Source organism: Cottoperca gobio, chromosome 11, assembly GCF_900634415.1.
Source record: "Cottoperca gobio chromosome 11, fCotGob3.1, whole genome shotgun sequence".
Lineage (NCBI taxonomy): Eukaryota > Metazoa > Chordata > Actinopteri > Perciformes > Bovichtidae > Cottoperca > Cottoperca gobio.
Genome location: NC_041365.1, coordinates 18,320,455 through 18,392,543, shown reverse-complemented (window position 1 = coordinate 18,392,543; position 72,089 = coordinate 18,320,455). Strand labels below are relative to the sequence as shown.

The 72,089-nt window shown below is 41.1% G+C and overlaps 3 protein-coding genes across 7 annotated transcripts in view; 1 reads left to right on the top strand and 2 right to left on the bottom strand.

The window, feature by feature from the left end:
- LOC115015696 (death-associated protein kinase 2) overlaps positions 1–9,781 on the top strand; it is a 12,363-nt gene extending 2,582 nt beyond the window's left edge. The window contains exons 2-13 of one of the 3 annotated variants that reach the window (XM_029443219.1): positions 2,519–2,660; positions 2,828–3,049; positions 3,895–4,033; positions 4,119–4,248; positions 5,406–5,454; positions 5,748–5,774; positions 6,055–6,207; positions 6,880–6,925; positions 7,045–7,134; positions 7,580–7,666; positions 8,373–8,490; positions 9,128–9,781. In XM_029443219.1, the coding sequence (XP_029299079.1) occupies positions 2,599–2,660; positions 2,828–3,049; positions 3,895–4,033; positions 4,119–4,248; positions 5,406–5,454; positions 5,748–5,774; positions 6,055–6,207; positions 6,880–6,925; positions 7,045–7,134; positions 7,580–7,666; positions 8,373–8,490; positions 9,128–9,138 (1,134 nt within the window). In that variant the 5' untranslated portion in view covers positions 2,519–2,598 and the 3' untranslated portion in view covers positions 9,139–9,781. Of the gene's footprint in view, positions 1–2,518; positions 2,661–2,827; positions 3,050–3,894; positions 4,034–4,118; positions 4,249–5,405; positions 5,455–5,747; positions 5,775–6,054; positions 6,208–6,879; positions 6,926–7,044; positions 7,135–7,579; positions 7,667–8,261; positions 8,314–8,372; positions 8,491–9,127 lie in introns of those variants that run through there. The other 2 variants (XM_029443220.1, XM_029443221.1) reach the window with 2 other exon arrangements.
- Positions 9,782–13,834: 4,053 nt separating this feature from the next.
- LOC115015700 (tropomyosin alpha-3 chain-like) lies at positions 13,835–26,845 on the bottom strand. The gene is made up of 10 exons (XM_029443226.1): positions 26,682–26,845; positions 23,320–23,445; positions 20,849–20,982; positions 18,770–18,887; positions 17,920–17,990; positions 17,393–17,468; positions 17,072–17,134; positions 16,803–16,872; positions 15,625–15,703; positions 13,835–14,213 (listed from the first exon to the last, which is right to left on the bottom strand). The coding sequence occupies exons 1-10, from the start codon at positions 26,793–26,795 to the stop codon at positions 14,210–14,212; spliced, it is 855 nt and encodes a 284-aa protein (XP_029299086.1). The 5' UTR covers positions 26,796–26,845; the 3' UTR covers positions 13,835–14,209.
- An 8,336-nt stretch (positions 26,846–35,181) lies between these two features.
- arhgef2a (Rho guanine nucleotide exchange factor (GEF) 2a) lies at positions 35,182–67,327 on the bottom strand. 3 transcript variants are annotated; one of them, XM_029443197.1, is made up of 24 exons: positions 67,273–67,327; positions 67,120–67,174; positions 60,008–60,170; positions 59,704–59,771; positions 58,592–58,655; positions 57,856–57,988; positions 57,065–57,174; positions 55,568–55,711; positions 55,079–55,329; positions 54,500–54,625; positions 53,385–53,502; positions 52,991–53,067; positions 51,424–51,595; positions 50,618–50,694; positions 50,285–50,457; positions 48,250–48,317; positions 47,145–47,333; positions 45,660–45,746; positions 45,170–45,219; positions 44,266–44,301; positions 44,065–44,112; positions 43,217–43,543; positions 41,756–41,918; positions 35,182–37,884 (listed from the first exon to the last, which is right to left on the bottom strand). In XM_029443197.1, exons 3-24 carry the CDS (start codon positions 60,150–60,152, stop codon positions 37,856–37,858), a joined length of 2,655 nt encoding a protein of 884 aa, XP_029299057.1. In that variant the 5' UTR covers positions 60,153–60,170; positions 67,120–67,174; positions 67,273–67,327; the 3' UTR covers positions 35,182–37,855. The 3 variants fall into 3 exon arrangements, with proteins under 3 accessions (XP_029299057.1, XP_029299055.1, XP_029299056.1); XM_029443195.1 differs by having other exon boundaries at positions 67,120–67,311; XM_029443196.1 differs by having other exon boundaries at positions 58,592–58,652; positions 67,120–67,311.
- Positions 67,328–72,089: the final 4,762 nt, after the last annotated feature.

Below are 72,089 nucleotides of genomic sequence, written 5' to 3'. Positions count from 1 at the left end.
GTTTTTAATTGAAATTTAAATACAATGAGGTAGAGTTTGAGTTTAAAGATGTGCAAATTGTACAGGGTTATTGGAAAAAGCTTTTGGCGGGAAAGATTTCCTGTATGGGTCCTTGTGCCAGCGGAGCTGAATCAGTCTGTTAGAGAAAGAGTTTAATTTGTGCAAGTAGTATGATCAGTCTTGAGTCATGAATGTGGAATTGTTTTCCTTCTCTGTGTTGTAGGATGCCTTTTCCTTGTTTGAAGATGATGGTGGCTCCCTTTGCAGTAGCTGCTCTTACAGAAAAGATAACCTGTTAGCAGAGTTGGATTGTACAGTGATTCTGCCGTGCATACCCAATACTAGACCAACAATAATTACAGAGGAATACGCAGGCAGTGGGGCATCAGCATACCTGTCAACATTGGAATTACAAAATAAGGGAAGTCTTTTTGCCTTATCACACATGAAGTCATTGACAGTGTGTGTGTTTGTGCCTCGTGCTTGTGCTTGGACGATTGTTCATGCTGGCGAACATCTCTTATTCCGCCGTGTGTGATGCTAACATCTGAATGGCACACTTTACAAAAAGCACGAGTTTGCCCGACTCTGCTTTTATTAAATAAGGGAAGGTCTCCTCCCATTTGTTCAGGTACTTCCATAAAGTCTTAACTTGTTTGGCAGGTACAACTGCGTCTCCATCTATCTCCCGTTCACTGTGACTCTCATCATATGTTCTCGTCTTCTTCTTCTGTGGTATTGTTCCTGTTTTCTTCTTCTGTGTGTTTACTGGCGGATAACGTTTTTCAGCTAAAGTTAAACATAATACTGCCACCTGCTGTACCGGAGGCCACTTTACACTTTTTTTAATTAGGCCTTTTTAAATTTATATTTGAAAGGTTAAAAATACAGGATAATTACGGGAAAATATGCAAACAGGAGAAAAACGGGATGGAAGTAAAAATATGGGATAATCCCGGGAAAAACGGGAGGGTGGACAGATGCGACATCAGTCTGCTCTTGAAAGAGGGAGAACCTTTATTGACAAATGCCACCTGTAACGATACAAAACGAAGTCTGCAACATGTTCAAGCCAGTACAAAAAGCACATCTTTATACTGGGTCCTTTCTTATTGTATCATATGTGGAAGTCGGACGCAATGGGAGAAGTTGGTTACACACAGCTGATGTCATGCTGGTTGAGTGGTGTGATAAAGTCATTTAGGGATGCGTCATCAGGGAGGGACGGAAATTGGGATAACATGCAAGGACGAAACAACTATTTGCATATTTCTAAAAGGGGATGAGTGGAATAAAACATTTTTGCAATAATGCAAATGTGTAAAATAGTTGATAAAGAGCTATTGATTGTGGGGGGTGGGAAGGCCTCCATCTTTAGTTAAATTAGGGCTTCATTTATGGTCTTGTATTATTGCAGCCAATATTAAAACTCCTCAGGTTCACAGCCAAACAGTAGAACCTGAAATGAGGAAGTGCTACACCGACATGAGATCTAATGTCATCTAGGGAGCTTGTTTCTCAGAAAGGCTTGTATGAATTGTTATCTCGGTAGTCTTGGTAACGAATGTACAGAAGAAAAGGTAGAAATACATTCAAATATTATAAAGACAGAATTATTTCAAGCGGCAAAATCAAGGTGTTGGAGTGATCCATGAGCAAAGAGTTCTACTTTATCAACTGTATGTCGATGCAACTTTGTTTTTATATTTACTCATAAACCAGTATATATATATATATATATATATATATATATATATATATATATATATATATATATATATATATATATATATATATATATATATATATATATATATATATATATATATATATATATATAAAACTATACTTATTCAGACTTCATGTTGTACTTTTGTCCCCAGTCACTGCTCAGGAAACTCAGTAACTCTATACTCAGCTGTCACTCAAAATCTGTAAACATGTTTAATGAAAAACGTGACTTGGACACCCATTATTGTAAAATACCGCTGAGCTAAGGATTAATCTCTGGGGAGATTAGTGGGTGGCATCTTTTCCCTGTAATGAAATTGTAAACTTTAGTCTTCACCTGTACACAGTGTGCACCAAAGAAAGAATGCTATTAGTAGTATTATCTTCTTTTCTGTTAAGTGCTCTGAAGCGATGTCCCCCTTACATTACTTCTGCAGCAGTAAGATTACATTAATTCTACGGTAAGTTTTTCCCTATATCCTAATGCTAAAATCGACTCTAAATCTACATTTAAAGTCTTTACAGTGAACTGGATGATACATGCAGGGCACATTGTGTTCCATTGGACTGAATCTACCACGTCAGTTTTAAAAGCCAGTTATTTTACCTTTTGTGCACTAAATATTTCACTTATTCAGTATTTTCTTTTGCCGCAGACTCGCAGTAATGGTATTATTTTTTGCTTTTGGAGGTATTGAAAGTCCCTAAAAACCATAATGTGTAGTAATATGTTACTTCTGACATGTTACTGTTACTCATACTCAGTTCCATCTTTGGTGTTATGTAGAGTTTGGAGGACCATGACTTGAAGTTGGCTGTTAAACAGCAGCGGACTAACAAAGGACCAGGGGACTGAAGTGAAGCAACATGGCAGTCTTCAAGCCTGAAAATGTGGAAGACTTCTATGAGATTGGCGAAGTTCTGGGAAGGTATGGATAAATCAAGCTGTATAAAAACAATGCAGTCCTTTACAGATGTGTTTCTTCTGTTTCTCAACATGTCTGTCGGAGATGGTGCATCTTTGACTCAAGTAAAAAAACAAAGATTCTTTATCTCTAACTCTGTTTACTGTGAATTATGTCCTTGCCCCATCCAGTGGGCATTTTGCTCAGGTCCGACAGGTTCGTGAGCGGGCCACTGGGACTTGTTGGGCAGGCAAGTTCCTGAAGATTCGTAAGAACACGTGCAGCCGTCTGGGCCTGGACAGGAGCAGTTTGGAGCAGGAGGTGGAGATCCTCCAAGCTGTTCAACATCCAAACATTGTTACTCTCAAAGACGTTTTTGAGAGCCGAGCTGAGGTGGTGCTCATTCTGGAGCTGTGAGTGTGTGTGTGTGTGTGTGTGTGTGTGTGTGTGTGTGTGTGTGTGTGTGTGTGTGTGTACTGCCAGCCAGTCTAACCAGTCCATTTGACCACCATTCTGAATTTGGTTTTCCCTCCAGTCTTATCTTATCAGTAGGAAACACTAGCAGCGCCACTTACATTCTTTTTCCAAGGTGCTTCAGAGGTCACTCTCCTGTCGCTCCTGCCAATACTAAGCTAACTACAACCTGCATGCTGCGTAGACTGATGATGACGTTGCTGTAATTTAGCAGTAAGCATCACTGACTAAACTAAACAAAGTAAAAAATAAATAAATAAATGGAGTTACAGTACCGTGAATCTTTCGCTGTAGCTGTACTGTTCGATTTTTCTATTTGGCTGACCTTTCAACCGGATGTTGTGACGTCTTTGGACCGAAAGGTAGAAGCAAGTCCTGTAGAGCTTGACTGCTTAAGTCGTGTCACATGACTGTGCGCTTTCTGCATTTAAAAAAGTTGCAATTTGGTGCCCCCGAAAAAACAGGAACGTCGCAACGATTGTGTACCATAACGGCGGCACCTTCCGTGCCTCTACATTGACAACAATGGATTTGAGAGCGCAAAAAACGTGCCACGTGTCCAGGCCCTTAGGGTCTAGATGGAAATGATTGTTTACTATATATTCAAACCATTCCCACAATTGTGAATACTTCTAAACATTATACAATAATGTACAAAAATACACAAAAGCAATACACACAACTAAGTTTACAGAAGAGGTACGGTTCTCTGTGAAGTACTTTGTCCCTGTCCTGCACAGCGGGTGGACAAAAATAAGAGGAACACTTCTGTTTGACATTTCAGTGTTAGTGGAGGGGAGCTGTTTGACTTCATTGCTGAGAAGGAGAACCTGCTGGAGAGTGAGGCTATTGAGTTCATGAAGCAGATCCTGGAGGGGCTGGGATTCTTGCACAGCAAAAACATCGCCCACTTTGACCTCAAGGTACCAGTAAACTGATGCCAATGACTTCTCTGCTGATGATGTTTGGAAACACAGCTGTGAACTTAACATTATTCTCTGTATTCAGCCAGAAAACATCATGTTGTCAGACAAAGCGGCACCACACCCCAACATCAAACTCATCGACTTTGGCCTCGCCCACCGTTTTCATCAGGGGGAGGAGTACAGAAGCACAAGTGGCACCCCGCAGTACATCGGTGAGAATGACTCGTCCTTCATCTTGCATCTTTTACATGCACCAACCTTTTATTTACTGCACCATTTGGTGTATTTGTCTTTCTTTTTGACACAAAAATAAATCTGAAATAATTCCAACATGGGCCGCTGCAACATTTGTTTGTGAGCTTAATATGAGGAAATCCTCAATGTGTTGTAAAGTCATTTGCGCTCACTTTCCCTGTACAGTTAAATAAATTAATAATGTTAGTGATCGGGTCGTCCTTAACCAGACTGTGTTGTTGATGATGATGATGATGATAATAATAAACTTTATTTCTTTAGTGCCTTTCAAACAAGAGATACAAGGTGCTTCACAGAAAACCACACTATAAAATATAGATTTAAACATAATACACAGAAAAGGGTTAGGGTTAGGGTTAGGGTTAACAACACACATGGTGGTTGCCCTGTGAGTCGATAACAACAGGTTCAATTCCTGGTGGTCCATTCCCCAAATGTGTGATGTGTGTTGTACTGCTGAGATCTGATAGAAAAGATCTCCTTTATACCACACCAAGATCCCCCGATGTTCTGCCCTTGGGTATGTTTATTTTATTTTATAGAGGGCACCATGACTTCATTATATCCTGGAGGACAGTGAGTGAGCACGTCATCTTGACACTATGGTTCTGGTAATATCTTTGAAATCCATGGAGGCATGTACTATTTTCACTAATATGATCCTGGGCTGGTGATGGGAGGAAGGGGTCTGGGATGGTCTATAAAACTTCTAGTAGAGGAGGGGTTGGAAGGACTTCATCCCAGGGCCATGTCTTTGAGGGTCTATATCTCCACCCTTTCTCTGTGTGGAGGTCCCAGGTGCCTCCTCTTTTGTTCTCCATACTAATGTCATGGATGACATGAGGAGAGGTGTCTGTCCTAGGCAGCAGGGTGGAGACCACAATGTGGGTGTCAGGGAATTCTTTACTGGCCTGCTCCTCCATCTTCCTCACTGCCTCAGCTGTGTCCCTTCGGAGGCTGTGCAGGTCATTTGTTGCCGTCCTTTCACGTCTGTCTGTCGGTCTGTCTGACTGACTGACTGTCTTGCTCTGACAGTTTAATTCAATTCAATATGATTTATTAGCATGAATGTAACAGGGATAATAGTGTCTCTCTCTCTGTCTCTCTCTCTCAGCCCCTGAGGTGATGAACAGTGAACCTCTGAGCACAGCAGGAGATATGTGGTGAGCATTGTGCCGCGGATGGCACATTTTCACATCTCCAACAGAAATTGTTGTCATGATTGCACACACACAGACATTTTCTGCACTATATTCCGTATCTCATCACTGCTCTTCCTCTATATAAGGGAGAGTCAATTCTTCTGTTAGACATGTTGGGGCCTGAGTGTCAGCAGTCTGTCTGTTTACATTTTGATCACACTGAGAGACTGAGGGAATGTCCAGACAGACATTTGTCTTCAGTTTAACGTTTAAGCCTCATGACTGCCTGCATCTTGTATTTCTTTCTCCTGCAGGAGCATCGGAGTAATTACCTACATACTGTAAGTTGTAAATGTTTGTGTGTTTGGTGCTTGTAGGCATTACATTTGTTGTTACACACTGATGGCTCATATGGAAGCATCTGCTGTCTGACTATTTAATGCTATGTGAATTCAGCCACAACGGTCTGTAGACCACATTTAGTGGTTGGTAGATCTTTTACCATCATGTGTATTATATACCTTGAGCTCTTATAACGGGTGGAATGACATAACACGTCATGTGTGTTGATGGGTAGAGATGTGGACATGTTGTAGTCTCACTCCTGCACTCTGTCCTCAGATTGAGCGGGTTGTCACCATTCCAAGGTGAGACTGATGCAGAGACTCTGAGAAACATCAGTGTCATGAACTACGAGTTTGCTGCACAGTATTTCAGCATGACCAGCTCCATGGCCAAAGACTTCATCCAGAAACTCTTGGTGAAAAATCTCAAGTATGTAGTATAGGTACAGTATTTATCATGGGTCATTTAACATCAGATGTATTCCTCTATTATAGCTTAAAGCAACGTTGTTGGAATAACCAGCCCATGGCATCACTTTAACGCACCGGCTAGGTGGGTAAAACCTAAACCAAGTGTGATGATTACCAATATAATAATAATAATAATAATCAGTTTCTATAAAGTAATCTAGCTGCACTATAACAACAGGATTACTTTACAAATTAATTTATTAATCCACAAATATGTATAATGTTTCTTTGAATGACATTCAAATGGGCAACACAAATAATTGTAAAATAATCTAAAAATAATTATAGTAATTCATCAATGAATCAGTCAAAGAAAAGTGATCTATGAACAACAACTTAAAGGCAAATCATTATTTAACATGGATACTGGGCTCCCAAAGGGGCGCTTAACCAACGTTTAGCTTGGTTTATTGATAACTTCTTAAATTATGTATTTATTATTAATTTGTAAAATATTGTATTAATTGCAGTCTTTATTGACCAATTACATATCAATTAATTGAATCCTATCCTTGTGTTTTGTGATTTTCTGTTTGCAGAAGAGTGGCAACATGTTTTTATAAGTAAAGATGACTTCTTGTTACTTAATACTGCTTCCCTGTCTGTTTGGCATGACTTGTGTGTTTTGCAGTGATAGAATGACAGCAGAGGAGTGTCTGCTCCATCCATGGATTAAGGTTACTACAAGTCTTCTACTAGTTTAAGGCCCACACAGCTGCTTCAGTGGTTTACTGCATCATGCTGCTGAATGTTGAGTGTTGCTTTTAATGACTCCACATGCTGTTGTCTGTTTCAGCCCATCACACGCAAACAGGTGGCCAAAAGGAATCGATCGTCAATCAATATGAAGAACTTTAAGAAGTTCAACGCTAGAAGGAAATGGAAGGTGAGTCTGGATATGTATGCCAAACTAACATGTAAGTATAGTATAATAGTAAAATAGTAAATGGACTGCTTTTATATAGTGCTTTTCCAATCTTTACGATCACTCAAAGCGCTTTACAACATTCAGTCAGAGGCTCCATACAAGGTGCACGTCAGCTGTAACAGCCTGGATACATCATTCATATCTAAATCTTCTGAAACAACACCAGCATTGAGCTGTAAACTGTGGGCTTTCTGACACTGGTGAGCTGTTCTGAAAGAGTCACTGTTCATACATGGAGACAGCAGCAGACGAGCACATATCCAAACCCAGTCCAGATTTAAGGACTGTAAGAACTTTATTTTCTGGTGGATAAAGAAGGACTTTTGCTTGTAAGTATTGTGGTTGTACTGTTGGCTAAACACTGTAAAACATTGTTTTTTCACCCCGCTGCCCCCTGTCCTAGATGTCCTATAACATGGTGTGGATGTGTAACCGACTGGTCCGGTTGAAGCTGCTGTGTAAGGGCAGCTCAGATCCAGATCCTCTACAGGTGAGACCTGTAGACCTTTACCTTACAAGGTATGATGCAATATTGTGTTAAAACTGGAAAAAAGATAGCGGTCAAAAGAAAATAAGGGCTCCTTGCTCACACCCTTTGTGTCACAATCTGCTAACAAGCACACAGACACACCCGCACACAGACACACCCGCACACAGACACACCCGCACACAGACACACCCGCACACAGACACACCGACACACCCGCACACAGACACACCCGCACACAGACACACCCGCACACAGACACACCCGCACACAGACACACCCGCACACAGACAGACACACCCGCACACAGACAGACACACCCGCACACAGACAGACACACCCGTACGCACACAGACACACCCGCACACACACAGACACACCCGCACACAGACACACACACCCGCACGCATACAGACACACCCGCACGCACACAGACACACCCGCACGCACCCGCACGCGCACACAGACACACCCGCACACAGACACACCCGCACACAGACACACCCGCACACAGGCACACACACAGTTACCATCAGTGAATGAGTGACAGGCCTGCAACTTAATTACATCTCTTGTGTCTGGTACTGCCAAATCTGAGACCCTAATCGAGGCGTAGATTTTCTTCTTCAAACTGGTCAGCTGATGAACATGAGAGGCCAGAGGGAGGTGGCTAATAAACTGACAACAGACGACAGTTAACTTTGTACAGGTACCATCAGCATGCTGTCTGAGAGGAGAGGTTGTGGAGGAATGTTTTGAATGTACCATGAGTGGTGTTAGCGCCATTCTCCTCTGGTCAGCCACAGAAGAACCAAGAAAAAGACCCAGTACGTCTCAGCCTTCTAGAGGCACTCTGCTAAACTCTGGCACCTTCCACTCCTCACACAGCCCTGTTCAGTGTGTCTCTGCAGAGAGATAACACAGTGAATTTGCCTTTTGAAAATAATTTATAATACTTCAACAGAAACGTCCCGGGCCGGTCAGGTTCAGGCCTGGTTGCTAAACTCCAGTTCTGACTAAGTGTAAACTAAAATGAGTGATATTGGGCTATATAAATACATAAAAATTTTGATTTGATTTGATTTTAAAACATAGATCACCTATTACTTCATTCTTCGCATGTGATATAATGCTACTAAATACTATTTTATTTTCCATTTTTAATACCATATATAAAGTATATACTGTATGTATATATACCATGTATATTTGATTGTTTATTTTGTGTCAAATAATGAATTTAACACAAACAGGGCTGAAAAGAGACAGAAACTGTGTGACAGCTAAGCAAAACCAGAAGCCTCTTTTAAAAGGTTTACTTTAAAAGTTGGAGTCCTGTTAACATGAATGAGTAGTTAAGTTTAGATGGTCTTATTCAAATCCACACTGTAACCTTTACAACAAATGTTTCTGTCATCCAAAAGTGTGCTTCAGATTTAAATGCAGCTCATCCTTTTCCTCCAGAGACAATGTGAAAGCGACGCTGAGGACGCAGAAAGCAAGCCTGCCTCTCTGCTGCGTCGAAGACTCAGCAGCAGTTCATAGAGCTGAGCAGAAGAAGGGGACTGATGCATATTGTAAAGTGTTACAGACTCTCACAAGCACTGAAGAGGATCTGTTCATGACAGACCTTCAGTGGACAGTCCAGCTGAGCTGCTTTCAGCTCGTTGTCACCGAGCGTTCATGCTGTAATGATGCTTGGTGTAGCTTATACAACAATTCTTTTATGTCCATGTCTTCCATGACTTTTACATGAATGTTTTTCTCATCAGCCAAATGCAAATACAAGGTTTGTTCTTGTTTGAAATGTCCTGTGATATGTGATGGAAGCAACATCAGGAGCAGTAAAAATATATTACAAAACTGTTTCACTAAAGTTTAGCTAAAAGCACAACTGTGACAGAAGATGTGACAAACGTCAGGTTAGACAGTAAAATGGTCTGTACTGCGAAGGATTTGGGGTTAGCGAGGTAGCTTCAGGGTTCACCCGGCTGGGTTTTCAGTCCTACGACAGTCATTTTTATTGAAAAAAAATTAAAATACATTTCCCCTGGTTTTTGTTTTTAAACAGATATTGCACAGTAAAAGAAAACATAAAAGTGAAAACATCAACGATTGAAAAAAAAAAAAAAAAAAGAGTAATTAAAACCTTCATTAGAAAAGGAAAAAAAAAAAAATATATATATATATTTTTTTTTTAATATATATATATATTTTTTTTATATATATCTCTCTCTCTCTCTATCATCATACATGTCCTCAAGGGGATGAATAAAGTGTCATGTTCTTTTCCATAATAATACACAAATTATAGTCTTGTGCCTGTTATTATAAACCATTTAAATGACACATTTACAGTCAGGTGTTAGGGTTTTTAGGGTTTTTTCGGCTCTTTCCTTTATTTGGCAGCTGCAAGTGTGTTGCTTTAGTCTGGATTATGTGTTCTTCGTATTTGTTTATTCTTCATTTGTAAAATATACTTCTCTGCTGACCGTACCCGTGTTCCTGTTGGTGATTGGTCATCAACCCTGGGTTGATTTACCGAGTTAATAACCACCGTCGTAGGACCGTTTAGCGGGGTTGCGATTGTTAGGGTTAGTGAAGCCAGATAACAAAGATATCCTGAGTATGTTGAACTCGCTTCGTAGTTCAGGCCTCAGGTCTCTTGACTTTCTGCTTGTTTGCAACCTGTCATCAGCATCTATCACAAACTCCCTCCAGCTTCAAGTTCACTGTACTCATCAACGTTTTAGTCCCATCATCTGACCGCTCATGTTTCCTACCACGGTGGTATTTGTAGACGTCTATGTGTTGTGTTGCAGTAGTTCCTCCCCGCCCTGTCTGTAATACCACTTGTTCCTCTTGAGGTGATAGTGAGTCACCGGAGCTCCAGTTTTGATGCTTTGTTTATTGGATTAAATCCAAAGTGGCAGAAACGAGAAAACGACATCTTTTGGTTTCACACTGAGGTTTGAGCTGAGGGGTGTGTGAGACAAAGGTGGAGGCCATTTTCTCGTTTCTGCCACTTTTGGATTTAATCCAATAAACAAACTATCAAAAGGTACACGGAGTATACAGTTCACACGCTGTAATCTGGACCTCATGAAAAATAAATGAGTCCTGCTCTAGTGAGTATTTTCGGCAGCAGGATGATATATTGGACGATGTACGGTATATTGGATTTAATAAAATACAGTGGTTTTGTTTGTGGTTGTCAGTGTGGCTCTGTCTGTTTTCTGAAAATGCATTCCCTGCATACAATGTATACAGGGAATATAAAAAGTCTTATGAAATTGCAGGTTTTTGAAAGACAGAAATAACAAGGTAAATGTCAGACTTGTTCCATCTTTAATGTGATCTTCCAACAAACAAAAATAAAAGTAATTATTTGGACATTTTTAAAAACTACAACACCCTGATTGCATAAGTCTGCACACCCCACCCAACTAATACTTTGTGGAAGCACCTTTCTACAGCAGCAAGTCTATTAACTTTGCACATCGAGACTTTGGAATTGTATCCCTCTCTTCTTTGCAGAGAAGTTCAAGTTCTTTCAAATAGCGAGGGGATCTCCTCTGTACGCCTCTCTTTAGGTCATTCCACATGTTTTCGATGGGATGGAGGTCCGGGCTCTGACTGGGACATTCCAAGACTTTGACTTTCCTTCGACTTGGACGTGTGCTTTCGGTCATTGTCATGTTGGAACGTGAAATTAATCTTCAGCTTTCTGACAGAGACCAGCAGGTTTTGTGCCAGAATATCTTGATATTTGGAGCTATTCATTATCCCGTCTATCTGGACAAGAGCCCTTCAGCCAGCTGAAGAGAAGCAGCCCCAAAGCATGATGCTACCACCACCACGCTTCACAGGTGCGATGTTGTTCCTTGGACGATGAGCTGTATTGGCTTTGCCCCAAACATATCTTTAAGGCCTAAAGGTTCAACCTTTGTCTCGTCAGAGCACAACACATGTTCCCACATGTATTGGGGTGACTCAAACGGGCTTTGATATTTATTTTTGTAAGAAAGGGCTCCCGTCTTGCCACCCGGTACCACCACAGTACATGTAATGCCTTCGATATTCTTTTATATCCCTCTCCTGATTTGTACTTTTCAATATTTAGATCTGGCTGTTTCTTTGGTAACTCTTTGCGGTCCATGGCTCCCCCAGTAGGATGCAACACCAAACATTCAAGCAAAACACTACAGCAACAGCTGACTTTACTCTGGATTTAATCAGAATCACTCTCATTGATGGCAGGTGTATGCTATTTACCTCCACGCATGATTTTTAATGTGGTTAAATAACTTTCAACACAGCAAGAGCCCCCATTATGAGGGTGTGCAGACTTATGCAATCAGGGTGTTGTGTTTCTTTCTTTTTTTAATGTTACGTTGTTGTTATTTCTGTCTTTACGTTTCAAAAACCTGCAATTTCATAAGGATGTGTAGACTTTTTATATCCACTGTGTAGTTCAGTTCATTTCAATTGTTTACTGAAAAGGTTTTTCATCAAATACAAAACAAATTGAACAAAATACTTTAAACATACGACACAAGAATGATAAGCACGGTAAGCATGTCAAAGACCAGTGTGCTCTCAAAGCTCCGTAGCTTCAAACAAATGATCAGCGTGTAGTACCTTTAACCATCAGACGTCAGGGCTGCACTCGTTACTGGGCTGTATTTAGCATGCTGCAATGAAACGAGTCAAATACAGTAAAATATCAATTGTTTATGACTATTTCTCTATTGTATAAATGATAATTAAGTTATTCATGATTTATTGGTTTTGGTCTTTCCCTGAGAAATATAGAAACCCACAAGACCTATCCTTTAAAATAAGCTTTAACTATTTGACACAATGAATCAATTATCAACTCATTCATAGACGAACAGTTTCAGCTTTAATGGGCTTGTTAGAGATAAAGAAGGTTTAGAGTCTGCCTGTGTTTATTTAAACATTGCTCACCTCTTTCAGCTTGTCAGTCAGGATCTTGAGCTCTTCCTCATACTTGTCCTCCTTTTGAGAGTACTGTGACGAGAAACAACTTTATTCAGATGCTGATTTATGTGAAGACGATTCAGCATTCAGGACTCAACTATTCCCGTGCACCTGAACACAGAGAGTCACAGCTGTGCCCCGACAATAATCCCCTCAGTCAAAGTGACTCATCATCTGTATACTCTTTATAGAGCACAATAGGATAGCACTTCTTGTATTGTTCCACTTTCCCTTTGCATGCACAGTGAGAGAAGCATGCTCTGTGATTCAGAGTTCTGTCACTACCTTCTCAGCCTGGGCCTCCAGAGACTTCAGGTTATTGGTGACGTTCTTCGGTGCTACCATTGTTGCTTTAACATCACAGGAGTCAAGACTGAATGAATGAAGAAAGTTGTTTGTGGTCCGTCTAGTTTTTTAACTAGATGATCAGAAAACAAATCATTGACTTACCGTAGAGTGTTGAACTTGAGTTTAATCTGTGATCTGTCTTCACTCCGGTATGAAACTCCAGTGATGTTGAGATGATCAGCTGCAGTCCACTCAATAACTGTTATCCAATAAGGAGGCGTGAAAAAAAATAACTGTTCATAGTGTCAACCCACTCTCAAACATGCCTACTATAACACTGGGGCTCCAGTGCTGCCATCCCGTACATCCACAGGAGACACGTTACTTCAGGAGCGATCAGATGGATTCTTTGAGGGCTTTTGTTTTGAACTTTTATGAAAACATATTCATACCCAAATGATGTGTCTTTAACAACCACAGTGAAGCACTGCAGACACAGGCTATCACAGAAGCCAACTAATAATGTGTTTGAACTGTTATTATAAAATGTGAACATTAGCCTATTGTTATTCATTATTCATTCTTATATTTCATTCGTTGAATGCTGATGAGACAACAATGCATTTTTATCTGTTTATTAAAACGTATGCCATAAATCCTTTTCCCAAAGGTTCATGAATATAGCTTTTGCTTTGCAAGTGCTTCCGAGAGGTGTGGATTGAACTTTATGATCATTTTGGAGGCTGTAGTTTGTATTAATCGTGCTACACTGAGAAGTGGCAAATGGCTGCATTCACACACTCACACACACACACACACACACACACACACACACACCTGAGTGTATAACAAAAGCAGCCATGGACACAGACGCCGTAACTCAGGGTTTCTTCCCTCTCTTGCTTTACTCTGGTACAGAACAGAGATGATACAGAAGTACAATGAAGAATGAAATCAGACAAACCACATCCCTAAATCACACATGATGAACAATGGCTCCTAGATGACTAGAGACCAACTGAAAAGAAACAAGTTCAGCAGACACATTAAGAAAGTGCTAAAAACAAAGTACAACATCCACACACACACATCTACAGTTGAGGAATGAGGAAACATAGATGACATGTGATAAAGGGGAGGGGAGGGCGGGGAGTGCGGGGAGGGGAGGGGAGCGGGAGGGGGGCTGGGGGGTTCAGATGTGAAAGGCAGAGTCTTGAAACCAAAACCCGACAGGATGGTGGAGCTTCTGCACGTTTAGCTGAAAACACAAGAAGCAAGAGACAGTGTTGAAGTGTATAAGTGTATGTCTGAACTATCCAAGCCTCAGCATCAGCAAAGTAAGCGACACAAGAAGGCAGCAGAAGGCCTGTCAGGGATTAATGGAGTCATAGCTGAGCTTCTCAGTCCTCGTCTGTCAGCCAACCAGGGACCCGTTCCACAAAGAGAGCACATGGTTGCAGCGTCACTAGCAGCTCTTTCATGCTCATGCCTGTCTCAAAGTGTGGCTTTCTTTTTTGTAAATGTGGTTAACTTGGTCTGGATAAAGGTAATGAAAAGCATATTGTCTTAACCCTTAACCCAGTAAAACAGAGAAAGAAAAGGAGCTGTCATTATTACAGACTTATAAACTGGTGCTTTGATGAATTGCCATCCTCCCTTTATGTATTAGGAGCACTAGTTTATACTGTTTGAAACCTGATATTCTGGCTCATTGGGTTTGAGCAACTATTAGGATGCAATGCTTTTTGTTGCTAATGTGATTGTGAAGGAGGGGTGACCGCGGCTGTGCCTGTGAGAGACTTGGTCTGAATGAAAAACAATCTCTGGATGTATTCAAAGAGCCACTTTACCCTCCAGCTGTGTAATGATGTTGAACAGTGTGGTGTCGAGAACCTCTTACTGAACTCGTACTTAATATGACAATGAGGCGGAGCACCTTAAGGTCAGACAATAGACACGGACATCCCACATCAATGAACATGTTAAGCATTTGTATACATCCTATATACATATGAGCACATCAGTGACTCCTCTTCCTTTCACCATGTGTAATGGTCTTATTGTTGCTGAGGGAGCCCCTCCCTGTACTGGGATGTTGGCAGATATTTGCTGAATTGGGACAAGTAATCAAGTTGTTGTCAGTCTTCAAACATCTTGCCGTGTACCTGGAGCCCTTCTGTCTTTTCCCCTGGTCTGACTTACTTCATCCTCTTCGTGCTCCTCCATCCTCCCTATCTTATCCAGTGCAACAGTCTTGTTTCACTGATGGTGTTGTTGCTTTTGTTTTTTCTCTATAATTCCAAAGTTGTGATGGAGAAAGTGGTCTTGAGCTGGGGCCCAGACTGGAGCACACACTCTTAAAGAGGAGGTATATTAATAATAGTCCAATTGTTCAGTGTTAGATAATCTGATATTAAATAATAACATATAGTTCAGTGCATGAACATCAGTTTAATTATTTTATATGACCGGAGTCATTGAACCCCCCCTGTAAAGACTGCTCTGACTTGCTGCAGGGATGTGGAGGGGTAAACAGGGTCCGAAGTGACACCCTCTGGAGGGACATCAGTGGGGGTGTTGTAGCGTTTAAGCCAGACAGATCAGTGTACAATAAAGTTATTTTTTAAACCAAAAGCATGCAGGCTCAATAAGATCATATCAATACTTACATAGAGGTCATGTCATTGAGCGCGTGGTCCAGTTCCTCACTGATGGCTTTGTACTTGAGTTTCTGTGCATAAAGCTCATCTGTATGTGCACACACAGACCAGGAAAAAGGTGTGTTGCAAAGGGAAATATATAAGAGAGTCTGAAATTAGTATTGTGGAATATGAATATGAACTATAAATGCATGTAAAAGTAAGGCAATGCAATGGAATAGAAACTTAAAAAGTAGAGTAAAAGTAAAAATGTAAACGGTAAGCCTGAACTAGCTCTGTAACTGGTCCCGGCAGGAATTCAAAGTGGAAGGAGAACGTCCCAGGACGTTAGTGGAGAAAGTCAGAATGCTTCTTTATAAACTGGAGGTGATGTATAATATGAGAAGGCCCAGACAAATGTAAAGTTGTTGTGAAATGTCTATGATGAGCAGAGAACGCTATATCTATATCTATATATATATATATATACATATATGTATAATATATATACACATATATATTTAAGGAGCTTGTGCATGTAATGGAAGGAGATCCAGATTAAACTACATTGTGTTTGAAACATATTTTATTAAAAAATGTCCGGCTAGCATGCACTCCTGAGACGTTCCCTAACTTCAGCTCTGCAGTTTCCCTTCTCCTGTGTGCACACGGCTTCAGTAATGGATCATGAGGTAAACATGACACCTGTGGAACATCAGTCGAGTATTCTACACTGCACGACTAATCTGCCGAACACTGATGAAAGGTTAGCGAGGAAGAGCAATCCTTAATGTCTGTATAGGGTGTTTGAGCTCTATGGCACAGAGGGAGATACTGTATATGTGATACACAGACGAGTGGAGGTGTTCACATCAAGTAGACAGCAACTCCTTCCACGATGAAATGTGTCGCCTTCTATCTCTAAAACCTTAATGAAGACTCACTATGTGTTAAGTCATGATAAAGGTTCATGTATAAGCAGGCCTGGTGTCCATGAAATGTTACATATCATTTTCTATACGCTTGACCAATTGTTCCAAATCTGAGCCTCCCGCAGGACCTTGTGCTGTCTCTCCCCCTGCTTCCTTGTGATGTCACATGACCACATCTAAAATCATGTGACCAAATTGAGGTCTTGTTACATCACACTTTGTATTGGCGTAATGAATTTAAAGTCTATGCAAAGGGTGCACTTATCAATGTTGTACCTTCCAGATCATCAATAGTCTTCTCCAGCTTGGCCACAGACCTCTCAGCAAACTCAGCTCGAGTCTCAGCCTGAGATGACAAAGCACAAGTCAGCGTGAGATCACATCACATCGGAGCTCAACAGTAACCTGAATGCACAATGTCAACCTTTTGTGTCTCAATACAGTTCGCTGAAATGTTCCAGGGTGTAGGATGGAGTTCAATTTATAAAAAGTCATTTAAATTGAGGGTTTACAATATCTGCAGGTCATCATTTCTTCTTGCTCACCTCTTTCAGCTTGTCAGTCAGGATCTTGAGCTCTTCCTCATACTTGTCCTCCTTTTGAGAGTACTGTGACGAGAAACAACTTTATTCAGATGCTGATTTATGTGAAGACGATTCAGCATTCAGGACTCAACTATTCCCGTGCACCTGAACACAGAGAGTCACAGCTGTGCCCCGACAATAATCCCCTCAGTCAAAGTGACTCATCATCTGTATACTCTTTATAGAGCACAATAGGATAGCACTTCTTGTGTGTCTCCACTCATTTCTTTTCATTTTCATTGTGAGAGAAGCATGCTCTGTGATTCAGAGTTCTGTCACTACCTTCTCAGCCTGGGCCTCCATAGACTTCAGGTTATTGGTGACGTTCTTCAGTTCCTCCTCCAGCTCAGCACATTTACTTGTTTAGTTTTGAGTTCAGGGAAGGAAGGAGAGGAACAGGGAAGAACATCAGATTACTTTGTAGAAAACTGCGAACAGTGGTGAGAGGTGCACATTGTCAAAAGAGGTCCGTCACTTTAGTATAAGTAGTGATACCACTGTGTAAACTACTCCACAGCATGTATGAAGTATCTGCTGCTGCACCACCAGCCTGCAGAGCAGCTTCTGACTCATCAACTTATCCTCCACTCTACCATAAGAAATACATGAGTTTCTATGTAGCATTCAGGGACTGCATTCTGTAGTGCAACCCTGTTCTGCACAATAAATGAATGTTGAACTTGAATGAAAATAGTTACTTCAATTAGTTACTATTATTTACTGTTACTTTTTAAATGATTTATGTTACTAAAATATACTACAGAAGCAAAATGTACTGAAGTTTTTACAGTTTAAAGGGGGGTACTCACGCCTCAGCCAGCTCTGCCCTCTCCTCTGTACGCTCCAGCTCTGCTTCTACAATCACCAGCTTACGAGCCACCTGGACAAATGCATTATTTATGTGTGTTTATATTATGAGGCTTACAGACGTAATCATAAACACTACCAATGAAAGTGATTGTTTATTGTGTGGTGTTGTCAGTTTGAGTGCTGATCTCGGTATCCCTTAACATTTATCCATGTCACCTGTTATTGGCTTATTGTGACGCAAGAACAGCGGCTGTATGGCCATATTATTGTCAATTCATATGCAGTTTATCATGTTGTTTATTCTCAACACACGTCATCTATTGCACGTCTGTCCGTCCTGGGACAGGGATCCCTCCTCAGTTTCAGGTTTCTTTCTTTTGTCTCTTAGTTTTTCCTAAAAGAAACTGCACAGATAGGGAAACTAGGCACAATACTCTAGTGTTATTTTATACTATTTGTATAATGGTACTTCAGACTCATTTACATCAACACTGTGATTATTGTACTGTAAATGCTCTTATTCTGTCTAATCTTGTACTAATTGTTATGTTTTTGATGTGAAGCACTTTGGGCTGCAATTCGTGTATGAAAGGTGCTATACAAATAAAGCTTATTATTAATATTATTCTTATTATTATTGTGTGGTGCGAGGGTCTAAGGACCGAGGGTGTTGTATGCTGTACAGTCTGTAAAGCACTCTGAGACTAATGTGTCATTTGTGATATTGTGCTATAAATAAATGCGATTGATTGATACTGTGAAAAGCTCCTTTCAGATGATGACCAAGCGTCATCATTAGAGTGTCTCAGCCACCACCTGGAGACGGTACCACACTGCAGAAAAACTCACCTCCTCATACTTGCGGTCGGCCTCCTCTGCGATGTGTTTAGCCTCCTTGAGCTGAATCTCCTGAAGCTCCATCTTCTCTTCATCCTTCTGAGCCCTGTTCTCAATCACCTTCATACCTCTGCACACACAAACCATTACTTATTTCTAGCACCGTACAAACATTTGAAAAGTTAGTGTCGTATTCTATTTTAAAGAACATTTTGGTAAAAGAGTCAGTTCTTCTATAAATATCAGCTAATTGTGAAGAAAACCCACTAAAGATATCTTAGAAATTCAAGGCTAGTTGTTTGTATTTCAGCTGTAACTTCCGTCACGTATTGAAATAGCTATCTTTAGAGAAGTGCATGTGAAAGACTTCCCACCTAATCGAAGAAAAAACATAATTATGTGATAGCTATCAGCAGATAGTCAACAGTCTTAGTCTTTGGAGGAACATGTATATTACTGTAAGCCAAGTTTTAGTGACAAAAAGTTTATTATTAAAAGTTTAAATCAGTTACATTCTTTCTCATCTTTTGATTGTTATGTCTTCTAAGCATTTTGGGTCTACATAGCTGTTTCCATTTCATTTGTGTTCCTCATTTATCACAAGGTGAGTGGAAAAGGTTCTGTTTTACCGATGACGATGGAAGTTTGTGCTTTTGCCTCTCTGCCTCCAGGCCGCACCTCCGAATAACCAAGTCTAAACTCCCAGTGCTCCGTCACAGAGCCTGCTCAGCAGTATCTTTATCACAGACTGCAAAATGTCCTCTAGTACTGAAACATGTTTTGTAAAACCAGGGTTATAGTGCAACCCCAACCTTTCTTTTCATTTCAAACTTCTTACTATTGCCATATGTACACTCAAAACCTCACTGAGCTCAAAGGTCAGGTCCACTGGAAGTGCCACAGGCTGTAACCAAATGCTTCTCTGCCCATGAACATCTATCACTGACTGGATACACAGCACGGCAAGACCTGGGAAACTACATAACAAACACATGTAGCTCATGCAGCACTATGTTACTTGAGATTGAAATAAATCCAACGTCTGCTAGCATTTAAAATGAGCCACTGACTCATCATATCATCTTCATATCAGGGCTTTCAAATCTCACAAAGGTGTCTGGGATGCCCCAAGAGGCGGCAGGCCACACATCCTCTACTGCAGGGGTCTTCAACGTTTTTCAGGACCCCCAAACTGGTGTAGCGTTCTGTGTCTGACTGTAGGTGTGTGTCACGCGAAGTACAGCGGAGGAGGGAATGTGAATGCTTTATCTACAAACATTTTTGCGACCCCCCCCTGCAGTACCTCCTGTTGAAGACCTATGCTCTACTGTAATGCCTTGTAACAAGTAGCCACTCTGACAGGGTGTGACAGAGTTAGCTGAGGTGATGTCCAGTTTCACAGAAACTCTTCTGACAGGGCTTCTGGGATCCACAATAAACCAAAAAACGTAATTTAAATGTTGTGAGATGCTGCTCAACTGTTACATGATGATCCTTATGCAATATTCTTGATATCATTTTGATGTGATCTTCTTGCATTCCACAAGAGATCAAGAGGCTTACACACAAGTTATTACAGGACACTAAAGGGAATCATCTGATATTGGGCGCGACAGTGCAGGACCATCCGTCCACCGTGGTCAGTGAAAGCTTTCTTCCACATTCACAATGACTTTTCACACATTACAGTGGATGCACTATTGTTAATCTGTCTCATATTCTTCTTTTTACGATACTATTTATTTTTGTTTTGGTTACCCTATTCCTTTAAAAAGAAATATATGTGTTATATATATTAAATACATGTTTGTATTGTCATGTTTGATCCTTCTAGGATGGAAAGGGACATCTCATTGGTCACCATGTGTGTGCTTTCTGTTATCAGGAGTTTGCTGCTTTGTTTTATGTCTTCAGCCTGATCAGAACAGAGGCTTCTTCAAGAGAAACTTAATACCCCAAAAGATGCTGCTGGCCCAACATGGCTTTGAACTGGCCCACTGTGCTCCATGATACTAATGTGAGTACCTTCCCCAAGGTACATATAGCCCCCTTTGTGTTATAACACTGATTACAATGACTAAAAGAAATCACCTCTCGCTCTCATCAGCAGCCTTCTCAGCCTCCTCCAGCTTCTGCAGAGCCGTTGCCAGTCTCTCCTGAGCTCGGTCCAACTCCTCCTCCACCAGCTGGATACGTCTGTTCAGGGAAGCCACTTCTGCCTCAGCCTGAGCACAGAGAAACATGGTGCGGGATTCACTTAAACCAGTGTTCTGCCTACAGCTGCACAGTCTGATGGCCAACAAGGGGGGGAAGCTGTCCCATTTGTTTTAATGCTAATTCAATAAACACATTTATTCTGAAACTAATGTGAAGGGAAGTGTGTTTTCTTCACACACTGTAGCTTATGGAAAACGTGTTCCTTGCCGAGAATCAGAGACTGAATATTACCCTGACATTCACCGTACACCATCTGTCACAGTCTGTGTCAGCTGCCTGGACATGTTACCTATTGCTGTATTGCTTTATAATACAGCCTGCACATTTAAATGTTAACAATAAAATACTTATGCCAATAAAATATTTATCTGCATGGCAAGACAAAAAGGCGTTAGAGAATAAGTGGGTACCAAAGTTTTTTATTTTTATTTTATTGTTGCGTAATTATGAAGTACAGTAATGTTGTTACTAGGTAACAAAACAGGAAATGTATGAGAAACTATTCTGCTAAATTTACAAACTGTTCAATTATTTCTGATTATGCGTCATGATATGCATTCAAAAGTGTTGCAGTACTTTAGGCTAAACAAATGTTCTGATGAACGATGCTTTACAACATCTGGTGTGTAAAATCTGTGCAACAGGTGGCGCCTGGAGCTCCAGCAGCGGGCCCTGCCATCCACTGTCAGCTAACTACGATGTTAGACTGTCTGTGCTGGACAGAAAGTCATGACACCAAACCATCTGTGGAAGCTTTTGGGTTCTACACATAGAGGGAGTCTGAATCGTTTAAATCAGGGGTGTCAAACATGTGGCCAGAGGGTCCAATCCGGCCCCTCAGAGGGTCCGGTCCGGCCCGCGGGATGACTTTGCAAAGTGTACAAATGAGTTGTTTTGATCATAAAGTAAAATACTGTTCCAGATACCTGTGACTAAATGTTTTGTGCCTTTGTAGACACACTGATCTGTAAGTTGTAACACACGTGTGTAAATGATGAAATGAGGCATAATATTGTTGAAATTGCACCTTTCTTTCTTAAGAAATGTCAGGTTGATCATAATGTTTTGTAAAAAGATAGTTCCATAAATTTTAACATTTTCAGAATGTACTTTACTTTGTTGCACTGAAACGAAGGGAAACATTGTGAGTTGTGGTTATTTATAGGTTATTATGCTGTGATTTTACTGGTTCGGCCCACTTGAGATCAAATTGTGCTGCATGTGACCCCTGAACTAAAATGAGTTTGACACCCCTGGCTTACATTAACGTTACCATGGCAATGACTTAGAGGTTACCCTTCGCTTGTCTTAGTGAGGAGGGGGAGGGGGATTCTGTGAATTCTACAATGTGGTTTTGGATTATATTATGCGGGTTGTGTTTAAATAAACTCCAATGATATGAAATGACTTTTATTGTTGGCTTGATTTTTTTGAAAAGTGAAAGCTCCAGTGTGAATGGTGTAGGTGATTTTAGTTGGTGAACTCATTTGGAGCTGGATCCACGCCCTTACACTGGTGTTTTGTTCCACGCAATCTTTGTAGGCAGAACAATGGCCTTTGCTGACAGCTGTACGATCTATATGGAGACTCTGAAATACCTTTTTCAGCAATGACTCTGAAAAGTGGCAGAAGATCACAGGCTGGAATGTTGTCTCCTTTCTGCTCTGATTGTAGAGCCTCATGTTGGTGGTTAACAGGAGTCATAACCACAGAAGTTGATCGTTGATGTGCTGTCATAGCTTTTATGTAGTAAATGTTTTACTCGTGGTTATAGTCTGACAAAATGTGTGAGACATAAGCTGCACTTTAAATGTATAAAGTAGGGCAATTCTTAAAAATACTATTTCATTATCTACAAAAGGAGAGAGACGAAATGAATACTGTGACCCGGGAGGAATGGATGATGTACCTAAAATGGACTTGGACCATTGTTAAGCCTGCAGTGAAGGTTGAGCGGCTGACATCATGGCCAAAATAGTGCTCTGAATCCCCCCCGACAGCTGTGAGGAGTCCATGCAGAGCATGATGAGAATGGAATGCAAGGGAGAAGCAGGGAATCAGCCCGGCCTGGTTTACACTGGCAGCATCACAGCTTTTATCAGAAGCTCAGTTAGCTCCAGGGCTGAGAGAAGGTACTGAGTCTGTGATATTTAAAGCTTTACTATGTGTGACAGTTCCTCTTCCTCTACTACTGGCAAAACCACTCTAACACACACTTTACTTTCTTGTTCTTTTGCTGTAACAAGGTACATTTCCCCGTTGTGGGACTAATAAAGGATTTCTGATTCTGAACACATCTGGGCCCAGGTTGAGGTGCATTGAACTTTTAGAATCATAATACTCACATCGGCAGCCTTCTTGTCGGCCACCTCAAGCTTCTCCTGAGCATCCTTCAGAGCCTCAGAGTATTTGTCAAGCTCATCCTCCGTCCCCTTTAGCTTCTTCTGCATTTGCAGAATTTCGTCTTCATGCTGATGGAAGATCAAACACAGTCAGCAGGTTTGCAATATCACATAGAAAATGTATTCATCTGATAATGAGCTGATATGGTTAATACATAATACAATGAATATAATACCTTCTATACATTCCAGTTAAAGTTATGGTAAAAACAAAAAGTTCAAGACAAGGTTAGAAGAGCTATATGCCGCCTTTACATTGACAGACATTTTGGTCTCCTTGTGTCAGAGTTTGTCACGCAATGTCTGTGTGGATGACGTCACTGACGTGCGCTCTCAATCCTACCGCCATCAGTTCAATACCGGGAGGACATATGCATCTCTTCACACTTACATGTCCAGGGTTACATCACTTGCTCCCGCAGCTCATTCAGAAAACAATTGTGTAGAAATACTCTGTTACAAGTTAAAGTCCTGCATTCAAAATCTTACTCAAGTAAAAGTACAAAAGTATTAGCCTCAAAATATACTTTAAGTACAAAAGTAAATGTATTCATTATGCAGAATGGCACATATCAGAATAATAAACAATATATTTCTGGGTTATATTTATTGATGCATTAATGTGTTAAGCTGCTAAAGATGGAGCTCATTTAAATTATTGATATACTTCTGGGTAGTTTACTCTATAATAATACATCATAAGTTGATTCATATTTTGTATTAAGAATTTGAATATGCAAAGTAACTAGTGACTAATCTTCTCAAATAAATGTAATGAAGTAAAATGTAGAATATTGGCTATTGGAGTAGAAGTATAAAGTAATAAGTATAGTATAGGAAATAATCAGTACAGTACTTGAGTAAATGTACTTAGTTACAGACTGTTGCTTTCACACAGGACATGAACTGCTGGGTAAAAGTCCTGTGTTTGTTTGACCCTCTCGTCCTCCTTCCACAAACTTTGAATAGAAACATATTCGTGTTACGTTAAAAGTAAAGGTAATCCGAGAGGACAATTTGTTTCCCTTGACGATGCAGCTTCGTTTGATGGGAACATCATTCTTAGGGAACCAGGCAGGAGTGTCTCAAGCCCATCCTACATCCAGGCCACTACAGACAGACACAACATTTCTCACTTATGGAAAGCCTTGGCGATGGTCTGCGTTGTCCGACTGCCATTCCAGTTTAATATAACTTCATCCAGGATCAACAAATCAATGCTGCTTCCAGAGAACCAAATGTACTATATGAGAATAAACATTATTATTTTAGCTTGATAACAGCACGATAGTCAGATAGTGATAGTGCCTTCAAATACTTCTCAGTTAGCATGTGCATTGAAGAGTTGTCCAGTCCGTTTCCAGTACATGAAACCTGACCTGGGACTGGAGCTTGGCCAGTTCCCAATTGTTCTCAGTCTGACTGGATCCGTACGGTCACAGCAAGACCACATTTAAAGAAAATCTGCCCAGCAAGATGAAAGGTCACCTCGTCCTGCTCTGTCAATCTGCATATTTAAAACAGCGTATGATGCCTTTCTCTTTTAATGATCTATGATCTAATGATCTACACAGGTCTGTTCTTCTGTCCCTGGAGTCTCTAAATCAATTACCAAGGAAGCCATTATGTTTCCAGCTCCCTCAGATCGGAATAATTTTACCTGTTAGTATTCAATCCATATCATATTTCCACTTGTTTAATGTCCTGTCTTCTTATTATAGGATCAGGTCTACATGTCCATAACAAGTTAACGCCGCTATAATTGTGTTTTATAACTTTATTACCTAATGTTACCACTGACATCTATACTTTTTTATAATCTTTGATTGAATTATCCATTTTAATGCTCTGCTTCTAGTATGATCTCTTGATTTTCTATGAATTATTATTTGCTTTTTCTTGTTTTTGTTTGTTAGTTTTTGTCACATTTGTATCGTCTAACTTTTATTTTGTTATTTTTGTTTTTTGTTAAATGTTCTGTCTATTTGTGCTTATATTTATCAATGTCTTTGAGGACCTCCTTGAAAACGAGACGGGTTGTCAAGGGGTTATTCCTGAAAAAGAATCTCCGTCATAAAAGCTACAAGTAACAGCAGTAAATCAATAAATCACTTGAAATGACAATGCTTTGCTTTACGGGACACTGAAGGTTAAGTTATGGTCAGATAATCATGAAGAGAAGGATTACTAAATCTTTACTTAGTGTTATGTGTCATTTAGGTTGAGGGTGCACACAAAAGTAACTAATGATCAAGTGTTGAGTTGTTAGGAGCTTTATGCTCAGAGGCTTATTCAGAGACATCAGGACTCGTGAAGAAAGTGTCAGGATGTCTATTTACAGATTTGTATAACTAGATGCTCAAAAGTAATAGATAATCATTTGACTCTGAATGTGGACAGAAAATTCGGTGTCATGTTTCAGACAAAGAAATCCTCCATTACACATCGTGCAACAGATGCTGCAGGGGGCGGGATTCTGCTTTCTATTCGTGTTGCCATTCAAGCATTCCTGTCCAAAGTTAAAGTTAAGCTAGATCCTCTTCCCCTCTTGTAAATGGTTAGGTAATGCACAAAACATGTGCAGTCACAATGTTGTCATTTTAAATCTGTAAAATGCGGCAGGTGAGTTCCATCTGAAACCATTTTGTTGTGTGAAGCTTTGGGCTCCGGTGTTTCAGGTGTTATATTTAAATGGAATCTTTATTGCTTGTTTTAATGGCCGACTTTAACGTCAAGCCAAAGGACAACAGTTGACAATGAGCCTTTGGCTGACACTGGCACATTTACAGTGATGTTGCTCAATGTGCTTTGTCCCTGAGAATACATTTTAAAAACAAATCATTATATTATTATTTATGTCTCTGACTTTGCCACTTATGTCATGTGCCACGAATAGATGTGCAACGCCCAGTGGGAAGATCATAAGTGGCAAAGCAAATAAAACATATAACTCCTAGGTTAGACTGATCAGATTGTCATCATCCAAAATCATTATGTGAAATAGTTTGATGATACCATCAAGAGACACTAGATAGTACCTCAAATATGTATCAGACAGGCAGATTTCCTACCACAGCAGAAATGAAGCTGTTCTAACTAAGTGTCTGTAGCTGCTCAGCTGCAGTAGCTTCATGAGACAGTTGAAGAAACATCTAGTCTCACTCACTCACTCAGGAATAACAGGAAACCGTATAAAAGGCACGTGACTATAAATCCTTCACTGTTGCTGAGTCTCTCGGCCTCTCACCTGTTTGATAAGACAAACTGGAGTACATATGTTTTTTTTATCTGTGTTCATAACCCACCTGCTTGCTTCTCTCTTCGGCTGCTTTCTTGTCTGCTTCAGCTTGTTCAGCTTGGTCCAGTGCATTCTCCTTGTCCAGCTTCAGCATAAGCATCTTCTTTTTGATGGCCTCCATTTTGGCTGAGGTTTGATGGGCTTTTGCAGCTGAGTAGAGGTATGAAGAAAAGTGTGTGGAGGACGGATGACCTGAGAGCCTGATGGAGACACTAAACTCTGACAAAGATAGAGGGAGACATTTATATGACAGAGGAGGAGACACTCCCACCTCTAAGCCCCTCGCCCACACATACGCACCTCCTCTGTCCTCCACAATCACCACTCAAATTAAAAGTAAACCTGCACACTAACAATGGGTTAGCGTGTATGTGTGCATGCTGGGAGAAACAAATACATCAGAATTGCAATATTTGATCCACTCTGGCCTGCTACTTGTGATGTGGGTTCTCAAATAAAGAAAACATTGGAAAGAATAATAAGAAAACTTTAATTTCCTTGTATGAGATCAATACAGTTGATCAAATTTGAAATAAAAGGAGGCTGAGCTGTAATGCTAATAGAAGACATGACAAAGGAAAATGATTTCTCTGCCTGTCCCAAAGCTGAAACTACAGACCAGACAAAGGTCGGAGTCATAAAAGTACCTGTCAGTTGATGTGTGTAACCTTTAAAATGTTTCAGGGTTCATTCTTCTTCTTCTACTCTTTAAAATACACTTGATAAGAACGTTTGTAACAACTTACCATATTTGATTCTACTTTTTGTTATGGCCACCATGAAGTCAAACAGCAGCTGTCGCTGCCATTAAGTGAGCAGAGCACTGTTACAATCTCATATCCACCTGACACCGTTTCAGTTTACAGTGAAAGACATGTCGCGTGGGAAGGAGGTGGCACACCTTCTGTCACAGCACATGTACGATATTGAACAAGGAACAGTTAATGGAGTTAAAAATACAATCTTACAGTAAGGTCCATGTAATAACTGTTCTGGTCTTTTGATCATATCTGAAGGGAAGCACATGTTTGTGATGCTGCGGGCATTAATGATGAATCATAAGAACTGTATGTGTTAGCTGGGTTATTAGTGCAGCTGGACTGAATGGGGGTTTTAACACACTTCAGTATTAGTGTATGTTATATGAAAACCATAGATGTATAAGAAATTGTTTTAAATCTTAATCATTCATAAAGTATAAGCTTATCAATAAGGAACCTCAAAACAATAACCTACAAAGAAGTACTTACTTTAGACATATTAGACAATTAGATGATTTTAGAATTAAATGATTACATTAAAAGTAAAACCCCAAAACGTGTTTCATTTTTTGCGAATGTTATGGATAGGATAAAGTTGATGTGAGTAATGGGTTCATACTAATCGATAGGAACGATAGGACTGAACCAAAAATGACAAAAACTATAAGATAAATAAGATAAAAGACGATAAAAGGGAAACTGCAGAGTCGTGTTACACACAGTCATTACTCACCCACAAATAATTATGAGTGCAGATTTATTATAGGTTGTTTTCAGTGTTTTTTCAGATTATAACACTGATGGATCTATTTCACAGCAGAAGGCATTATTCATTATTCTCATTCACTTTTCAGGAGTGACAAGTGCCTGGAATGACTGAGATTTCTTTCCACTTAACAATGCTATTGATTTCAAAGGCTAAAGGCTGCGTCTGAATAAATATGCTAGAATTCATAACTAAAAACGCACGTTTTTACACGTGTATGAAATAACAGTCCATCCATCCATCCATCGTCTACCGCTTATCCGGGATCGGGTCGCGGGGGCAGCAGCTCCAGTAAGGAACCCCAATCTTCCCTTCTCCGGGCCACATCCTCCAGCTCCGACTGGGGGATCCTGAGGCGTTCCCAGGCCAGTGAGGAGATATAATCTCTCCACCGAGTCCTGGGTCTTCCCCGGGGTCTCCTCCCAGCTGGACGTGCCTGGAACACCTCCCTAGGGAGGCGCCCAGGTGGCATCCTTACTAGATGCCCGAACCACCTCAACTGGCTCCTTTCAATGTAAAGGAGCAGCGGCTCTACTTCCGAGTCTCTCACGGATGGCTGAGCTTCTCACCCTATCTCTAAGGGAGACGCCAGCCACCCGTCTGAGAAAACCCATTTCGGCCGCTTGTATCCCGTGATCTCGTTCTTTCGGTCATGACCCAGCCTTCATGACCATAGGTGAGGGTAGGAACGAAGATCGACCGGTAGATTGAGAGCTTTGCCTTCTGGCTCAGCTCTCTTTTTGTCACAACGGTGCGGTAAAGTGACTGTAATACCGCCCCCGCTGCTCCGATTCTCCGGCCAATCTCTCGCTCCATTGTCCCTCACTCACGAACAAGACCCCGAGGTACTTGAACTCCTTCACTTGGGGTAATGGCTCATTCCCTACCCGGAGTAGGCAATCCACCGGTTTCCTGCTGAGAGCCATGGCCTCAGATTTGGAGGTGCTGATCCTCATCCCAACCGCTGCACACTCGGCTGCGAACCGATCCAGTGACTGTTGAAGGTCACAGACCGATGAGGCCATAAGGACCACATCATCTGCAAAGAGCAGCGATGAGATCCTCAGGTCACCGAACTGCAACCCCTCTCCTCCACGACTATGCCTTGATATCCTATCCATGAAAATCACGAAAAGGATTGGTGATAAAGCGCAGCCCTGTCGGAGGCCAACATTCACGGGAAACGAGTCCGACTTACTGCCGAGTATCCGGACACAACTCTCGCTTTGGGCGTACAGGGATTGGATGGCCCTCAAAAGTGACCCCCTCACCCCATACTCCCGCAGCACCTCCCACAGTATCACCCGGGGGACCCGGTCATACGCCGTCTCCAGATCCACAAAACACATGTAGACCGGATGGGCGTACTCCCAGGCCCCCTCTACGATCCTTGCAAGAGTAAAGAGTTGGTCTGTTGTTCCACGACCAGGACGGAATCCGCATTGTTCCTCTTCAATCAGAGGTTCGACTACCGGCCGAACCCTCCTTTCCAGTACCTTGGAGTAGACTTTACCAGGGAGGCTGAGAAGTGTGATACCCCTGTAGTTGGCACACACTCTCTGGTCCCCCTTTTTAAATAGGGGAACCACCACCCCGGTCTGCCAACCCCTAGGCACTGTCCCAGACTTCCACGCAATGTTGACGAGGCGTGTCAACCAAGACAGCCCCTCAACACCCAAAGCCTTCAGCATTTCTGGACGGATCTCATCAACCCCTGCAGCTTTGCCACTGTGGAGTTTTTTGACTACCTCAGTGACTTCCATCAGGGAAATTGACGATGATCCCCCATCAGCTTCCAGCTCTGCCTCAACCATAGAGTTAGTCGGATTCAGGAGTTCCTCAAAGTGCTCCTTCCAGCGGGCGATAACCTTCTCAGTTGAAGTCAGCAGGGTCCCACCCTTGCTGTACACAGCTTGGATGGTTCCTCGCTTCCCCCTCCTGAGGTGCCGGATGGTTTTCCAGAAGCACCTTGGTGCCGACCGAAAGTCCTTCTCCATAGTTTCTCCGAACTTCTCCCACATCCCGCTGCTTTGCCTCTGACACGGCAGAAGCTGCCGCCCTTCTAGTCCTTCGATACCCTGCAACTGTTTCCGGAGTCCTCCCGGATAACATAACCCGGAAGGACTCCTTCTTCAGTCGGACGGCTTCCCTGACCACCGGGGTCCACCACGGTGTTCGAGGGTTACCGCCCCTTGAGGCACCTAAGACCTTGAGACCACAGCTCATCACCGCAGCTTCAGCAATAGAGGTTTTGAACATCGCCCACTCAGGTTCAATGCCCCCAACCTCCACAGGGATAGCTGAAAAGCTCCGCCGGAGGTGTGAGTTAAAGATCCCCAGGACAGGGGCTTCCTCCAGACGTTCCCAGTTCACCCGCACTACCCGTTTGGGTTTACCAGGTCTGTCCAGAGTCTTCCCCCACCCCTTGATCCAACTCACCACCAGATGGTGATCAGTCGACAGCTCCGCCCCCTCTCTTCACCCGAGTGTCCAAAACATGCGGCCTCAGATCAGATGATACGATTACGAAATCGATCATTGACCTTTGGCCTAGGGTGCTCTGGTACCACGTGCACTTATGAGCATCCTTATGTTCGAACATGGTGTTTGTTATGGCCATTCCATGACTAGCACAGAAGTCCAACAACAAACGACCGTTCGGGTTTAGATCAGGGAGGCCCTTCCTCCCAATCACGCCTCTCCAGGTGTCTCCATCTTTTCCCACGTGTGTGTTGAAGTCTCCCAGCAAGACTACGGAGTCCCCTACTGGAGCCCCCTGCAGGGCTCCATTCAGGGTCTCCAAGAAGGCCGAATACTCAGAACTGCGGTTTGGGGCATAAGGCACAAACAACAGTCAGAGTTTTCCCCCCCATAACCCGAAGGCGTAGGGAGGCGACCCTCTCGTCCACTGGGATAAACTCCAACGTAGCGGCGCTCAGCCGGGGGCTAGTGAGTATCCCCACACCGGCCCGACGCCTCACACCTTGGGCAACTCCGGCGAAGAATAGAGTCCAACCCCTATCCAGGAGTACGGTTCCAGAGCCAAGACTGTGCGTGGAGGTAAGCCCCACCAGATCCAACTGGTAGCGATCCACCTCCCGCACTAGTTCCGGCTCCTTCCCCCACAGAGAGGTGACGTTCCACGTCCCCAGAACCAGCCTCTGCTGCCCGGGTCTGGTCCGTCGAGGTCCCTGACCATCACTGCCACCCGTGTGACAGCGCACCCGACCCCAGCGGTTTTTCCCATGAGTGGTGGGCCCACAGGATGGATGGATGGGAGGCACCACGTAGCTTCTTCGGGCTGTGCCCGACCGGGCTCTGTGGCAAACCCGGCCACCTGGCGCTCGTTGTCGAGCCCTCCCTCTGGGCCTGGCTCCAGACGGGGGCCCCGGGCTTCCTCCGGGCAGGGTCTCTCCTTTCCTTTCCCTTTCTTTCATGAAGTCGTTTGAAATAATAACAGTCAGGATGTTTAAATAATGTTTCATTTACGTGAACTGTCTTGGTGATGGGGTGAGAGGTTGTGAGATAGAACAAACACAATACAAACTGACACTGAGGAGGAATGCCTGTCCTGTAACCCTACTCCATCACCTGGCCTGTAATGCCTATAATTGGATTTCTCCTGGGGATGGCTGGAGTACTGGGGCGACGGGGTGACTATGTCAGTTATTCCCCTCTCTAGGCCCCAGTTGGTTATTAATAAACATCTTTTGGCTGACATTGTCCAGAGGATTAGAATAAGAGACTAGCTGTGCACACAAATAGGCAGACATGAAGGCAGAGAAAAAAGAGCCCAATTACTGCTGAAGTTTCTTACTGTGTTTGTAAATGATCTGAACTTTATGACAATCTGGAAAATACATGTTTCCATCAGACCAACAATCAGATGAGAATGCTGATATCAGTTTCTCCTCTGTGCGCCTCTGTGACAGCGACCTTTTCTATTATGGGGTGTTACCAGTGTGGCCTGATGCGCTCATATACTGTCTGGTGACAAGGATCCAGTCTAACATGAAATGCTATATATAACTCTATTTGTTTAGCATTCATGTTTTGGTAGTTTTTAACTCTATATTTTAACCAGGATGAAGGATTATACTCCAAAAACCTGAATGATGAACAAAGAAGTAATCCTAACTAAGAGTGAGAGAGAGAGCTGACTGCAATGAAGAACTCCACTCATCCACCAGGAGCACAATGCCGTCTTTTGTTTTTGTTTTGATTGAGAGCCCCCTAGTGGCAGAAAATGACATGTACGTTTAACCTGATCCAAAATGTAAAACAAAAACAATAATGTAATAACTTTACAAATAATGTAATAACTTCACAAATAATGTAATAAAATGTCCTGATTGATACAGATAATGTAACACCTTAAGCACTATGAATTACCTGAAAATGTATTACAGCATTATTAATCATTATTATTATTATATAAAATGATATCAAATCAATTTGATCAAGTATATAGGAAGAAATTGATTACAAATATCATTTGACTTTAGGCCATATTGTGACAAAAGTTTGTAAACTCAGTATAAGATACAAACAACGGCCAAGTGTGACTGGAGAGAGCTGGAGCTGCTGACAGAGTTTACACTTATATGTTACACTGCAATGGAGCTGCTACAGTGTCGCTAACATTACAGTAAGTGTATCTGTGAATCCTGACGGCTGAAAGTCATTTACGCACACTGTCCAGCAGGTAGTTACAGTTGCAATGGTTTTTAATCTCTCTATTGTCGGGAAGCACAGAGAAGACATTTACAGGCTTCACTGTTCATTTCTCCTCTGCTCTGATCAACAGCTGCTCATTCAAGTCTCTCTCTCTCTCTCTCTCTCTCTCTCTCTCTCTTGCTCACTCTCTCTCTCTCTCTCTTGCTCACTCTCTCTCTCTCTCTCTCTCTCTCTCTCTCTCTCTCTCTGCTCACTCTCTCTCTCTCTCTCTCTCTCTCTCTCTCTCTCTCTCTCTCTCTCTCTCTCTCTCTCTCTCTCTCTCTCTCTGTCCACTCACTCCCTGAGCTAGTCATATACACATCGTCAAAGTCTAAAGACAATATAAATAACATTATTTTAACTCATGTCTTTTTCAAGGAAGCCAAGCTTTCCGAACAATTCCAACCTGGCTCTAAGCTTCCGTGAGCAAATCACGATCCAGGAGGGATCCAGCAGCTACTCTGTGGGCGGGACATCCCCTAGCTGGAGGTGGTTCGACTGATCCCCGGCAACCGGAATATGGCTAGACACACAAGGGACACATATCTATGTTTATCAGCCATGAAAAGTGGGTCTTGCATAATATGAGACCTTTGAGATTTCTATAGGATATCAGAAAAGAGTTATAAATGATAAAGTGGTGGGCTACTGGCTAGATTATTTGTATTGACCACACGGTAGTTAGAAGTTAATTAGGTTAAGTATTAGCTTTATATTAAACAAATAGTAGGTCAATACCATTGTTGGTGGCACTTCATCTTACGGTACATTACTAAGACGTTAGTAGTAAGTAATAATACATAGTCTAATATCAGTAGGGATTTACCTTAATCCGAATCACTTGTATGGGAAGCAGAAAGACGTAATGCGATATTTATATCCCAAAACATATGTGTGTATGGTGCTCATACACACAATAGTCATTCTTTAATTTCAAATCTAATGTATATAACATTCTTACATTTTTAAAACACACAATATAGAACTCTATCAGTTTTTAAATAAATGACCAACCTGACAATTTTATAAATTCTCAATAATGCGTTATTATATTTTCAGGAAATCACATTATCACATTATCGGCAAAAAGAAAATAGTTCATAGTTCATAGTATCCTATTACCCCACTAGAACTCTGCGCTCCCAGACTGCAGGGTTCCTTGTGGTTCCTAGAGTCTCTAAGAGAACAATGGGAGCCAGAGCCTTCAGCTATCAAGCTCCTCTCCAGTGGAACCAGCTTCCAGTTTGTGTTCAGGAGGCAGACACCCTCTCCACATTTAAGAGTAGGCTAAAGACTTTCCTCTTTGATAAAGCTTATAGTTAGGGCTGGCTCAGACATACAGTAGTTGCTGGAAGTTCAATGTTTGCCACACTTCAGCTGTCAATAGTATAACCCCTGATTTTCAGTGTTGGAATGTAACTTAGTAAATGTATTATATTTGTACTCGACTTGACAGCGTTTATACTTTTCATGTAATTGTTCACAATATTCTTGTTTTATTGGCTCAAATGGTCCCTATGTGCAGATATGCATTTTTTAATGATACAGCACGACTTTATAGCAAATTATCCTGCCAAAGTGGCATGGACCCCTGGGGGTCCCCAGACCCTACTTTGAGAATCACTTGACTATAGATATTATTTATGTTTTTTATCATTATACAATATTTCATTATATATTAAGCCACGCAGCACTATATAAATTAACCATTTTTACCTGCTGCAACATTAAAGTGATGAACACATGAATTAATCAATAATTATAGTTCAATAATACATACTGTTATATTATTATTTAATGGGCCATTCTCTATAATGAAAATGTTTGCTTTTGGTACTTATAATTGGATGCTTATACTTTTTTACGTTTACTTAAGTAAGATCTGCGGTCTGCGCTGTCTCAGAGACATAAAACAGCGACTTTACACAAGATATACATTCAGAGGGGGCAGAGAGACCTGTGGATATAAAGCAAACAAAAAGCACAATGTAATGCATTTGCAGTAGGGGGTCCCTGCTCTGTCTCTCTTTCAGCTAAGGGGTCCTGCATTAAGCATGTACTAGTAGAAACCCAAATGTATGAGCCTGAAAATTAGCATAATGTTTCCCCTTTGACAGACAGTTATTTAAATAAAAATATCTAAGATTGTTACTTTAACAATATTGTATAATAATAAACACATCAATGGCATTTTTATTAATCTTCTTTCACTTGTCTCCAACTGGAAAATACATTATTTGGATTTTAACATCAAGACAAATACATTTTGTATTACAACCTTTTTATTTTTATATAGTAATACAATTCACATGAATGACAAACGGGTGTGCAAAAGTAACTACAGTCCTTTTTTTAGGCCTTACACTGTTCACTGACAAATACAGCGTCTGCTTTCTATACAGTATAATACTATGTTGGCCTTGAACAATATTTGCCATCAAACATTATACTAATCCTGCAGAGAGATGTCACTGAGATTGTACATTTAGCAGAAAGGTAAACATACATTTGGAACGTTCTAATATGAGGATAACTGTTGACGGTTCACAATCATTTTGCAGCCACAGAAACATTTGCAAAACTTAAAGAGGGGTTCAAACCACTTTCCACCATATTTACACATAAAATCCGCTGAAAAGCGAAATCCTGAAGATAATATTACATTCATTTGGCAGACGAATGTAAGTTTGCCACCACTTTCTCGGTGGTACCAGACTGCAATCCGCCAGTCCTAACACTCAATAAAAAATGTTCAGGATAAAACCACAATAAAGCTAAAAGGTTATTTATATTGCAGTCAAAAGAAAAGAGGTTGGTTGGAAAACATGCAAAACAACCAAACTGACTACTGATTTTCAAAATGTAAAGCTCCTATAAGTATGTTGCTTCAGACATCCCAGAAAGCTGCATAAGGATGTATTTCTGCTAATAGAACCCCTTCATACGGCTGAGGGGCACAGCGACACATTTATTTCAACTGAAACTGCTGAGGGATCTTCTGAGGAGCCCACCATTGTCCGGCTGCTTTAAAATCACAACACTGCTGTTATGTCTGCGAGTGTGAACAAGACATAAATAATGCATCCATCCAGGTTTTAGGACTGACAATTATAAACAAACATAAAGGAGTTGAAGTTTTTTGACTTTTACTATGCGTGTCCAAATACAAAAAAAGGTTGTGTTAGATGATTGACATTAGATGAGGGATCACATTTATATTTGTCATTCAGCAGACGCTCTTATCCAGAGAGACTTGCAGTGAACTAACTACAGGGACAGTCTCCATGGAGCAGCTCAGGGTTAAGTCCCTTGCTCAGGGGCACAATGGTGGCAGCCCTGGTGCTGAACTCACAACCTTACGGTGCTCTATTTGGAAGTTTACCTATGTAGAATTACCTATGAATCATAACTCACCTATAAACTGCTTTTAGAATCAAAGATGACATTTTGTTTTTTGTTGTTTAGTTTGGCGAACTGTTTGTCAGGGATAGTATGACAATCTTAAGACTTCATTTAGAACATTCCAGCTTGTCTGTGCATACTGTTGTCTTCCAGTGTCATTTACAGTCAACGCCACAAATGTGACAGGATAAAGTGTAATGTTAAAAACCTTTCAATGTTAAAGCTCTGAGGCAGTGTGTCCCTCTCTCCCCTGCTTTAACTTATCGGCTCCCACAAGGCACTAATCAGGTGTTCTGTTCCACAAAGGTGGAAGAGGGCGTGGCCCGTGGAACAGAGGGAAAGGGTATTTGGGTTGGTTTTGTTTGGTGAGGATAGACTGCCAACTTGCCAGGGATTGAAACAACCCATTTAGCTCTTTTATATGGTGGTACCTCGTCCAACTGAAGGAACAGGAAAACCAGTGTGATCTGAGGACAATAAACACTGAGCAGCAAACACAGCCAAGGCCAGAGTATTTATTTCCTGCTCTACTTCCAGTGAGTGTGATTTCTTTTTGGATGTTTTTCCCTTTTGCAATGCATTGCTTTTTCCTGGATTGTATTTTTGCATTTTGAAGGGCTTTGGACATATTGTTTTCATTGTATTATTTGGTAGCTTTAAAGAAGACAATGTAGACAATCCAGTGGACATTTCACCAGTTTATGTGTTTGTGGTTTTGTTGGAGACTGAGTGGTGACGTAATAAATTGTCTTAAGTTTCCAATTAAAGTTTCCTCTCAGCCTTTAAACTGCAACTGCATCGGAGACAAGTTGTGGAAACAAGACTGACAAATGATCACCTTCTTAGGTTGATATGGTGAACTTGTTAGTAAACGGTTGCCTGTTTACACATCCAGCTGGTAGAGGGAAGAATGATGATTAATTTGTAGTGGTGTTTGTGTCCACCGTGGTCTCCACAACCTCCTGAGGGAAATATCTGTCCAGTGTGTATGGTGTCTTTTCAGACAGTAAGGAAACCATATTTAAACTACAAATAGTTATTGCTATTGTAATTTTTCAATATATAAACTATATTCTAATAAATTCCCTGATTGTTTTTTTTGGGGGGTAAATAATGACCCCTACTTATTTGATTACTTTTGATTTAAATTATTTTCGCACAACATAAAAATGATTAGAGATAACAAATACTTATGATGAAAACAGTAGCAACCCTAACCATCAGTCCTAATGTTCATTTTGTCGACTCTTAAGATTTCATTGATTCACATATAGCAATATCCATCAGTTTCCCCGAGTAATGGAATTAAATCATCAAACCATCTAAATCATAACTGAAAAATAAAACAACTCAGTGTCACAAGCCATCTAATCAAAAGCAAAGCAGCTAAATAAACATTAAGACTTGCAGAAAAGATAGACATGCGCATCGTTGGATGATATATGATATATATATGATGTAAACTGATGACATCAGTTTACATCATAATCAACTGTCGCTATAAAAGCTGATCAGCACCGTGAAACATGCCGGGGATCAGATCTCCTCTGGAATATCGTGAAGATCTGAAAAAGAGAGAACAAATCAAATTCAGGAACCATGGTTCCCCTAAAACTACAAGAAAATAATATTCTTGACTTGATTCTATAATCTGACATTTCAAGATGCAACACAATATTTTGCTATTTTATCAAATGGGGAGAGATTATTGAAAAGCGAGCAAAGCTCACACATTGTAACTTTGCTCTTGTAATTGCTTGAGTTTTCGGACACTACCTCCATGTTTACATGTGTACATTTCCACAGCAACAACAGAGTCATGTCACACCCATCACTCTGCTGCTCTAGTTTTGTCTAAATACTTACAAGGTTTGTTTATTGTCATTGTACAACACAGGAATGCACAAGGAACTGTGATGCCCAATTTGACGGCCGTGTTTTTGATTCCTAGGAACTTAAAACTGTTCACTTGCTCTAACTCAGCTCCATTGATGTAGATAGGTGTGTGTGTGTGTGTGTGTGTGTGTGTGTGTGTGTGTGTGTGTGTGTGTGTGTGTGGGTGTGTGTGTGTCTTCTCCTTTTTTTCTGATATCATTGATCAGCTCCTTGGTTTTGCTAATGTTGAGCAGAAAGTTGTTCTCTGAGCAGCACTCCGTTAGACTGTTGATTTCCTGTCTATACAAAGGTTCATCGTTTGAAATCCTGTCAATAATGTTAGTGTCATCCGAAAACACAGGTTCTCTTCACGGCGAGGGCTGCAGTCATGGGTGTACAGCGTGAACAGGGGGGGGGGGGGGGCTGATCAGTGGTCAACACGAGATTGGTGGAAGTGTGACCACCAATCCAAACTGACTGAATTATGTTTGTAAGGAAGTCCAATAGCCAGTTGCAGAGTGCAACACTCAAGGCCAGGTTCAGAGATCAAAGACATTACAATTTTAATTGGAATCAAAGGAACCGCACTAAGGTGGTTTGAATCCTATTTATCTGAGCGATCTCAGTTAATACATGTTAACGATGAATCCTCCATGTATGCAAAAGTTAGTCATGGAGTCCCACAAGGTTCTGTACTTGGACCGATTCTATTCACCTTTTATATGCTTCTTTTAGGCAATGTTATTAGGAACCACTCTATAAACTTTCATTGGTATGCGAATGACACACAATTATATCTATCGATCAAGCCAGATGAAACCAATCAATTAGCTAAACTTGAAGCTTGAAGGTAAAATCCAGAATATAATTTGAAATACTTTTCCTCACCTCCAAAGCCATTAATGGTCAGGCACCATTTATCTAAAGTCCCTGTCACACAGTTCCGTATGGCAGAAACGTATGCTGGCGCATATGAAAATTAGCATATACAGCGTATATGAACGTATACAGAGCCTATTGATAGCGTATCACGTACTTATACAAAACGTATCTGAACGAATGGCCAACGTATTCACCGTATGCATGTTCAAAAACATTTCACGGTCTCAGCGTTCAACAACGTACACCAGCGTATTGCTGATATCACGTATACACCGGTATACGTTTCCGCCATACGGCGAAGGAATAGGCTAGGAATGCGTATTGCATCTGTTGGGCATTCGTCGAATTTGGCTTTTTCTTTGCTGCTTGAAGCTTTTACATTTTTGGACAAGACGGAACGGTATAGATGTCGCTTCGATATCTTGTCAAAACTAAGACCATTGTGTTTTTTATTGATTCAACCAAACTTTACAGAAAGGTTGTTGCACACACCTGGTGAAGATCTGCACAGTTTGTCTGTGTCACCATTATTTGAATACTGGCTTTGTTTAGGAAGGTAACACCAAGCTGGACAGAAGGGTTTCACTGCATTCTATAGTTGAGTGTTTCACCTCTCACCACAAACCTGCATCACTGATAGGTGTGGAGGATGGATCTGTTTCTCCTGTTACTACACCCAACATTGATAACATGGTGTACTGACATAGCCTTCTACATCACTGATGCAAGAGGAGCAGCAAAAATCAAGGTGATCAGCCGCCATTCAGTTGCTCTTGAAAGACAAGCTCTCTTTCAGGCATGCACCCCTTGTATTAATCTGATGGTCATTTAACACATATGTCTCATGTCTGAAAAAGCATGCTGTTCACAGTATTTATGGTGTTTTTGCCTATTGTGCATCTAATAGAAAAACAACCACTGTAATTTGTTTGCTTAACATCAGGAGTCCAGTTAGACACAAGTTTAGCCCGGTGCGTTTTTGTCCCACCCTCTCAGATAACACCAGGCATGAATAGAAATAAAAGCACTCAATCCATAGATAGAAAATAACATTTTTGAAAATCCTAATCTATTTTCCAATTATCTATCAATTGATTATTGATGTGGAATATTAAACCAATAAGCGTCACACTGACGTACTCCATTTGTTTAATAGCTTAATTGAATTGTGGAAAGTTTTGTGTTTCAACACAAAATTGTGATTTGGAAGGTATTCACATTATGTGAAAAAGAATGCCTGATTACTGAACCTGATTGTAGCCCCCAGTGTCGTTAACTGCAGGTGAACCATAAACGGGTGGATATTTTTGTCAGGCATTTTACTTAAGTATTTTTCCCAGATGGTAAATTAACTTTATACATCACCTCTGTAGTCTTCCGACCACTCAAAGCACTTTTACTCATTAACACACACATTCATACACTGATGGCAGGACTGCTATACATGGTGCTAAACTGCTCCTCATCTAATCTAACGCACTTTAAAATAACCATTATTAATAAATGGTTAATTGATAGTTAATTAAACTATTGGTAATAGTTATTTTACTGTTAACAAACAATTACCTGATCATTGATAATGTTTACTTAATAACCTTTAGTAATTCTATCATTTATGTTATTTTATCATTTGTTTGTGTGATATGAAATAATTAGTTTATACATTCTATATTGTGTCATAGCTGAAGAGACAATAACAATAACATTCTGATTACATCAGTACACTACTTATTAACAGTTTATTGTTGCACATAATATAACGTTTTATTAATATATAGTATTTGTTAATAATTACCAAATGATTTGTAAACCTTTAAGAAACAAACAAATACATAGAGAATCTTTGACAAAGTGTTAACTGTCTGTAAAAAATAATGTTTATAGATGTTTTACATCTGTGGAATAAAAGAGGTTATTCAGTGGACTGCTTACATTATGCACTGAGAATCACTGAACAGAGGAGTTGAATCTCTACCAGATTTAATAGAACAACAAACACACTAACTATTGCTACTCCATGTACAGAAGAGGGCGTCAACAACCACTGTGTTGCCTAGAAACGTAGCGGTGTGTGGGTGTTACACTGTGTAGTAACTGTGCAGTCTCTCTATTATGAGTGTTTGTGGGCTGTAGCTGCTGTCGAGTTTATATTGTCCTTACATCTTTGTATTGGCTGCCTTGGTTCTTTATTCTGCTGGTAAAGTGGCAGATTATTTAATTTATGTAGCCTAATAATGCTTGTTGCACCCACTGGGGTGTCCATAGCTCTTTTTGTATATTGTCTGAGTTGTGCCTCTTTTCTGTTAATTCTTCTAAGGCTCAACTGAAGAAGGCGATTGTATATTTACAATTGATAATCAGTTAAACATGTTGCACATTTCCATCTATAGGAGAGTGCATTGCTGGTTGGTGTGATGTGTAAATGTTGACATGTTAATGCACTTTATTTTGAAGCATATAGGTGTTCTTTAACTCATTACTTAAAAATCAAACAATGTAATGCTTACTCAGAGTACATTTAAACTGACCTAATTTTCATTTTTATCTGAGGACACATAACTTCAGAGGACGCTTACTTGACTAAAATGTTATAGTACTCTTTCCATCCCTGCCTAAAAAACACGATGATACCAGAATCATGCATGTAACATTCAGTCATTGTGTGTTATCTAATCTTACCTTTGGAGCTTTCAGATGCTGTCCCATCATCATCTTCTGACGTCATGTCTACCTCAAAATCACTGCCATCCTGGAGGCCATCTGCTTGCTGTGCAAGTTCCTGGCTGGCCCACCGGGTGTGAGCTCCAGTTGAGACCTCCCTTCGTGGCTGCAGAGATGTAGGCTACAGCAGCACAAAAAGAGGAAAGAGTCCACAGAAACCCAGTGAACATAGGGTAAACATGCTGTAAACATGCTGATTCCTGGTTTACTCATCATGGTTTTATAAGGTCTTTTGTGATTGTGGAGAAATTTGTCTGACAGAATAATAACCCTGATGACCTCACTATGACATAATAATGGTTCTCTCAGTTTGGAAATTAAACAAACAGAAAGCCTGTATACAAACTGAGAGTGTGGAGTATGAAAGACGTGGATGTTTACCAGGTACGGCGTATCTTGTAGAAAGATGCTACTGAGATGCATTTTGGGGGAATTGTAGCTTCCTGTGCTTATGGAACTGATACTAAAGACTAAAAGTCAGGATTTCCCACAAAGACTCCATCTTGGAGAGGGTTGTAAACAGGCTGTTCAAGAAACAGAACCCTCACAGACCAGACACTATCTCTATATCCTTCCTGAAGCACTGTGCTGATCAGCTGTCTCTGGTGTTCGCACTCAATGCCTCACTGGAGACATGTCAGGTACCTGCCTGTGTCAAAACCTCCACCATCCCCCCCTGCATAAAAAACCAAGGCCCACAGGACTTAATGACTACAGGCCCACCTTGACCTCTGTGGTTATGTGCCTTCTAATATCTCACCTCAAAGCCCCCACTGACCCACTCCTGGACCCCCTTGAGTTTGCATACATCTCTGGTGCGAATGAGTCGTCCTATAGGTGGCAGATTGACCAGCTGGCCTGGTGCAGACTGAATAACTCAGAGCTCAACACTCTGCCCCACCTTCCCCTATCACCGTGTGACTCCCCAGTACTATGGAGTCCTTTTGCACCATCATCACCTCAAGTGTCATCAAAAATGCACAGCTGAAGAATTGGAAGTTGGTGATGGCCTAGTGGTTTAGAGGTACAGCTTCCAAATACAACACCAGATGGTTGTGAGTTCAATACCAGCATCACTCTGGATATGAATGTCTAATAATTGACCTGTAATGTAAAGTTCAAGCTGCCAAAGTCACTGATGAAGCCCTCTTACACCACCATCATTGAGTTTATCCTCACCTCCTCCATCGTTAGCGAAGTTTAGATGTAGCCTGCAGCTACACTTTCTGAGACACCGAGGCAACTGCTGGTGTCGGATGATGGAGAAACAACAGAAGTGCTTTTATTTCTATTCTTTCTTATCATGGTATGCACCAAAACCTACTGTTTCTCTGTGTGAAAACCTACTTGGCAATAAACCTGATTCTAATCTCAGCTTCTTGATTTTGACTTTTTTCATTGCAAAGCAAATGTTCTCACTTGTGAAGCTTGGTCCTCCAGCTGATGGGAGGCCGGTGCAGCCCCGCTGCAGACCTTCATGTTTCGGACGTGCCTCTCCAGCTTCACCCGGGCCCTCTCGCTGTCCTTGAACCGGCTCTCAGCATCACGCAGCCTCAGCAGCTCCTCCTGCAGCAGGCTGTGTTGTCTCTGCAAAAGAGCCAGCTCCCCAATGGTTGAACCTGCATTGGCTTCCCGATTTCCACCATCTCGCCAGAGAGGGCGCCACATTCCTCCTGCAGCTGACGTCATGGTATCCTGTGGCTGCAGCAGCAGCTCCAAGATGGAATCTTGTTTGATGACGGCACCCTGCAGGATATGATAACATGAGAACCCAGTTTCATAGATTTTACAGGCTGAAAATTGACATACAAGCTGAGACAGAAGTGGCACAAATACTTACTAGAGCACCAAATGTGGACTATTAATGAATTGTTAGAGTAACGTTTGTTAAACATTCAAGTGAAAGGTTTCTTTTTAGGAAATGAGAAGTGACACTTTATTAACACTAGTTAAGGTTTTGCTCAGTGCTTCATCGTGTTCATAAAAAAGGGTACAGAGGGCCAAAGGCTAACTGTAGGTACGTGAAAACAACTGTTTATCATTAACGGTTTGATCATTTGTGATGAGGGTCGAGAAGATTTAGCTGACCACCAAACCCCCAATGCAGCACATTGCTCTTCAGCAGACTCACAGTATCACCAGTCCAACCATCTAAAGCTGAGAGTCTGCACTTTCCCCACACAGATGTCTTTGTATCCCCCCTCTGTAGTGTGCTATATACTGCTGTATATGACAAGTGTGTTAAAGATGTACAGAAACCTACTCACCTGCAGTGCATGGAGATACACACTGAGATTCACCAGCCTCTGATAGATCTGTCAAAACACAGGCGGCATACAGCATTACTGACATGTGTCTCACACACACACACACACACACATACACACACATACATACATGCCCACACACACGCACACACAAATAGACACACAGACACACACTTTGGGAACCTTCACCCCCTTACTTACCACGGGCGGCGGCTTGTCATGACTTCTCATGCAGTCCTTCAAAAGGTAAAGAAGTATTCCACAAACAGAGGAGAGTATCAGCACAATAACGCTACATTTGAACACAAAACAATAATGAATAGATTACATCATGAGTATGTTATTTAAACTTAAATGATGGGACTGTGAATGCTTGTCTGAGCATTTGGTCATGCCCAATGCCTGAACTCTGCTTTAGGAAGAATGCAGGTTAGTACCAAAGTGGAGATTCTGGAAGAAAGCTGGTCATTAGGATCCAAGTGTTTTCTTAGAATTCTATGCAAAGTTTATTCTCATTTTCCTGTAAGAAATACCTGCATGTGTGTTGTTTTTGTGTCCACAAAGTATGTACTGAAAGATGCCTTGTTTGATGTTACCATAATCTATCTATTTATTTACAGTAACATAACTGCATCAACCTTCAGCTGTTGATTCTGAGGATAATTATGGGCATCAGTGGACCATGTCTGTTAGTACAATTGGGTGGCAGAGGCGAGGAGCCACGGCTCACACGCTCGTACACTAGACAGACTTTGCTGGAGCTACAATATGAGCCAACTCTTACTGTTCGATGTTGGATAACATCCCCCAGGAGCTGATCAGAACTAACAGGAGAAAGAAACGAGGAAGGAGAGGAGACATTTGGAATCGCCTACGGCATAGATTCAGTCTCTTCCATCTATCGTTCTTACATAGCTGCTCACTGAGCAACAAAGCATCACAGCACCAGAGCTGACTGTTGCCAGTGTTTTAGTTCATTTGGTTTATGGGTCTGGAGAACTCCAGCAGCACCTATCTGCTACGCTGCACTAACCATGCACCAGGGACCATGCACCCCCCCCCACACACACACCCTACTATACCTCAATCTTGGCCCCCTGCTCACCTTTGCTGCAAAGAAATCATGGGCTCCATTGACAAATAGATCCTGATCACCTGAGCAGAGACAAGCACAGAAGTCACTCAGTGATTAGAATAGTTATCTGATTATTTTATACAGCACACAAAGAGGTTCCTCTTTTATTTCTTCATTAAACCTACATTTGAACTTGATGGTCAATGAGACTGTTAAGCGCACTCTTTGGGTCAGCTATGATAATATTCAATATTCTAGTTAGACATCAGTTGTATCAACTGCTCCTGCTGTGTCTCCCACCCTGAGCTCTCGTGTCAATACATCTGGTTTTTTATCATCGTGGAGCGAAACCTTAATTCATGTCACATTTTATAGCTTTCCAACCTGATTTTATGTGTGTGAAGGTATCAATTAGTTTTCTGTAAGTCTGCTTAATGTATCTTGTATGTTCCTCTAAAGGTTTGATACTTGTTATTCTTTGTGATGGCTGATGATGAATGATGTGTCTGCAGTGACTCACTGCTGTCTACCCCCTCCATGTGGTTGTGATGGCACGGGAGAGGGATGTCCACGCTGGAACCCAGAAGGAGCTCACTCAACCTGTCAACTGCACACACACACACACACACACACACACACACACACACACACACACACACACACACACACACACACACACCTTTTATATTCTTACTTTACACAAAATAGAGAGACACATTTCTTTTAGCTTATGGAAACATTGGACAGGTAATTTTGAGGGAGATGTGACCCCCATCCCCCATCCCCCATCCCCCGTGGCGGTTAGACGCTTGTCTATATCTTATTCAATTATGCAATTAACAAAACTACAGTCTAAGAACGATCATTAAACACCCTTCTATGAAAATAATATCAAGCAGGTTGGCACATATTGTACATGTAATGATTACAGATGTGCTGATTACATGGTGTAGCCCAGTCTTTCAAAGTCTGAGACTGTGGGCCTCCCCTCATACAGAGCTTGGAATAAACTGTTAATAAACAAGACTAAGAGTGTACAGCCATGTTAGCGGATGTGAGGTAGAGACAATTAGCCTACATTTTATTTGAAGGGGTGGGGGGTCGCTGAGAACCACTGTGTTAGAGTGTTAGCATGATAACATTTGCTAAGTAGTACTAAACAGGGAGTTTATCAGTATTTTTGGATGTATCTGGCCAAAAACCAAAATGTTGCACCTCAGGAGAACCTCAAGTGCAACACCTGCTGGAAAAGTCAGACGAGTCATTAGGCTTCCTCCTCTGTTGACCATGAAAATCTTTATCAAAGTTCATGGCATCCATTACATACCTGAGACCTAAGTGGTGAAGTCACCGATCGCCATGTCATTTAGCACACATGCCCTTTAACTTGTAGGTCATAGATTCAAACCCAGGTTGTGCCAGTTAGTATCCAGGTAATTGTTAAGTAGAAACAAGAATAGCACTAACCTTATTTTAAGTCATTTAACCTCTTAGTATTGAGTAACAATTGGCTTGTATTAATTGATTTAATTACGCTAAATTCCTTGAATTGAGCTTCCGGTAGCTGCACATCCATTAATTTTATAAATCTGTGAAAATCATATCATATAGAAAATGTTTACCTTCAAATTTACAGGGATTTTATTTTTCTATTGATGAAGTACAAGTGTTTGTTTGTTTGAGTATTCAATTCAAACAAAACAATTATAATTTTACTGTCCGTATCCAAAGAGTAGGATTACAATAATACAATAATAATCTAATAACCTCATTCTGACCAGGTGTAATGCAACTATACACATATCTAAAAGGGAACAAGTCAACCTGTCCTGTCAAATCAGTCAACGCTGATGAGACACATGTCAAAGTTAAATAGCTCCTGCTCTCTAACTGGAAACCAGTGCACTTTGATGCTTTCCAGTTGGCGCAGGATGTGCACACTACCTGCCTTCTTTGCAAACTAACAAATGTTTTTTTTTAGCTGACATGCAACTTGGTGTGTTACCCTCAGCTGTGGCGTCCAGTAGGAGTTTCTCTGCACGGGGAGCCTGGGGTGTGTCTGCCCTGAACAGGTACCGAGTGCTGTGAGGTTGTAGGCCCTCCTGACCACTAGTCACCTCTGCCAGCTCACAGAACAGAGTCACCCTCTCCTGCAGGAGCTCCAGCATCTCCCGGTCCTTCTGCTGGAGGTCAGCTGTGATTGGTGGGTGAGGATTAATCAATTGTGCATCCAACGCAAATCTAATACAACAAATGCTGTGTCACATCTGATGCACACAACACGCACAGTAAATACAGCATTCCTAACAGCTGTGTGCTTGTATACACACACAGCCCTAATACACACACATCTAACACACACATAAGCAACAATATGCTCTGAATTGCCAATCATTGGAAAAAACAAGTGGGGCAGTTTGTTTACTACACGGCGACCCCACAACACCACCGAGAGCATTATTACACTCATAGCAGGCCATTACCTAAAGGAAAGGGGGGCAGTTATTGGTTTATGTATTTTTTTTATTTTTTATATATGCATTATTTCCCCTAAATACTTCCCCAAACTTATTTATTTCTGTATTCTTTTCTTTATACATTTCCTTTTACATTTCTTAATGCATTTCTGCTTCATTATGCAGCCGTGTAACTAGGGGCACACTTGTAAAAAGTATAACAGATGAACTCCTATAATACACTTTGCTTTCATTGAAGCTTAGTTCTAGACCTCTGAATCACTGCGAGCTGCAAAACACAATGCATTCAAAACTAAAATGGGGACACAGGTTGTTGTAAGACAACTTACAGATGTAACAACTTTCAAATCAACATATTTTCTTTTGAGCTACATGTTAAGTCACTGGTGGTTGGCAAGCTTTTACTGCTTTTACTGTTTTACTTAGGATTCTCTTTAAATCTCAGACTCAATCAAGAAATATGTTACTGCTACAATAACCTCATCAACTGGTCAAAAAGGGAGTATGGATATTCTTTTAGGACTAAACAGAAAGAATACGTCCCAATGATACACAGAGTAAAGCGAGTAGGACTGTGTACACATTGAAGATACGTACAGTAAGGTGTCTATGTAAATGATTGTGTCTCCTCACCTTTGAGTCTCCTCAGATGGGCCTTGTGCTCAGTCTCTATGAGGGGGAACTCCTCTCTTGATGGGCACCTGAACACACACAAGCACAGACCACACAATTCCTGTTATCAGTCATATGTTTGTGTACTACATTTAAAAAGGTTGACTGACACGTGTGAAACTGAGACAAGAAGCAGAGATGCAACAACGATAAACAAGCACAGCTCAAGTCATGCTGAAGAGTTCACTGGACATTATTGCTCCCTGTATTGCACTGAGGGTGGACTCCTATGTTGCCTCCCTCCTGCAACACGTAGTGTTCCTCTGAGGTTCTAACTTGTTCATTTTGCTCCCCCGATATCGTCCTGCTTTACTGACCACCTGCACCTACGTAAGTGTTTTTACTATGAGCTCTAATGAATGGAGACATTTAACATGATAAAAGTAAGTCAGAATTTATATTTGCAATAAATTCATCCGTCATTAACTATTGATTTTGATTGAAAAATATTTATATACTATATATTATTATATATTACCATGATTATATATCTTATTACTATATATATTTGTATTTAATTATGAGTATTTGTCAAAAGACGCATGTTTTCAGTACAGACGTGTGTTTTTATAAGATTGTAGTATATACCTCTCCCTTCACTTGCCATGCTTGGAATTTAGGCTCTGGGTGGATTCGGATCTCGGAGTTCAACGTCAGTGTTGTTCAGTATTCTTCCACCAAATACAAATTACTTATTTATGGGCAAGAAATGTGTTTTTGTGCTTATTGCTATATTTGCTTTAAAAAATGAAGTGCAAAGTATTTCCATCAGAAATCAGATTCTAGAAGTGATCATGTCGAAATGATAAAGAAAACATTTATAACTCAAGGGTGTAAGGTCAACTTGAGCAAGTTAGGTTGATTAATAATAATAATAATAATAATAATAATAATAATAATAATAATAATAATAATAATAATAATAATAATAATAATAATAATAATAATAATACATTTTATTTGGAGGCGCCTTTCAAGACACCCAAGGACACCGTACAAAATACAAGAGATAAAAACAGCAGGACATTGGAAGGGAGAGCAAACAAACAATACCAGAGATATGGTGGAGACACAAGAAGAAAGCAATAAAGAGAAAATGGGGGGGGGGGGGGGGGGGGAGGAGGATACAGGATGATTGATACCACAGAGAGTAGGCCAGTTTAAACAGGTGAGTTTTGAGTTGGGACTTGAATGTTGTAACAGTTTCGGACTGTTGGATGTGGCGAGGGATGGAGTTCCAGAGCTTGGGAGCAGTGCAGCTGAAGGCCCTGGCACCCATGGTGATGAGGCGTGATGTGGGGACCGTCAGTAGACCAGCTGAGGATGAGCGGAGGGGGCGGGAGGGGGTATACTCCTAAAGGAGGTCACTTAGGTAGGTGGGGGCGAGTTTGTGAAGGGCTTTGTAGGTGAGCACGATGCTTTTGTAGTTGATCCGAGATTGAACAGGGAGCCAGTGAAGTTTCAGGAGAATGGGGGTGATGTGTTCAGAGGATTTGGTGCGGGTCGTGATCCGGGCAGCGGCATTTTGGATGATTTGAAGTCGGTTGAGCAGTTTGGTTGGAAGGCCACAGAGAACAGCATTACAGTAGTCGATCCGTGATGTCACAAAAGCGTGGACCAAGACTTCATGTACTGGATTGGGACAGGGACGGGCGGAGTCTGGAGATGTTGCGCAGGTGGAAAAAAGCAGTGCGGGTGATGTTCTTTATGTGGGGTACAAAGGAGAGGGTGCTGTCCAGAGTGACACCAAGGCTCTTGACTTGACTGGAGAACGGTACGGAGAAGCCATCGATGATGAAGTTTGGGGCAGTGGAAGTTTGTGTTTTGGATAAAGTGCTTTTGAACTTTAAAACATTGAACATGAAAACATTGCAAATACAATACGTTGACAAGAATGTTGAATGTTAGTTAAACAGATATTAATTTATTATACTGAACATAAGTTCACTTTAAAAGTCATGATAATCGGACATATAAGAATTCAACATTTGCCCACTTGCTGACGGTGCGCTGGATGTGGCGTATCCAGACATTCTTGTCCTCCTTGGAGGCAGCATGGAACTCATACATCTCCGGAGGAGAGAAGTCGCTGATGAGGAACATGCCTCGCTCCTGGTTGGCTATATCCCTCACTATCAGGTTCTGAAGGGACAGGACTGAAGATTTGTCCTGGATCCCACAGGGGAGGATTGTTTGAAGGAAGTAATAGAAAGACAGAGGTGAGAGAATGACAGTATGAACAGACGTCTTTCCACTCCTCTGTGCAACAAATGATATTGCTAAATTCTATTTGTGTGGTTTTTTTAGGTGTGTGAGTACATTTTCTTACCAGACATGGGAAGATGTATCTCTGGTCTTTCTCCTGCAGAAACACCAGGATGTCTGTCATCAATAGGACCTGTGTATCTACACACACACACAAAGACACACATTATACAATCACACAACTAAATATATTCCACTTGTTTTCCCCTGAACTATCCCCAAACTACCCTGCAACAAAGTCTGAAACGCTCTTGCTGTCACAATGTCGTGTTTCCTGTCTGCCTCTCCACTATGGACTGTGCAGTATATCAGATACAGCCAGGTACTGACACAAGATGAGGGAAATGTGGGACAAACCACAATCAATCAAAAACATGTCTCAGGTGCTTTATTCTATCCTTCCAATTGTTCATGACTTTGTCAATCGATTTGTTCCTAATGACTTCAAATCATTGTTTTCTGTTTTAATTAGTGCTTTTAAAAACAAAACAAAACGTTTACCAATGTATTGAGGTCCGAGGAGATGGCCTATAGAGTTTTAATAGATACTATATATTAGATAGATCATATGTTTACCTATTTGGTATCAGAGTTGATACGTGGATAGACACACTGGCGTTAGGGACCGTGTCAACCATATTAAGTGAACAAGTTAGCAGCTGTTACGGAGCCGGCACACGCAGTTGTTGCAGTGGTAGCTCCGGAGGTAGCCATGACAATAAGCTCTCGTCTGGTGACATTAGGGATTCTTTTCACTCTATTAAATATGGAGCCCCAGACTGAGCCTACATGAAATCATTCTGTGCAGCACTACAAACAGTAAGTTCACTTATTCTACACACAGACTAATGTTTTCACAGCGTTATGTACCTTTGAGCCGGGATCCTGGAGTTTTCCAGAAGAGGGTACCTTCATGAACAAGTCTCCGCCGGAACAACTCTCCAGACTTGAAAAGTCCACCATCCCTAACTCTCGCCTCAGCCCGCGGGTCCAACTTTGCCTGGATCTCTTGCAGACGCTGGGTTTTCTCCAGGTCCTCCATCTGCCAACAAGGACAAAAGTCATCTTCCATTTGGGGAACAAAAGAGAGCATCAATGAACATGGAAGAGCTTAACTCATTTGATTCAATTTGAATTGTATTTAGTTGAAGACCTTGCAAATAAGCTATGTTTAATCATCTTAAACATAACCCTGCACAGAAATCCAGTAATTCTTCACAATCCCAGTAATCTTCCAGGAAGTTTATTATGATATGACAACTAAACTAGTGAATCTATATATAATCAGTTTTCTGCAGGAGACGTTTGGACCTTTGACCACTGCTTGCTTTAGAGGGGCAGACAGTATATGTTCCCAGGTGAAATTCAAGTGGGTATTGTGAGTGTGGTTTCACGGTATATGTCCCAGATCACTAGGTTACAAGGACACCTGTCCATCTCTCATTTTGTCCTACTGATTGTCAATACTGTCATTGTATTACGGTGGTCTCCTCCGTACACACAACATCTATTCCCTGCCTGTCCGTCCAGGGAGAGGGACCCCTCCTCAGTTGCTCTTCTTGAGGTTTCTTCTATTTTCCCCACAGAGGACAGAGGGTGTGGTATACAGTTATAAAGACCCCTGAGGCAGATATGTATGTGATAATGTTAAATGATAAAATAAATGTACTTGACTTACTGTCAAGGTCACGGCCCACACATACACCATTTTTATTTATTTTATGGGGGGGGGGGTCTGTATGAGGTCCAAGACTATGGTAGGGGAAACACTGATATATATATATATATATATATATATATATATAGAATGTATATACAAATCTTATCATATATGCTTTAATGTATTCTGTGTATGTATCAGGTATAAGAGTAAGCCTACTTACTATTTTTAATTAAGTTTTTATATTTATTCAAATCCGTTTTACACCGCCGGGGTTGCAGCTGAAAGAATGACACTTAAATTAATATTGCTTGATTCTAGGCCCTCTCTCGATCCGCACACCGAGCTCTGATTGGTCAGTAGTCAGTGTTTGTTTATGCGTTGATCGGTTAACATAGGAGCAGGTTGGGTGTGCAGCAAAAGTTACCTCACCGATGTTCCCTGGTAAGAAGTAGAAGTTACCTCGCTAACCCCGAATCCTGCTTTGTAGTACAGGCTGGTAGTTATGTATCAAATGAATAGTAGTTATAGTTATTATTATAATAATAATATATTATTGTTCACAATGCTAAATTGACCCTTCACTTTGTTGTTAGCCACTGCTACTCAGTCAAGCTGTCAGCCCACACTGTCACTAACTGCACTCCCTTAAGAAATATTATCTAGTCTTTTGAAAAAAGAAAAAGCGATTTCAGAAAGAAATATTGTCTTATATTCTTGCCAATATGGTACCATATGGTAATATGGTAAATTGGTACCCAGAAAGTACTTTGGTACCTGTTGGTCTATTGAACTCAGAAGTTCTCTGACCATGAAGCTAGCCTGGGCCAGAGAGGAGGCTTCTTCTTCGTCATCTGGAAGAGCAATAAACCAAACAGGATTATAGAAGGAGAGTAGGAAAGTACAAGAACCTAAGGCAACAGACACAATGTTTACCTCCATTACCCATCATATAACTGCTCATAGACAGACCTAAACATGTCCTCTCTGAATTTACTATTGATTTTACAAAGATTTTGGTTGGTAAAGTTTCTCAAATGTAAACAGTCACCATACAAAACTTAAACATAACTGCTAAGTTATTTCTGTTCATAAAGGTGCAGCAGCACCATGTGCACACGCTTGGGTATGGAAGTAGAATAGAGAGGTCATGTGACACGGGATGATTCACCGGTGGTATTGTCCAGAATACGCTGAACAAGGACAGGATACTTGGAGATCCGCTGAGTCACCAACAAGATGCACTCCTGAACACCATGGCAACGTAGCAAGGATCCACGACTCACCCGCTGCCCAGAAACAGAGAGAGACACAGACAAAATGATCCCGGTTGACATTTATTTTTCATTTAGTTTGAAGAAAAAAAATCTAATGCTCAGTAACAGTTGATTGAAAGGTTCAAGAACTCCAGGTCCCAGGGGGCATCAGGGCAGCAGACATGGACGTTAAAGTCTCCAAGGATCAGCAACTTATCGAATCTAGGCAAAGTTGAGGACAGCAATTCAGCGAATTCACTGATAAAAGTGGTATGATATCTGGGTGGTCAAGATATTATCAAGCACAGACAAAGAGATGTTCCTTTAATCAGGAAATGAATGGCTGTCTTTTTATACCAGGCTCACCGCCCCTGCCTGTTAGTGTCAGCTGGTTTGAAAAACAATAACTAGGTGAGCTTTTCTTTGAGTAGAGTCTGTAATCATGAAGAGATCCAGGTCATGTGAAACAATGTAATCATGACATAAACATGGTTAGAAAGCCATGCAGTGAAACAAAGTGAGTGTGAGCAGGAAGTGGTGAGGCATGGTCAGTGTTACCAAGGCGTAGTATATGGTTGACACAGTACACACACCCCTCATCTCACACGAGAGATATGATCGGGCCCAGAAGAACAGGCCCAACTACATGAACCTGCATTGTTTCTGTCCAAGCCCGGCCCGAGCCCAAACCACGGCAGCTGCTTTGGGCCCACAGTAAATATATATATATATATATATAAATATACATACATGTATAATGTATTACAAGCTAAAGTCAACTTAAGTCTTTTAAGTGCAGGAACAGACCATTGTGACATAATCTTAAACATGCTCTATCGCTCTCTCTCTCACACACACACACACACACACACACACACACACACACACACACACACACACACACACACACACACACACACACACACCAAAAAAGGTTTGCTTTATTTCCTTCTATATACGTACATATTTGACTGAAACCAAATCATATCAGGTGCTGACATTAACACCCACTTATTATGATGTGTCTCACCCGTATGAAGCACTGGAACTTCTTGTCTCTGGCCATCAGCTCCTTGTACAGTTTGACAGCCTTCAAGTGGCGGCTACAGAACTCAGCGTAGGTCTTCCGCATGTCATCTGCACACTGGCCTGAGAACTGGCAGAAGAACACAAGCAAGTTGTTTTGTCTGTGTGTGAAGTTAAATGTAAAGGGAAGTGACTGTTCAGACCCGTTATCTCCTATTCACATGGAGGTTGTCACCACACAAAAATTTGTGGTCAAAATAATCACAATAGTGAATAGTAATGTCACAAAAATCGTCATATATATAAATCAAAAAGCTAATATAAATATTTTATTTAAAAAACATAGTCCTGGTTATTTTAGAAATGAATTGAAAATAAAAACTAAAATGGTATGAATACATTTTTATCAGTCATGAAATAACTTGTTGGCCTCATTCATCACTGTTCAGACCCTAGTCTCTAATGTTTTTATACACTTCTGCTAAACCATAGATTTACACCAAGCTACTTTACTTAATGACCAAATGAGTTCCAGTTGTGAGTCAGTGTGAACGCTTTCTGTTGCTCTGTTGCTGTCAGTCACCTGCTCTAGAAGTATGTCTCCCAGCTGGTGAATGGTGAAGTTGCGGCAGGATCCAGCCTGCAGACTGTTGTTGTGCCGCAGGAGAAGCTGTGCCAGGAAATGAGAATGTATCCTGGTCAGCTGGTCCAGGCAGGGGAACATGGCATGCACGGTGCACAGGTCCAGCTGAAGCTCCTCCAGCATGCCCTGCCGGAACACCCTTTCCATGATATGCAGCGTTCGCATGTGGTGCAGCTCTGTCTGAATCAGCTCTGAGAAGGACAGACACACACACACACACACACACACACACACACACACACACACACACACACACACACACACACACACACACACACACACACAAATCAAAGTCACGTAACAGACTGCACATGCAATGAGAGGAATTGCACTTTAAAATGTAATTATTTATAGCTACACTAAATAGTATCTATGTAGTATTTTAATCTAGGTGCTGTATGTTAAAGGTCAATCAATGACTGCCGTCACCATAGATGACATCCTGCCTCTTGATGATGTTTTTGCGGTGTGCTTGCAGGTAACTGCTGTCCACAGCCATGCTCCATGAGTCAGCCTTGAAGTCCTGTCCATCCAGCTCCATCTCCTCCAACACTGAAGTATAGTAGATGTCTCCTAAACAAGAGAAAACCATCAGCATCAAATGATGTTACAGCTCCACACTCAACTACCAAGGAGTGAAAAGACAACTTGATCTTTCAGTTGGTGAGATATCTGGTGGTAAGAAGAACCAAGGTCAGCAGATCACGCTGTAAGTCCAACTGAAATTACAAAAATCCTCCTCTTTTGCACTCAAAATCACGCTAAAGTGAGTAAAGTTGGATATGTATTAGTCATTTTGGACGTTCTTCGTGTCAGCAATCGTCAGATAAATAAACAGACTTAAAGAATACCACACACGGCAACAACTATCACCTCAACATGACTACACACCTATTCACTGTCATTAAAGTGATCTACATATCATAAACATATATTAAATGTATGATTCATAGTTTGTATAGTAATTTAGTCTCCCACCCTTTGAGGTGGGCCAGTGTTTGATTGACAGTTTAGCTGGCAGAGAACACTGTTGTAATTTAAGTACATTAAATCAAGTTTCATTTTATAATACTTTATACTTCTTCCCCACTGCATGTCTGAGTGAAATGATGGACTTTTTACTGCACTACATGTATTTAACATTCACAGTTATTAGTTCAAATATGATGCAGTGCTATGACTACTACCCAGTAGTATTTACAGTAAAGTACAAAGTACATTGAATGCTTACATGTATTCACAGAAGAATATACCTTCATTATAATACAACAGTACTTTTGATACTCTAAGTACAGTTTACTCATAATACTTAATATGTTGAATCCAAGACATTTACCCATCATGGAGTATTTTAGACTATGGTATTTCTCCAGCCATTTACTCTGAACTAAGTCACTGCCCTTAGCTTATTTAACCATCTACTGTCCTGACTCAATCCTCTTGTGTTACTGAAGGCCTCGGGATGGTTTGAAACTCTGGTCACATAGTCTCAACTATTCTTGCTTCTTCTGCCAAACTACACACCTTCACTAGTCATTCTCCATCATACCTAACACTCATTACCACTTAACTACATCCTCAAAGTGCTTTAAAAAGTAATAAACTGGGTCACTGAACTCTGCCAAATCCCCTTATTCATCACCACCAATGTAGTCACTTTACTTCTAATGTCGCTTTTCACCTCCTATTGCACTTCTGACTCTCCTGCAGGTATTACTTGCCTCACTACCTCATCAGCACCTTACTCACTGCAGATCAACCATTTCCTAAGTCAATTATTGGAATCCTGTTGTAAGCAGTGGTCTTACCCCTTACACTATCCTGCTGCAGCACAAAACACTTCACCAACTAGCCTCTCCATCCCCCCCCATGTCTCCACATTTCCCAGAAATTTTACTCTGATGTATAGTTTGAATGTTCTGATACCATCGTCATTGAGAGACTCCACTGACATAGCTCTGTTCCTGAAGCTGAGGGAGTCTGTGGACTGGGAAAGTATCCTGCGCAGCCCCAGGGGACAGTCGTCATTCAGGATCCTACAACACACACACACACACACACACACACACACACACACACACACACACACACACACACACACACACACACGGTAGGTGGGACAGCTCAAAACAGACTAGAGTGTTCTGTTAGTATGTCTGCTCCACCTCAGCACATGCAGCATGAAGTACAAGGTAAATGAGTCAAATCATTTAACCTCTTTTGAGCACGTCTATTTAATTTAGGACCATGTTGATGGAGAGGGGAAACTACATTACAGAACTAACCAAAATAACTTGTTGTTGAAATAGGCTACAGTGTATTTATTTATATGTTTGTTTATTGGCCTACATGAAGTTTAATGGGCTATCGCATGTATCCGTTTTTCATAAAAAGTCTAAGTGCGTGCGGCCGCCTGTCATTGGTTTATTTGCCCATCACGCTGAATATGAATCATGTGTACAGGAATATGAATATCCAGCTTAGTTGTTTCATGCAAACATATGCATAACATATGATTCAAACCAGGAAAAGGCTCATAACCGGGACTGAGCGCAGGTGTGATTACTTATAAACGATGATCTACTGTACTTAACTAAGGATGTACCGAGCATTGTCCTTGTACACAAAACCCAGAGTAGCTGCCTGTGTCTTTGTCAGGGTGAAGAAGTGTGCCTTACATGTTACTATAGCTGCAGGCCCATGAAAGTGAGGCTCACCCTGCAATGTTGTTGGTGGACACACTCTTGGACAGGGACAGGCCGGAGCGACCACGGCGGGATCCCAGCAGGGTCTGTCGGAAGCTTTCGGAAGGATAGATGGCTGAACTTGGACGCTCGCGCATTCCTGGAGCTATGGAAAAAAAATTGCAGGTAGAGCAACATGAGAGTGACAAGGGAAACAAATGTAGGAGGAGGAAGAGGAGTAGTGACAGCCAGAACAGCGTGTTTAGGAGGAAGATAAAGCAAACAGCAGTAGGAGGAAATGAGTGGGAGGGACAAGAGGAGGAGGACTGATGATGCTCGGTGCTCAGACGTCAGCGTTCATGGACAATGTTTCGCTGATGTTGGATTTTTAATGTTAAAGATGCCGGCCATTTTATCAGCCTAGATAATTCACCATGTTGTTGCTATTTACATTCCTCCTGATGAATATTAAAATTCACTACAGGAATGCACTGCTGTTGTGTTTTGTTTTGTCATCTTGTGCACTATAAATGGACTAAGATACAACTGCATTTTGTTTGTGCAACCCTGGTGTTGCAGAATGACAATAAATGATCGTTGAATACTTGAAGAGGCGTTTGATAATGAAGAAGAGAACAACATTTTGAGGAAGATGAGAAGAACAAGCAGAGAGGGAGGAAGAACAGAAAGAAAACAGAAATGGCAAGAGGAGAAACGTTAAAGTAGGAGAAGGAGACTGAATACATCTGTGTGTAAGAAAGATTCTCACTTTTTGTGCGCAGCGTGACATTCTGCAAGGGTGAGTTATTCCGCATTAGGGCCGTCTTCTGCTGCTGTGTTAATAAAGGGCACAAATTAGTATGTAACTAGTAACAGATTCACTAAAGCTGAACAGCCAGTCAGAGTGATTCATTTTGCACGGAGCCCTTCGGCAGGGCCACAAAGTGCCGACCAAGCAGGACACACTGCAAGAACTGGGGCAACAGACGCTCGCTGACGACCAACCTTGACCGACGGCCGACCATCGACTTGTTGATTCATGTGCTTTGACTGTCAGTAGACGCAGATGTAAAGTCCTTGGGGAACTTGCTGTGAGGGTATATGAGCTGTAACTACAGTAGCCTCTGTCCTACAGGAGGCATGCAGTTCAGATTGCTTACATTACTGTTAGTGTTCGTCAGATGGTGAAACAGTGTTATCAGATCATCCATCATTGACTATGCGTGACAAGAAATAGATAGAAGTTTAGTTTAGCAGGTAGATGATCTTCAGTAGTAAGTCGACTTGCTGGTTAGCTCTTTAGGTCTTATAGTCCGATGGTGTCTATAGGTGTTCAGCACTACAGTACAGCCGACTTTGTGCAAAAAGGTTCTGCCTTTACTGAGATATACAGTATGTATAACTGCATATAAAAACCTGGAGAACACTTTATAGACGAGGCCATAGTCTGTCTTCAAGAGATCAAGGTTTCATGCAGCAAAACTGGTAAAACCAGATAACTCAGTAAAGCCATTTGTTCCATCAGTATAAACAGTCTGACACAAAGGCTTGCTTCGACCATGCCATCCAAGAGGTACGATGTACATCGAAGAATTTAAGTGCATCTATTCTATATCTTGTGTTCTGCAGCTCTGGAAGGTTTTCTTCTTTGCTTGTCCCACAAAGTTCAGCATTTTTGGCCATTTTTTAATCGATGGCCAAATATTTTATCGCGGTTCACTCGTGATTGTCAGATTGCTCAGACGGCCCAAAATGAAAAAAAAATGTGCTGACTGTCTGAATATATGAGTGTAATAATAGAACAGAGAGGAAACCTAATATGTTTATTAAACTCATGAATAATTAGAGCTGTGATGATCAGTGATGTCGCCTGTGTCTTACCCTCTGTTTCACTTTGGCGCAGTTTGGCAAAGTGTCTCGACAGCGGTTGTGGATAGTGACATTGCATGCTGGGGAAAAAAAGAGGGACATACATAAAGTAGACAAACACTATATGTAACATCTCCTTTTCTCTCTTCTGTTTCAGCTTTGCAGTGATTTATCATCTTGGGAAGTCACATGTGCCAACCATGAAGTAAGACCTGACTGAACTTCTACTTCTACTTCAGTACTTTCTTTGCTCCTTTACTCCTCTACCCACATCTCACGTACGTAGTTCCAGAAGTGCAGTAACTATGTCACTTACTAGGGCAGCTAAGCGCCTCCTTGGCAGTAATGCTCTTGTTGCATGCTGAGCACAGTGTGGTTCCTGACACTGTCAGTGAGGTGAAGAGGTGACCGTTGCTGTAGCGTGCCTCCCTCTCCCTTGCCGCCTTCTCTCGCTCCCTCATGCGCTCTCTCTCTTTATTCTGGAAAAAAGAAACAGAAAATGAAAAAATAATTTCTTCCAGATTTCAGATCGGATCCCTGCTGGAATGTGCCGTTGTGAAGTTACACACATGAGGTGCAAGAATAAATGAACACACGTACACATTGTGTATGAACACGTTTAATAAGTTACTCCGTCGTCAGGGATAAGTTTAACATAGGTTACGAATAGGGTATCCACTCGTTATCAATAAGTAGGCTGTAGGGTTCACCGTCAGCCGACGTAGCCTATATCTAACGTACCTCTAACGTACTCACGTACTGTATTCACGTAGGTATTTACGTACTATATTTACGTGGGTAAGTATTCACGTACTGTATTTACGTAGGTAAATATTCACGTACGTATTCCGTATTCACGTATGTCTAACGTAACATAACGTCTGCATAACTTATGAAGCACACGTCGGGTACGTCCGGTAATTTTGAACATGCTCAAAACATCAGCGTTCAACTACGCACCCCAGCGTAACACAGCGTGCTCTTAACGAATACTACTTATGCCTTCCCTTATATCAACGTACATATTTTACATATTTACATTACATATATATTTTGTATACAACATATTTATGTGTGACAGGGCCTTAACAAACCTCAGCTTGGAAGTTCTAAATGTGTCCATCACCCATTTGTCTTTTGCAATGTGTTTATGAACATCATTGTAGATGTAGATTCTTTCTGTACTCCATTTTACACAAAAATACATTCACTACCTCTTAATGATTAGATGCTTGGTGCTATTACTAATGAGGAAATTATTGCAAAATCTAATCTAATAAATCTAATTTATTGCAAGCATATTTGGTTAGCATTTCCTGAGTGTTGTGTGGCCTTTTGACTTGTGTAATAAGGATAGAGCATTGCATAAGGATAGAGCACAGTTGCCGTATTTTGGTCACAGTCCTTGCAAAACGTTCTCTCGTGCTCTGAGGCCTGATTGCCTTCACAAGTTCCTGTTTTTGTAGGATAAACTCCCTGTGTTTATCCACCATTGCAGGGAGTTGAGTAGTCTGGTGTCACTTCAGTTTGCGAAGTTTTATACTTTCATTTGACAATTTTTACCCTGCTCATTTAAAAAAGTATCTTTATTTTGTCAGGTAGTCTCATTGAGCTTAAGCTCTGAGACATATTCTGACATCAGTTTGACATCATGACATCATTTTGACTCAGAAATCAAAGATGGTCGCCATCCAGTAGTGTCAATGAAACTTTTGAACAGGAAAGTAAGATGCGTTTGGGGTTACCCATGTGTACAGTATGTTAGGAAATAGAATAACAATAGTAAACTATAGCTCTTGTAATTATGAATCCATGCCTACCAGACATATATCTTTTAATGATGGCAATTTATGTTTTGGGGTTGGGTGATCACCTAAAAGACGTTAATGTCAAAAACCATTTCACCTTGGAACAACTGTCGTTTAAACAAACTCTGACAAGAGAACTTATTATACTTTAAAATAAGTTATTTTTTATAGCTGTAACTTGAATAGTTAAACAAGGAAGCTACCTAAAACATGTCGTATGATCAGTCGGAATCAGAGCATTTGGCTAAACCAGGTTCTGAGTCATCAGATTCCGATGAATCCCCCCTCCTCCTCTGTACATCATCATCTCCCTCCTCCTCATCCTGTTGTGGACAGGGTGACAGCCACCAGCTTTTAGTCATGTCTCCTGCTTTCTCCTGATACAGAGCAACAGGCTGCTGCTGCTGCTGTGGGGCAATCGCTACTGCGGCATAGGTACATTGCTATCAGATGATCAATCAGATCAATTACTAATGATAAACTAAAACGGTTTGGTTTAAAGGTACAATGTGTAAGATATGACAGAATTTAAATATAAAACATTAAATCAATGAACTAACATTATCAACAGTGAAGAGGTAACAGTGTTGACGTAATGTCAAACAAGTCTCTGTGTTGTGTTGCAGAGATATCTACTGAAGTTAGCATGCTAACAGCTAGCTGCACTCCGTCCAGTCTGTAATACCACTTGTTCCTCTAGAGGTGATAGTGAGTCACTGTAGCTGCAGTCTGCCCTCAGTACAGAGGGAGAAGAAGTACAGCTGCCTGACTCGCTGGTAAACATTACAGCCATGTTCCGTGTCTGTTTTATAGTTTGTTTATTCAGTTACATTCAAAGTCTGAAACCCAGGTGGAGGCACGGATCTCGGCTTGTCTGGCTGATATCTCTCAGTGGATGGCTGCACATCACTTGAAACTCAAACTTGACAAGACCAAGCTCCTTTTCTTTCCAGGGAAGGGCTCTCCCATCCAAGATCTTATCATCAACATCGGCACCTCTGCTGTTTCCCTGACTCGTACTGCAATGACTCTGGGTGTGACACTGTCACCAACTGTCCTTCAGTGCCAATATCACTGCAACAACCCGCTCCTGCAGACACACTCTGTACAACATCAGGAGGATACGTCCCCTACTGACTCAGAAGGCAACGCAGGTTCTTGTACAGGCTCTTATCATCTCACACCTTGACTACTGCAGCTCCCTCGTTGCTGGACTGCCTACATGTGCCATCCGACCTCTACAGCTCATCCAGAATGCAGCAGCCCGACTGGTCTTTAACATACCCAAGCGCTTCTCCGCTCCCTTCACTGGCTACCAGTGGCGGCCCGAATCTGCTTCAAGACTCTGGTACTGGCCTACCGTGCTGTGAATGGATCAGCCCCTTCCTACATCCAGGCCATGCCTGGATGTAGAAGGAAGGGGCTGATCCATTCACCCTAGCACGTTCACTTAGCTCTGCATGGGCCAATCGGCTCGCTACTCCCTCACTGCGAGTGGGACCCATATTCTCTTCAAACAAAACCGCCTGTTTGCTATCCTGGCTCCAAAATATTGGAATGACCTACCCATTGATGTCAGGTCAGCAGACAGTCTTCACACCTTAAAATAACCAAAATAATATTAATAATTCTGTTCTTTGTATGTTGCACTTATATTGGTTTGGCTTATTTATAGCTAATAGTTGGATTCAGATTCTATTGTTTCTGTATGTTGCACTTTTGTTTGGCTTATTTGAAGCTATTGTATTCTTGCTGTTCGGAGTTGTATCCTCATGATTGTCTGCACTTATTGTAAGTCGCTTTGGACAAAAGCGTCAGCTAAATGAACTGGAATGTAATGTAATGTAAAAAGTGGCAGAAATAAGAAAAAACCCCAGCACCACCTCTCCTCGTCCTCCCAGCTGCAAGGAGGCTGTTTCTCTGAGTGTATATCTGTCTGCAGCCCCGGGAATCAGTTAGCAGTTAGGGTGGAGATGGCCTAGTGGTCTAGTGGTACGCCTTCCAAACAAAACGCTAGAAGGTCGGGAGTTTCAATACCAGGCTGCCACAATTGTACACCTGAGCAAGGTACTTAACCCTGAGTTGCTCCAGAGTGTAGTACTTAGTTCACTTTAAGTCACTCCGGATAAGAGAGTCTGCTAAATGTAATGCAATAAAAGCTCAGAGCAGTTGGGTCAAATTTTGTGCATTATTTCCCACTGATGCACTGACAGGCATTACACAGGAGTAAATGCAATACAGATAATATAAATTAGAATACAATAAATAAGCTACTACTACTACAACTAAAATCTAAACATTAGAGATTGTGTGGACCCAGTTCAAATCAAAATCAAATCAAATGTATTTGTATAGCCCAATATCACAAATTAAACATTTGTCTCAGTGTGCTTTACAGACTGTACAGGTTACGACACCCTCTGTTCTTAGACCCTCGCATCGCACAAGGAAAAACTTCCTAAAAGAAACCTCATAATTAAAGGGGGAAAAATGGAAGAAACCTCAGGGAGAGCAACTGAGGAGGGATCCCTCTCCCAGGACGGACAGACGTGCAATAGATGTCGTGTGTACAGGATAAACAACATAGTACAAATACAACATTTGACAGAAATTATGTTGTGTTGAAAAAAAAAAAAGAGAAAGTATGGATGAATCCAGGAAAATGTCAATAAGGCTTCCCGGTGTCCAGCAGGACCAGGTCAGCAGGCGCTGTCACGATTCATGATCCTGACGTAAACTTTATCAGTGGCAACCTGCCACATGAGAGACAGACACTCCGGATATGATATCATAGTTAAGAGGTGAAGACATTTCTTTGGAGCAGGTGGCTTGGAATTACACGTTGAACCTTTAAAATATGGGCTAAATGAGGTATTAGGGACTCCCTCTATGCCTGAATCTGCAGACATATTAAATAAGAGGGGAAATGGTGATTAAAAGTTTCATTCCCCAGCAACATTCGGTAGTAGAAAAACTTCAACGGTTAAAGAAAGTATCAAATCAAATCAAATCAAATGTATTTATATAGCCCAATATCACAAATTATACATTTGTCTCAGTGTGCTTTACAGACTGTACAGGTTACGACACCCTCTGTCCTTAGACCCTCTGTCCTTAGACCCTCGCATTATGGGCTTTTTTATGAAATTATTGAAAGTGGTGTTATTGCCAAAAAAAAGCAAGTGTGTTTGACGGCACCCTAAACGAGATGCTAAACAAGTAAAACATTCAAATTAGCTATACTTAGATTATTCAATTTCTCATTATGCCATTTTTTTTTTAAATGGGGATAAATTCATTTCAGAGGCATTTGTGTGAACAGTACACTGGGGAAAGTTTTTGTGTAGCATTATAAATTCCCGGCTTATAGATTTTCTTATGAGACACAAGGTTCTGACCAAAAGACAAATTGGATTCAAATACAATACAATTGAAATTGAGTTCAATACCAGGGCTGCCACCATTGTGCCCCTGAGCAAGGTACTTAACCCTGAGTTGCTCCAGGGAGACTGTCCCTGTAGTTAGTTCACTGTAAGTCTCTCTGGATAAGAGTGTCTGCTGAATGACATGTAGTGTAATTGATTTCAACAAAGCATTTCATTCAATTTGGCACATTGTTTATTTTAAAAAATTCTTCAAAGTGGTGTAGAGGGTACACATTTTGACTCAATAAATGTGTACAAACAACATGTGCGGCATCAAGACAACAACATTTATTACTCCAAAACATGGGGTGAGAGAAAGCTGCTGTTCAAAATATATATGAATGAATTGGTCTGCTGTATGCAGATGATGTAATCCTGTTCAGTGCGACAGGAGATGGACTTCAACAGAGTTAGAACATGCTTGAATGTTACTGTAAGACCTGGGCCCTGGCAATTAACATAAAAAAGACATTTCCATTCTTATAAAAAATCCCAAAATTATCCATTAAATATTGGCTACATCTAAGACAACGCGAGCCTCACTCCTTTCATAACAACGCCCTGCAGTGTCAAGAGATGAGCAAAGACAGAAGTCGCTCTGTTCCCACACCAGTTCAGTCTGAGGCCACAACTGTCAGAGCCAACCAAATTATAAAACTTATTGGAACACGAAATCACACACACAAAGTAAAATGCAATGTTATCCGTACACTTTGGCCACATACCTGAGCACAGTAAATTCAGAAACATGTTAACAAAGTACAGACTGAGTGCTCACAGCCTGGCCATAGAAACCGGCAGGTATAAGAAAACATGGCTGCCAACAGTGAGGAGGAATGCTGTAGAGACAGAGCAGCACTTCCTCACGCAGTGCACAACATTTAAACCTGTCCAGGAACAATTATTTCCAAATTTCTCTAATAGATATTCACAATTCATTAAATCAGAATATGAAAAATGAAATGTCGTGCTGGGGGGAATGAAGGAAGGAAGCTGCATTCTCGTAGGACATTTTGTCTCTGCCTGCCACAACATGAGGAATCAGACCAACCTGCTCAATCTACAGCAGGCCTCACTTTCCTTTTCTTTTTCTTTATGTATTATACGTATATATTATTGGCTATATCCTGGACGATAATCGATGATTCAATGAATGCTCGATTATCAATAATTTTCCTGTTATGATTCCTTTATATATACTGTATATATACGTATAAATATATGTTAATTATTTTTATGTATATATACATAACAATATATTTAAAATGTATATGTATAGATAATTGTCAATATTATATTATGGTCATGCCAATAGAAGTATTTGAATTGAGAGAGAGAAAGAGAGAGAGAGAGAGAGAGAGAGAGAGAGAGAGAGAGAGAGAGAGAGAGAGAGAGAGAGAGAGAAGAGAGAGAGAGGGAGAGGAAGAGAGAGAGAGGGAGAGGAAGAGAGAGAAGGTTTAGCAGGTGGAGAGTGGAGATGGTGTGCAGCTGATGGCTCACAGGAATAGCAAGTTTCATGACCCCAGTGAATCCAGCAGGTCACGGGATTAAGCATGGTCTTTGTGTGACCCTCTCGTATGCACACCTTTCAAATGAAAATGCCTCACATATGACTGTGAGACTGTGAGGTGTCTAAGTAAATCTAGCACTGACTACTTTTTCATATATATATATATTTATACACATTTTTGAGGCCTACAACATTCTCAAATAAAGCAGTAATATCACACACACACCCACTGCCATTTCTATGGCAACAGTTGCTATAGTTAAATATCCAGTGAGCAAGCACACTGTGTACAAGCAAACATACATACACACCACCACCTACATTCACAATTACATAGAGACTTATCCTGTAAATCTATGTAAATCTATCCAACGCAGCTGTATCAGGGCCTGTGGCCTGAGAGGCCTGTGCTCCTGTCATATACAGCAAGCACGCTGTCAAATTGAGGAAATGTTTTATGGCTGAGAGTGCAAAAACAGGCAATGGCGGGGGAAGTGACAAAAACAGAGACAGGAAAAGAAAATTTTTACGTACTACCACTTAGTAGTAACCTCTACTTATCTCTTGTTTTGCCTGTCCTATTAATACACGGTGAGGTTTGCACAACCTGAAGTCAGTCAGATTTCATCACCTGATGCTCATTTCTTTAATGTTACACTCAATGATAAGCATAATGCCAACTCACCCGCAGGTTGATCTCCCTCACCCTCTCTTGCCGCAGCTTCGACAGATTGGCAACTCTGGACATTGTGACAGTCAAACAATAAAATATCCAATATTAACGTTTGTACGCTTCAGATCCCTACCAAAGAGAAAACAACTAAAAATATTTCCTCACTGGCCAACTGCAATGTGCTTCTGCTTCTAGTGAAGTGGCTGTTCCTGTGAGAAATCTGACTTCTGAATCATCACCGCCCCCTCACACACACACACACACACACACACACACACACACACACACGCACGCGCACACACACGTGCACACAGTGTTCAGCTGTGAATGCCTGGTATAGACTATTATTTGCTTTTTGCTACTGCCCAATATGAAACCATTTACATAATGTTAGCATTTAGAAAAGAAAAGAAGTTAAAGGCTTGTATCACCTTGTCAGTTCATCAAAACTTTCATAGCACACATATTACATTTACCTTTGAGAGCATGATGTGTAAGCATGACAGAAACTCAAATTCTAACACAATCATCCAAAAGTATTCAGCTCTTCTATTTGGTAGGTGGGCAGGTTATTTATATAAATGTGAGCACTGAGTGGATCTAATCTGTCTGTTCACTCATTAGTATTAGGCGTATTCATCACAGTTTTTAACAATTGGGCACACACGCATATTTCCATCAAGAGAGACTCAATTGAAAAAGAGGCTTAAAGAGTAATGCAATTCATGTATTTAGTATGGTGCACAATAAAATACAGTTGAAGAATATGAGAGGAGTCTTTGGAGATTACACCCCATGGTGATTATTTTAAGGGAGTAGTGATGTCTCGAGCTTTATGGTAATATCTCCCCGATGGAGTCTAGACACTGATGGTGGTGAAGGGGTGAAGACCAACGCTGACGATCTGGATAGATGTAATGTGGATAGTTGTGATGATAACTGGAAGTGAATAGGGCAGAGGAGGGCTGCTTAGATATGACACTGAAATGAAGGCTGACTACAGTTTTAAAGTTTGACAGCAACAAGATGATTGGCTTACAGAGAGTGTGGCAAAATCTGATAGGTTTAACTGACAGGGGGAAAGCCCTCAGTCAGCTGATTGAGTTGGAGGCAAGAAAAGGGGGAGAGAGAGAGAGAGAGAGAGGGAGAGAGTGTGTCTTCCTGATTGAACTTCCACTAAGCTTCATTTAAATTAGGAGAGATTTAATAAAAGAAATAGCACTGATGTATTCAGATTATCTTGATTTAGTTGAAAAGTATACCACAGTGTAAAAATACTCTGTTACAAGTTTTTTAAAACCCTGCATTCAAAATGTGGCTTAAGTAAAAGTACAAAAGTATTAGTATCAAAATGTAATGAAAGTACAACAATTAAAAGTACTCATTCTGCACAACAGCCCATTGCAAAATAATATATATTATATTATTGGATTAATCATTGATGCATTAATGTGTTCATTCATTTAATGTTTCAGCTGGTAAAGCAGGAGCTTATTATTTACTATATATAGGCCTACTGCTGGGTAGCTTGTAAATTTGATTAATAAACGTTATCTTAAAGCTAGGGTGGGTAATATTGGAGAAGCCAGCAAGAGTAAGCTGGGGATTTAAAATGACCCAACTGAAAAAGGCAGCCCAGTGATGCCAACTCTTTCCCAATGAAGGTAGCTAGCATCACAAGCTCCAGCAGTCCCTAAATTCAGCCAGAAAGTCGCCAAGTTTGCAACACTGACAGCCCGTCCCTTCCAAGCCCCCAGGAAGCAAATTTTCATAGTGGCCAAACTGTGGAATTACAACTTCCGTGTCAGTCACGTGACGCCATGGGGCCAAAAAACACATTTTCCCATTGACTTACTTTGGAAAAGATACATCTGTAGATCAGAGAGTAATTGTTTTTTGAGGTAAATTAACTTCCAAGTGCGAACACTTAAATAGCCCTTATTTAAATCATTAGGTCCTAAAAGTTGTCAAATGTGTTAATAGACGGAATCTCAATGCATGCTGGTGTAGCAAGCCTAGAAAAGTGAGCACCAACTCTACAAGGGCCGCCATATTGGATTTCTTCTCTACGTGTTTACATTTTATTTAGCTTATTCTTCAAGCGTTTTTACATTGTATTTGGCTAGTTTTTAGTGTGTAATCATCGATCTTCTAGTTATGGGATTTGGACACCGACATTGTGTGGTGAAAGGATGTTCGATGTTTCTATATATTGAGTTTTATAATAATTAACAAACACAAGTTAGGTATATATTTCTAATAGCTTACCAATAAGCACTTATGATATCGCCAGTTTTCTTGACTGCGCAGATCCATGCCGAATGTGGCGTATGGGAAACTTTCATTGAATGAGTACATTTTGCTTTCAAAAAGCAATACTCAGAATCGAAAGGATTTAAAGATATTTGTTTCAACCAGCCAGAGTCAAACAGTCTAAATGCTTTGCCTTCTTTGTATTTGTTCAAAGTTTGTTTATGAAACTCGACATCGTTCCCTGGGTGGTCAGACATTAAACATAATGTTATATCGCTGAGGTATATCGGCGGCCAAGAAGTCATGCTGTAGTTTTCATTGACCCAGCCATCCTGCAATGTCAAGGGATCAGGCACTGAAACGCCACTCGGCATAACCAAAAGCTTCGTCGTTTCTTTTTCTGTGATTGAAAGTCTTTCGTTAGCTGTTGGTTGCTCCTCAATGCCCGTCTCTGATGCAGCACACACCCTGGCAATAAGCTCCAGTTCTGTTCCTGAAACCTTTAAATTCCGCTTGCGGCAAAATACTTTCAAAGCTTCGACTTTCCACATCTGAACCTCATCATAAGAAAGGAGTTCAGAACTCATTGTAGAGTAGTAGGTTTGATTACAACACGCTTGAAGAATAAGCTAGATATAATGTAAACACGTAGAGAAGAAATCCAATATGGCGGCCCTTGTAGACTTGGTGCTCACTTTTCTAGCCTTGCCACACCAGCATACATTGCGATTCCACCGGCCCGAAACTCCGATTCCGTCTATAGCAGAGTCCAGAGTTATTTCCCCTCCTCCACTCATGAGCCGACACAGGAGGCGGGGCTTAAGGAAAACACTCGTTAGTTTGCTCGTGTCCCATGAGTGCGGAAGATAGCCGGAAGATCCGGTAATTGTCTACTCTTTAGTTGAGCCATTCCGGCTTCAGGTGCCACTGAGCGACGTTCATACAGATGCAGCCAGCGAGAACATTCCCTCACATCCAAAGGCTTCTTCTTCTTCTTCTTCTTCTTCTGCTATTCCTATAATTAAAAAAACGCCATCACAGAGTCTTTATTAACATGCGCTGTTCTACTCTCTGTTTCCAGACACATAACAGGGTCCATGGTTCCTCTACTCCTCCTAAATCCACTCTGATGAGGCGGTAGAATTCCTCTGCTTTCTATGTAAAATGTTAATCTTTCTACAATCATTCTTTCCATTATTTTTCCTCTGTGTGATGTTAGAGCTATTGGCCTACAGTTCTTTGAACTTGATGGCCCCTTGCCTGGTTTCCTAATAGGAATAATCACTGCCTCTTTCCAACCATTCCCACTTCCCATACTGTGTTGTAAAAACCTAGCAACCTCCGAGATGCTAAATCTCCTAAAGGCTTTAGCATTATATAACAGATTTCATCCTTCCAAGGAGATGTTAGTCCCGATCTTAGTATTGCCCTCTTCATTTCTTACCAATTATTCCAGGATGAGCTGCTCTGTAATTTCCCTTTCTTTGTGGTCCTCCTCAGACAAGTTATCAGGAGCTATGGATTTGAGTAAGGGCTTTCACTATCATCTCCGCTGCTCTTCATCCTAAACTGCTGCCCCTCCCCATCTTCAACACTGGATACTTCCATTCCCTTCTTATTCCTCTCATGCTCCTAATCATGTTCCAAACATCCCCCTCAGGAGTTGAAAACCCAATTTTATTACAACCAAACTGCTAGCTTTGTCTTTTTGCTTTACGTATAATTTTGCTAACCTTTGCTTGTGCTTGCTTATATTTAATTCAATTCTGAAAGTGATGAGTTCTTTTTAAAATCCTGAAAGCTTCATTTCTTTCTTTCACTGCTGTAGTACACTCATCTGTCCACCAGGGAACAACCTCTCTCTTCATTCCTCTCTTACTTCTAGAAATTGACCGATTAGCAGCTTCTAGTAATGTGGTTTTAAACTTGATCCATTCTTATTTCACATATATATTTAAACATTTCCCATGTTGCACAGCCATGTCACCGATATTTCCCCTTTCTTCTTTTCCGTTTGTAGTCTACATAACACTGGAAAATGATCACTACCTACTGATGTTTCTTCTGTTACATCCCAATCACATACATTCCTAGAAACTAGGGTTAAATGTATACTGAAGTGTTTCCCTGTGTGTACATCTAATCTAGCCCCTCTCCCATCATTTAAACAGACCATGCCCTTTTCTTCTAGCAGTTCTTCAATTACCCCACCATCTGCATCTGTCCTTACTCCTCTCCATTACGTGCTATGTGCATTAAACTCCCTCACTTGTCCATATCTCTACTGTTACATAGTCTTGTTAATTTCCTATACTCATCTCTCTAGATGAAATATCTTCTCTAATAAATGTTGCACATCCTCCTCCTCTGTCCCACCTATCACACCTAAGAGAATGAACCGCTGCTTTAACAATTATTTGTATTTGTATTTAACCTCCACTGCAGCATTTACTACCCCTGCTATGAAAGTGACTAGCTTCTTTAAACCCACACAGAGAGACAGACAGACAGATTTAAACTTGTTTTACATAAGGTTTTATAGATAAGAGAGTAGTTTCTTATTGGGACTACCGTTGATATAAGTTGGTTTGATAGGGCTCAAAATGGCTTTCCAAGACTGATTTGAACTGAATGTACATCCATGTATCTGTTTACTTCTTTTATTTATTTTATGTTTTGCACTGAAACCGAGCTATCATGCTGTACCAAAACAATTAACACCAACACTG

What these genes read in the sequence shown, in the direction of transcription:
- LOC115015700 (XM_029443226.1), bottom strand. Translation starts at nt 26,795, where the DNA reads ATGGAGGCCATCAAAAAGAAGATGCTTATGCTGAAGCTGGACAAGGAG. An exon ending in GCTGCTGATGAGAGCGAGAG is followed by an intron (nt 18,888 to 20,848) that starts GTGATTTCTTTT and finishes TTGTGTGTGCAG; the next exon opens with AGGTATGAAGGTGATTGAGA. An exon ending in TGACTGACAAGCTGAAAGAG is followed by an intron (nt 16,873 to 17,071) that starts GTGAGCAAGAAG and finishes TTGTCATCTCAG; the next exon opens with GCTGAGACTCGAGCTGAGTT.
- arhgef2a (XM_029443195.1), bottom strand. Translation starts at nt 67,182, where the DNA reads ATGTCCAGAGTTGCCAATCTGTCGAAGCTGCGGCAAGAGAGGGTGAGG. An exon ending in TGAGTTCAATAGACCAACAG is followed by an intron (nt 51,596 to 52,990) that starts GTACCAAAGTAC and finishes CCTTGTTGGCAG; the next exon opens with ATGGAGGACCTGGAGAAAAC. An exon ending in TCCAGGATCCCGGCTCAAAG is followed by an intron (nt 50,695 to 51,423) that starts GTACATAACGCT and finishes GTGTGTGTGTAG; the next exon opens with ATACACAGGTCCTATTGATG.